This window comes from Solea solea, chromosome 1 (assembly GCF_958295425.1).
Source record: "Solea solea chromosome 1, fSolSol10.1, whole genome shotgun sequence".
Classification (NCBI taxonomy): domain Eukaryota; kingdom Metazoa; phylum Chordata; class Actinopteri; order Pleuronectiformes; family Soleidae; genus Solea; species Solea solea.
This window is the reverse complement of record NC_081134.1, coordinates 26,937,205-27,007,062: the sequence shown is the minus strand read 5'-3', so window position 1 is coordinate 27,007,062 and position 69,858 is coordinate 26,937,205. Positions and strand designations below refer to the sequence as shown.

General features: G+C 43.4%; 6 protein-coding genes across 10 annotated transcripts; 4 read left to right on the top strand and 2 right to left on the bottom strand.

The window, feature by feature from the left end:
- Positions 1-7,191: 7,191 nt before the first annotated feature.
- gcm2 (glial cells missing transcription factor 2) lies at positions 7,192-12,215 on the bottom strand. The gene is made up of 8 exons (XM_058634364.1): positions 12,056-12,215; positions 9,562-9,625; positions 9,239-9,427; positions 9,046-9,158; positions 8,829-8,954; positions 8,468-8,724; positions 8,072-8,315; positions 7,192-7,961 (listed from the first exon to the last, which is right to left on the bottom strand). Exons 1-8 carry the CDS (start codon positions 12,146-12,148, stop codon positions 7,647-7,649), a joined length of 1,401 nt encoding a protein of 466 aa, XP_058490347.1. The 5' UTR covers positions 12,149-12,215; the 3' UTR covers positions 7,192-7,646.
- Positions 12,216-13,279: 1,064 nt separating this feature from the next.
- Positions 13,280-18,913, top strand: sycp2l (synaptonemal complex protein 2-like). The gene is made up of 22 exons (XM_058612399.1): positions 13,280-13,285; positions 13,423-13,536; positions 13,605-13,709; positions 13,789-13,813; positions 14,079-14,158; positions 14,233-14,321; positions 14,424-14,458; positions 14,625-14,767; positions 14,852-14,904; positions 14,986-15,031; positions 15,160-15,252; positions 15,722-16,018; positions 16,085-16,193; positions 16,287-16,336; positions 17,020-17,089; positions 17,178-17,257; positions 17,636-17,678; positions 17,750-18,048; positions 18,176-18,270; positions 18,370-18,469; positions 18,687-18,733; positions 18,807-18,913. The coding sequence occupies exons 1-22, from the start codon at positions 13,280-13,282 to the stop codon at positions 18,856-18,858; spliced, it is 2,031 nt and encodes a 676-aa protein (XP_058468382.1). The 3' UTR covers positions 18,859-18,913.
- Positions 18,914-23,238: 4,325 nt separating this feature from the next.
- On the top strand, positions 23,239-35,247 carry LOC131458930 (guanine nucleotide-binding protein G(olf) subunit alpha-like). Of its 2 annotated transcripts, none has more exons than XM_058628300.1 (13): positions 23,239-23,349; positions 24,658-24,798; positions 24,902-24,974; positions 26,060-26,114; positions 26,202-26,321; positions 27,024-27,121; positions 27,399-27,453; positions 27,524-27,597; positions 27,674-27,732; positions 33,525-33,645; positions 33,745-33,875; positions 33,944-34,011; positions 34,600-35,247. In XM_058628300.1, exons 2-13 carry the CDS (start codon positions 24,663-24,665, stop codon positions 34,744-34,746), a joined length of 1,137 nt encoding a protein of 378 aa, XP_058484283.1. In that variant the 5' UTR covers positions 23,239-23,349; positions 24,658-24,662; the 3' UTR covers positions 34,747-35,247. The 2 variants fall into 2 exon arrangements, with proteins under 2 accessions (XP_058484283.1, XP_058484290.1); XM_058628307.1 differs by lacking the exon at positions 23,239-23,349 and adding an exon at positions 23,387-23,447.
- A 919-nt stretch (positions 35,248-36,166) lies between these two features.
- On the top strand, positions 36,167-43,394 carry zbtb14 (zinc finger and BTB domain containing 14). Of its 3 annotated transcripts, none has more exons than XM_058628275.1 (10): positions 36,169-36,345; positions 37,614-37,802; positions 38,080-38,250; positions 38,356-38,451; positions 38,520-38,657; positions 41,646-41,890; positions 41,977-42,062; positions 42,186-42,325; positions 42,405-42,500; positions 42,999-43,394. In XM_058628275.1, exons 2-10 carry the CDS (start codon positions 37,614-37,616, stop codon positions 43,137-43,139), a joined length of 1,302 nt encoding a protein of 433 aa, XP_058484258.1. In that variant the 5' UTR covers positions 36,169-36,345; the 3' UTR covers positions 43,140-43,394. The 3 variants fall into 3 exon arrangements, with proteins under 3 accessions (XP_058484273.1, XP_058484258.1, XP_058484269.1); XM_058628286.1 differs by lacking the exon at positions 36,169-36,345 and adding an exon at positions 36,425-37,149; XM_058628290.1 differs by lacking the exon at positions 38,356-38,451 and having other exon boundaries at positions 36,167-36,345.
- arhgap28 (Rho GTPase activating protein 28) lies at positions 43,323-58,440 on the bottom strand. Of its 2 annotated transcripts, XM_058628255.1 has the most exons (15): positions 58,410-58,440; positions 55,985-56,157; positions 55,696-55,910; positions 50,692-50,800; positions 50,062-50,261; positions 49,803-49,965; positions 49,373-49,464; positions 48,624-48,701; positions 48,125-48,278; positions 47,924-48,006; positions 47,625-47,840; positions 47,422-47,547; positions 43,810-43,937; positions 43,694-43,731; positions 43,323-43,597 (listed from the first exon to the last, which is right to left on the bottom strand). In XM_058628255.1, exons 2-15 carry the CDS (start codon positions 56,154-56,156, stop codon positions 43,515-43,517), a joined length of 1,857 nt encoding a protein of 618 aa, XP_058484238.1. In that variant the 5' UTR covers position 56,157; positions 58,410-58,440; the 3' UTR covers positions 43,323-43,514. The 2 variants fall into 2 exon arrangements, with proteins under 2 accessions (XP_058484238.1, XP_058484247.1); XM_058628264.1 differs by lacking the exons at positions 55,696-55,910; positions 55,985-56,157; positions 58,410-58,440 and adding an exon at positions 50,868-53,966.
- Positions 58,441-59,608: 1,168 nt separating this feature from the next.
- On the top strand, positions 59,609-63,108 carry LOC131460387 (transmembrane protein 200C-like). Its single transcript, XM_058630877.1, has 5 exons — positions 59,609-59,856; positions 60,129-60,283; positions 60,473-60,692; positions 60,762-60,895; positions 61,588-63,108. The coding sequence occupies exons 2-5, from the start codon at positions 60,183-60,185 to the stop codon at positions 62,615-62,617; spliced, it is 1,485 nt and encodes a 494-aa protein (XP_058486860.1). The 5' UTR covers positions 59,609-59,856; positions 60,129-60,182; the 3' UTR covers positions 62,618-63,108.
- The last annotated feature ends 6,750 nt before the right edge of the window (positions 63,109-69,858 follow it).

The window sequence follows — 69,858 nt, the reverse complement described above, 5'->3', positions numbered from 1 at the left end:
GTTAGTATTGGTTATAAAGAGAGTTTAAAGAGCAGCGATCTTTGGTTATTAATATTAGTGATGGTTTACAGTTAACACTGATGAATGTTTGTCCTTCACACTGAAGGAGAGAGAGAGTGTTTACAGTTAACACACACAGACATACCCAGACACACACACACACGAACAAACACACACACAGACTGTCTGAGACACTCTGTGTGTGTGTGTGTGAGAGAGAGAGAGGGTGTTGTGTATGTGAGAGAGCGAGAGAGAGAGTGTGTGTGTGTGTGTGTGTGTGTGTGTGTGTGTGTGAGAGAGAGAGAGAGGGTTTGAGTGTGTGTGTGTGACAGAGAGAGAGAGAGAGAGAGAGAGCGTGTGTGTGTGTGAGAGAGAGAGTAATTGTGTGTGTGTGAGAGAGAGAGAGAACATGTGTGTGTGTGTGTGTGAGAGAGCGAGAGAGAGCGTGTGTGTGTGTGTGTGTGTATGGATTAAACACTCTCTGTTTGTTGTGTGTTGTCATCGCCTCATTACCTCCAACAACACTCACACACACCTTCCTCTCCCTCTCCTCTTGCTCTCTCTCTCTCTTTCTCACACACACACACACTCACACACAAATATAACCCTATAGAAATAATATTTAATGGTGACGCCATCAGGTGATGTCATTGGTGTCCCTCACACTGTGATAATCAGCTGTTTCATCAGCTGACTGTTTGTAAACAACATGGTGGACAGAAGGGGGCGAAACACACACATGAGGGCATTGCACGACCATAGAAGAAGAAACAACAGTCAGCCCCGCCCCCTGTGTGTGTGTGTGTGAGTCTGCTAGTGTGAGTCTGTGTGTGAGTCTGTGAGTGTGCGTGTGTGAGTCTGCGTGTGTGTGTGTGTGTGTCATTACTGACATTCCTGCTGTGGTTCAGTGATGAGGACAAAGAAACAGCATCGATCATGTGACAGGAAACACACCTGACGTTCACACACCTGGATCATAGAAGACGACAGAGAGACAGTGAGACAGAGAGACAGAGAGACAGAGAGACAGTGAGACAAAGAGACAAGGAGACAGGGAGACAGTGAGACAGAGACAGAGACACAGTGAGACAGAGACAGACGTGATCTTGTCAGATGATTAGAATATGAACGTTTTTATTTATATATTTTCTGCTGAAAATACTCATTTCCTCTGTGAGTGTGTGTGTGTGTGCGCTGACACAAAGTCAGCATTGACTGTCAGTGAGCGCCCCCTGCTGCTGAGAACTAGTCTGAGACTCAGGTTCACTTTCAGTGAAAAACAGATTATAATCCACTTTACAAAAGATTTGTGTAATAAAATCTACGTCAGTTTAAGTTTCGACGATCTCTATGTCACATGATCAAGTCTTTATCTCACTCACTCTCCCACACCAAACCTCATAGAGAAAATTAGTGATTTTAGCTGGGACACAGGAGCTGCTGGTTCTCTGCTGCCTCGTGTGGTCACTTTGTGTCACTGAGGTCAATCAGAATGTTGGATTTCAAACACTGAAGTGACAAAATAAGACATTTGAACTTAGTGATGGAGGCAGCAGTGGATCAAAACAAATGCTGAAAATCACTGATTTTCTCTGTGAGCTTTGGTCCCTGATCTAGGTTTGATAATGTGTTCACCTTGTGATCACATGAGTCATGGTTGTGGTTCATTTATGATCTCTCTCTCTCTCTCTCTCTCTCTCTCTCTCTCTGTCTCTGTGAGCAGTGAGTGTCTCTCGTCCTCAGGCCCAGACTTGTTCTGTCAGTCTGCTTCTTCTCTCTTCAAAGATAAACTTCAACGTAAACGACCTCATTCTTCTTCACTCGACCAGAAACACTTCCTGTTCTGTCACAACACAAGATACAGCTGCAGCCCTGAGCACGCCACTCATCCTGGTCCTGGTCCTGCACCAGGTCCTGGACCTGGTTCTGAACATGGACCTGGTTGTAGACCTGGTGCTGGTCCTTGACATGGACCTGGTACTTGTCTTGGACATAATCCTGTGGGTGTTGCTGCTGTGGTTGCTCCTGTGGTTGCTCCTGTAGTCGTTGCTCCTGTAGTCGTTGCTCCTGTGGTTGCTCCTGTGGTCGTTGCTCCTGTTGTTGCTCCTGTTGTTGTTGCGCCTGTGGTCGTTGCTCCTGTGGTCGTTGCGCCTGTGGTCGTTGCTCCTGTGGTCGTTGCTCCTGTGGTCGTTGTTCCTGTGGTCGTTGCTCCTGTTGTCGTTGCGCCTGTGGTTGCTCCTCTCATTGCCTGTGCTGTAGTTTACATTAGCCTGGCCAGTGTCAGTTCCGCAGCAGCACTTTGTTTTGAAGTGACATCAAAGCTACCAGCATGTTGCTGTTGCCATGTTGCTGCAGGCAGCGGCGGCAGCCATGACGGTCTGGTTTGGTGAGTACGTGATGTTTCTGCTGATGAAGATGAAGATGAAGAGAAGATGAAGACAAAGATAGAAGACGAGTAAAGATTAAAAGTCAACAGGTTCCTCTGGTTCACAAATAAACAACCACAGGTCACATGATGTTTCCCAGCATGCACTGCAGCAGCTGCTGCACCTGACGTGACGTGTGATTGGTTGAGTTTGACCGATGAAATGATGACATCATCAGAAGATCTGTGGAACTGTACCACAACTGTACTACAACTGTATTACAACTATACCACAACTGTATTACAACTGTATTACTACTATACCACAACTGTATTACAACTGCATTACAACTGTACCACAACTGCATCACTGCATTACAACTGTATTACAACTATACCACAACTGTATTACAACTATACCACAACTGTATTACAACTGTATTACAACTGTACTACAACTGTACCACAACTGTACCAAAACTGTATTACAACTGTACTGCAACTGTACCACAACTGTACCACAACTGTATTACAACTATACCACGAATGTATTACAACTGTATTACTACTATACCACAACTGCATTACAACTGCATTACAACTGTATTACAAATATACCACAACTGTATTACAACTATACCACAACCCTATTACAACTATACCACAACTGTACCACAACTGCACTACAACTGTACCACAACTGTATTACAACTGTACTGCAACTGTATTACAACTGTACTGCAACTGTACCACAACTGTACTACAATTGTACCACAACTGCATTACAACTATAACACAACTGTATTACAACTATACCACAACTGTATTACCACTATACTACAACTGTATTACAACTATACCACTACTGTATTACAACTGTAACAAAACTGTATTACAACTGTACCACAACTGTACCAAAACTGTACTGTACTGTGATTGTACTGCAACTGTACTGTGATTATACTATGACTTTACTGTGATTGTACTGCAACTGTACTGCAATTGTACTGTGTTGTACTGTGGTTGTACTGCAACTGTATTACAACTGTACCACAACTGTGCTACAACTGTACCACAACTGTGCTACAACTGTACAACAACTATATTACAACTGTACTACAACTGTACCACAACTGTAATACAACTGTACCACAACTGTATTACAACTATACCTAAACTGTATAACAACTGTACCACAACTATATTAGAACTGTACTGAAACTGCACCACAACTGTAATACAACTGTACTACAACTGCAATACAACTGTACCACAACTATATTACAGCTGTACTACAACTGTACCACAACTATATTACAACTGTACCACACCAGTACTACAACTGTACTACAACTGTACCACAACTATATTACAACTGTACCACAACTGTACCACAACTATATTACACCTGTACTTAAACTTTACCACAACTATATTACAACTGTACCACAACTGTACCACAACTGTATTACAACTGTACTACAATGGTACCATAAATGTATTACAACTGTACTGTACTGTGATTGTACTGCAACTGTACTGTGATTGTACTGTGACTGTACTGCAATTGCACTGTGATTGTACTGCGATTGTACTGCAATTGTACTGCAGCTGTACTGTGATTGTACAGCGACTGTACTGCAATTGTACTGTGACTGTACTGTGATTGTACTGCGGCTGTACTGCGATTCTACCGTGACTGTACTGTGCAGTTATAGTGCGTAACAACATTCTGTTTGAATGAGTCAACTTTAAAGAAACTCCATAATGATTGATGAAGATTGTTTAGGTCTCTTATCAACATGTGAGTCAGAGAAACATCTTCATCATCATCATCATCATCATCATCATCATCCAGCTCAGAGACACTGTCAGCTGATAGAGATCAGACCGGCACTGTCATGCTTCTTTAAGAAGACACTACATTTTTATGATTTGTCTGCTCTGATAAGACTTCTCACGAAAGCAACACACCCACACACACAAACACACACACGCACACACACACACACACACACACGTATTAGTGAACTTTGACAGTTTTATCTTTTCTTTCATCTTTGTTTCCCAAGTTTTGCTTTTTTGGCTTTGAAACTGATGATTTTCATTTCTTTCTGCAGCAGCTGATTGTTTATAGGGGCCCTCACACACACACACACACACAAAATGAGTGATTTTAGCTGCGGGGACACAGGAGCTGCTGGTCCTCTGCTGCCTCGTGTGGTCAATTTGTGTAACTGACATAAATCTCAACGTTGGATTTCAAACACTGAAGTGACAAAATAAGACATTTGAACTTAGTGATGGAGGCAGCAGTGTGTGTGTGTGTGCGTGTGTGTGTGTGTGTGTGTGTGATGTTAAAATCACTGATTTTCTTTATGGACTTTGGTGTGGGAGAGTGAGTGGTTTACAAAGTATGTATAACAGTGAGATAAGGACGTGATCATGTGACATAGATTTTATTAAATGAGTCTTTTGTAAAGTGGATCAAATTTGTTTTTCCTTGTGTCTCCACTGGCAGACACGAGGCTCACTGAAAAAAAACCTGATCTAACCCTTTATAAACAGCATCTCTCTGGCTCTGTCTGTGTCTCTCTGTCTCTCTCTCGCTCTCTCTCTCTGTCTGTCCCTCTCTCTGTCTGACTGTCTCTCTCTCTCTGTGTCTCTCTCTCTTTCTGTCTGTCCGTCTGTCTCTGTCTCTGAATCACAACCATGTAGCATCAAACTGAAAACATCCATTAGTGCAGAGCCACATCAGAGCGGGGGGCGGGGGTGGGGGGCGGTGGTATGTGGGGGCAGATGTCTCATTGTTTGTTAAGATGTCTGTTGTCACTGAGGAGATGATTTATTCAGGATGAAATGATTTGCGTGTGAAAAGCAGTGATGAAGATCAGCAGAGAAGAAGAAGAAGAAGAGGAGGAGGAGATGAGATGATAAAAATATGAAGGATAGAATTACAGTGCTCAGGATTATCTGCTCCACAGGTGAGAGACAGGTGAGGGACAGGTGAGGTGTTGGCTGATGAGCCGAGAAAACATCTTCTATGTGTGAGTTCAATGTACCAACAGCAGCCAATCACAGGACAGGACCTCACCTGAGCTCTAATACTCACCTGGACACCCACGTGTAAACTCACGTGTAAACTCACCAGGACACTCACCTGTAAACGCACCTGGACACTCACCTGTAAACTCAACTGTTAACCCACCTGGACACTCACCTGTAAACTCAACTGTAAACCCACCTGGACACTCACCTGTAAACTCACCTGTAAACCCACCTGGACACTCACCTCTAAACCTACCTGGACACTCACCTGCAAACTCACCTGGACACTCACCTGTAAACTCACCTGTAGACTCACCCTGTCTGTCTCATTTATGTCCACTCACAATGTTTGAGCGCTAATATATTATTAGCTTCAGTTTTAGCTTAAGCAACATCCTTATCATTCTTGACCAAACTTTTTATTTGTCCTCCTCGTTAGCAACATCGTTGGCATGCATTTTAGCATGTTTGTTAGCATGTCTGCTAGCACGTTCGCTAGCTTGTTTGCTAGCACGTTTGTTTGCTAGCATGTTTGTTAGCATGTTTTCTAGCATGTTCACAGTTCAAACCCATGTAACTTTTAAATCACTACTTTGTTTCTTAGCGCTGTAACAAGCAGAATAACACGTGATATAAACCCACCTTTGTTTTCATTCATTCTTCTTTGTTGGTTCAGAAAGCAGTTGGTGTGTTCAATGGGAGAAATGGGTATACTGCCTCCTGCACTTCCTGTAGAGCACTGCAGTTATTAAACTTGGTTTAAATGAGTGTGAGTACCAATGTACCAACGAAGAACTACTCTTGTATTGTAGCTGCTGAGATGCAGAGCATCCACCTTGCTAGAGGGGGAGCTGTGTATCTGAGAGCTGGCCTACCAATTACGTTACTTCCAGCTACCTGGTCAATCACGGGACAGTGGGAAAGCTCTTGTTGGCTGGCCAATCACAACACAGTCCATGTTCTGGGGGTGTGATTTTGGTCTGAAACAGCACGGCTGACGAGAGCATCAGTGAGGAGATATTTCAATCGGCTCATTTGCAGCGACTAGGAGGATTTTAACTATGAAAACAAGTTAATATATGTAAGTAGACCTCCATAACTAACATATATGTGCGAAACAAGCATTCGATGTCACCTTTAATGGAAGGTAATGAAAGAGGGGAGGGGGAGGAGTCAGGGAAGGCGGTGTGAGGGAGTGTTTCCAGGTTCACAGCGAGCACAGTGGTGTTTCCTGTCTTGACGCGTTCTTGTCAAAACAACATTTATTTCTCACAGACCAGAACAGCTGCGTCTCAGTCCGAGGTTCTGGACCTGAGAGGAACTCCCTCCACCAGGGGGGCGGGGCTGAGCCTCACACTCACACGCATCGTCTAACCAGTTTATATTCTAGTTCTAATCCAGATTCAGATTTTGTTTCAGATCCAGGTTAAGATTAAGATTTCAGCTCCAATTCATAGTTCATGTTCATGTTCATGTTCATGTTCATGTTCATGTTCATGTTCAGGCTCATGTTCAGGTTCAGGTTCATCTTCAGGTTCACCTACTCAGCATGCTTTTGGAACCTCGCCGGACCAGGTACTAAAAATACTTGTGGAAATGCTACTTAAACCGTGCTGTGGCGAGGCGATGGAAACACGGCGTTAGAGTTGAAATAAAAAGGTTTTAGTTTCAGTCCCTAACTTCATATGACTATGTAAAACTGCTAAGAACCTGGACCCAAAACCATATTCCACCACCCACAGCAACACTGAGGACAGGAGCAGCAGCAAATGCACATATTCACTCATTCATGTTTATTTGATAAAGACAAGTGAATATCGCAACATGTCATTAATCCTCAGTCCAGTCCAGTCAAGACTGGTTCTGTCTAATTCAGTCCCATTCATTCATGACCAGAATAGATCAGTCCAAATCAGTCCGGTTCACTTAGCACACAATGGTCCAATAAATTAGCCAAACAACAGGAACAATCAGGAGAGAACATTATTGATCAGATCAATGAAACCCAATCCTGTAGATCTTTGAAACCACACAACACTGACATTAACCTGCTTTGTTTCTGGGGTCACATGACAATGTGGAGGGTCACATGACAAACTTTGTTAGGTCTTATCCTGCAGGGGGTGCTAGAGAGGAGCCGGAGAGTCTGAAATGAGATCAAGGAAAGAAACAAGACTTTCCAGATGTTTGTCATGGTCCTGATGGTTACAGTCACAGAGTGGGCGGAGCTGCATCAGTAGTCGTCATAGCGATATGTGTTGGGGTAGGCGTAGCGGTAGTCGTAGCCGTCAGCTCGCTCTGTCTTGGTCTGCAGAGGTTCTGGTGGAAACGACAGAGACTTGATGACTCCTCCTGACTCCTCGGTCACCTTCACCTCGGTGGAGTATGTGGAGGACGCGGAGTCGTCCAGCAGCGAGGAGCAGCCAGGAAGACCGGGCGGTTTAGACGGAGTACATGGCTGGTACGACGGCAGACCGGCTGGAGGTTTGGGACACGACTGGTAGGCAGGAAGCACCGCCGAAGGCTTGGGGCAGGGCTGGTAGGACACCTGAGGAGGATCAGGACTATTGTTAATAAGGTTTCAGGAGGTCAGGAGTTGTCCAGCTCTCCTAGGCTGGAACCCAGCTCATAGACCGGCTCTGAACAAACCCAGCTCACCTTGGTTGTCGTGGTGATGATTGTCTGCAGCGCTGCAGGTGACCCCGGGGTGTTACCTGTGTAACGGCAGGGATAGTCAGCGCTGTAGTAGTGGTGGTTGTCTCCATAGGGGGCGGAGCCCTTCAACAGCTCCTTCCAGCCTGGAGGAGGTTTTGTCTGAGTGTCGAAGGAGGAGGAGGAGGAGGAGGATGAGAGAGGAACTGATGATGAAGACGAGGAGGAGGGACCCATGACCGGAGTCATCCTGCACATGAAGGAGCAGCAGATTCAAATCTACACTTCAGGTTTACACTGTCACAGTCTAAGATCTAAACTGGTGTAGATGCAGTACATTAAATCTGTTAATGATCTGGTTTAAACCAGGGCTAAGATCTAAACCACATTCACCATGCTGACCTGGAGTCACAGAGGTCAGAAGTCACAGGATATGAAGGTGAGGTCAGGTATCCCTGGAACTCGTAGCCAGGACGGCCCATGTAGAGCCTGGGATTGGCTGGTTTCTGCAGGGTGGGTGGAGCCTCCCCCAGAGCATTGTGGGGGTTGTAGTAGGGCTCTGGACTCTGGAATGCCGTGTAATGCTGCGGGAAGTTTGGTTCAATGAAGGAGATTCTGTCAGGTGGTTCCATGCAGGACAGGAGGGCAGGGCCCAGAGCCTGAGTGTGTAAACAAATAAACAGTTAACAAACAACAACATGATAAACAAACAGCTGTTGTTGTTGTTGTTGTTGTTGTTGTTGTTGTTGTTGTTGTTGATGACCTGGGTTTCGATGAGTCGTCTCTTCGGTGTGAATGGAGGTGAACTGACTCGTCTCTTCACTGAACTTCTTCTGGCTTCAGTCTCGGACTTTGACTCTGGTCTGGGGTGATCGTGGATCCCTTTAGCCTGGAAGACAACAACAACAAATACAATAATAATAAACAACATTGTCCCTGAGAACCTGATTAACCCCACCGTGACCCTCTCGACCTCTGACCTGGAAAAAAATGGCCTTTCCGTCCACCCTCCAGAAGTTGGTGACGGGGTAACCACTGTGCCCGCGACACGGCAGCAGCTCCAGAGAGGCGTTACAGCTCGGACACAGCTTCTCTGAAACACACAGAGTCTGATCAGGACTCACCACCAGGGGGAGCTCACCTGCTTCTGTTCTGGTTTGACTTGTGTCTTACTCTGCTGCTTCTGCCTGGCCTTGTCACAGATGGCAGGGCGGAGCTGAAGTCTGGAGCCGTCGGGCAGCGTGCAGCCGCGAGAACACACCACCACGCCCAGACACGACTTCTTCAGGATCTGACAGTTGTGGTTGTTGGTGTTTCTCATCGCCCAGCCAGACAGGTGGCGCTGTGCATTTTTATCTTCAGCTGCAAAAGACACCTGTTAGCTACAACTGTTAGCTACAACTTAGCTATCACAGTTAGCTACAACTGTTAGCCACAACTCTTAGCTACAATATTTTTGTGACAGTTTTATTCTTTTGATGATAAAAGTTTCTCACAGCTGTAAATGTAACGAACGTAACCGTCTGTCCACTCCTGAAATGAGTCAAACTGCTTCAGGTCCTGAGAGACAGACAGACAGACAGACAGACAGAGACACAGACACAGACACAGACATTTATGTTTGATGTAAGTCTCACACCTACAGATTGACAGATTGATTAATGACATTAATATGATTAATTAATGTGAGATGTTCCTGCTCTCAGGTGGGATGTTCCCGCTCAGGTGAGATGTTCCTGCTCTGGTGAGATGTTCCTGCTCTCAGGTGAAATGTTCCTGCTCTGGTGAGATGTTCCTGCTCATGTGGAATGTTCCTGCTCAGGTGAGATGTTCCTGCTCTCACTTGAGATGTTCCTGCTCAGGTGAGATGTTCCTGCTCTCAGGTGAGATGTTCCTGCTCTGGTGAGATGTTCCTGCTCTCAGGTGAGATGTCCTGCTCTCAGGTGAGATGTCCCTGCTCTGGTGAGATGTTCCTGCTCTCAGGTGAGATATCCCTGCTCTGGTGAGATGTTTTTTCATGTCCATGTTGCAGAGTTCATTTCATGGTTCTTGAGGTTGTCATGTTTTGTGTTTGAACTGTGGTCATGAGTAACTGTTTGCTGATGTTTGTCTCCCTTGAAAAAGAGGTTCTTAATCTCAGTGAGGTTTTCCTTGTTAAATAAACACAGGTCAGAGGTCAGAGGTTACTTGTTACTGTCGCAAAAACCCATTTGAAGACATGAGGTCATCATGGCTCCTGTGAAGCAGAAGCATTGAGACTGTGGAATAATAATTAATTTATCTTTTATTGTTTGTATTCTTTTATCGTAATAATATAATATAATATTATAACACAATCAGATTCTGTTAATTTCTTAGACCATTTAAGAAAAATGTAATGGTTTAACTTGATGTTATTTGTCATAAACATTTGAGCGCTCACTCTGTGTTTTGGTTTAACTGGAAACAAAATATAAAAACCAGTTTTTACTGTTTGAGCAACAAGAGAAGAGCCGCGTCAGCTGACACACACACACGCACACTTCACTGCTCACACAAACACACAAATAATTTAAATTTATTTCAATATTGTCATATCTTAATAGTTTCTATAATTAAAATAATTGACACACCGTTAAATTAAATTAAATTAAATTAAATTAAATTATTTAGTAAACATTTTATTTCTGTTTTTACTGAAATATAAAAGTGATGAAATTATAAAGAAACACTTTATTACTATTATTTTTATTATTATTATTGTTATTGTTGTTGTTGACAACAATAATAAGGATAATTAATAATAAATGTGATAAACAGACGTTTAATAATTAATTATAGATTTATATTTAAAAAAGTTATTGAGTTAAATATAATGTAATATAATATTTTATTGACATTGATTTAAATTTCGTTTAACTTAAATAATAATCACTGTAGTAAAGATTTTATGAAACTTTTAAATGATTGATAATAGTAATTATTATTATAATTATGTACCTTTTTAATGATTTTTTAATGGATTTCAATATGTTTTATATTCATTTCAATTCTTTGTTTTTTATTGTATTATTTTTGTCTCCTCAATTTTTTTACTGATATACTTTTATTGTACTACTGTAGTTTTATTGCAATTTTATTGCAGTTTTACTGTGGTTTTCCTGTAGTTTTCCAGTAGTTTTACTGCAGTTTTCCTGTGGTTTTACTGCGGTTTTATTGTAATTTTATTGTGGTTTTCCTGTAGTTTTATTGTAGTTTTACTGCGATTTACTGCAGTTCTACTGCGGTTTTACTGTTTCTTTATTGTAGTTTTACTGCAGTTTAATGAATTTTTATTGCAGTTTTACTGCAGTTGAATTGTATTTTTATTGTAGTTTTACTGGAGTTTTATTGCATTTCACTATAGTTTTACTGCGGTTTTATTGTAGTTTTACTGCGGTTTTATTGTAGTTTTACTGCAGTTTTATTGTACTTTCATTGTAGTTTATTATAGTTTTACTGAGGTTTTATTGTACTGTTATTATAGTTTTATTGCAGTTTTATTGCGGATTAATTGTAGTTTTATTGTATTTTTACTGCGGTTTTATTGCATTTTACTGTAGTTTTACTGCGGTTTTATAGTAGTTTTACTGTGGTTATACTGCGGTTTATTGTATTTTTATTATAGTTTTACTGCAATTTTATTGTAGTTTTATTGTATAATTATTATAGCTTTACTGCGGTTTTACTGTACTTTTATTGCAGTTTTACTGAAGTTTTAATTGTACTTTTATTGCAGTTTTACTGAAGTTTTAATTGTACTTTTATTGCAGTTTTACTGCAGTTTTATTATAGTTTTACTGTGGTTTTACTGCGGTTTTATTGTAGTTTTATTGTATTTTTATTATAGTTTTACTGCGGTTTACTGTACTTTTATTGCGGTTTTACTGCTGTTTAATAGTCTTCCTGTTATTGACTGTCCTCTTCTGTCGTCCTGTCTCCGCGGTGTCTCTCTGGGACAGGATAACTTACCTGCGGTAGTTTGGGGTCGTTGATGTCCCACGTTAGTTTCATCCCGACTGAACAAACACAGTCCGCCTCGTCCCGCTCCTCCGCCCGGGACATCCTCTGATCCCGATCCTGATCCCGGGCTTAGTCCCGGTTCTACTCCTAATCGTGACCCTCGTCTTGGTGTTGTTAATTCCTCTTCTGATCCGAATCCTTCAGGTCTTCAGTTTTAAATTTGAGATCGAAAACCAGAGCTAAGCCTAAGCCAGACCAGAATCCGGATCAGACCTGAACTTGGACTAAAACAGTAATAGTTATTTAAATTTAACTTCTTTTTTTTAAATTAAAGTTTAACACGCGACACAGAGACACAGACAGACTGACAGACAGACAGACAGACACTCCGAGACAGAGAGTGAATGAGTGAGTGCAGCTGAACTGGGTCTCAGGTGTGTGTGTGTGTGTGAGAGAGAGAGAGAGAGAGAGAGAGAGGGGAGAGAATGTGTGTGTGTGTGTGTGTGTGTGAGAACGAGAGAGAAAGTGTGTGTGTGTGAGAGAGAGAGAGAGAGTTGTGTGTGTGAGAGAGAGCGAGAGAGAGGAAGTGTGTGTGTGTGTGAGAGAGAGAAAGTGTGTGTGTGTGTGTGTAAACAGTTTAATGTTTCTCCCAAAACAAACAAACTCATTAGTCATCAATTAAAGGACACAACGACCTGTCTGTCTTCATGTGTGTGTCCACCTGTTTGTCTTCATGAGTGTGTCCTCTCACATTATTATAGAATATTAGAATTAGGATTATTAGATTATTGTTGTTGACTGAAATCCCTGCACAGTGTCGGCGCTACTTTGTGTCTCTCGCAGCTGCGCGGCCACGATTCACTGATGAGTTAATTGTCGGCAGCTGTGCGCGCTCACACATACACACACACACAGGCAGGCGCGTGGACGGCAGCAGAGCAGAAGAAAACGATGGTAAATAAAGATTTGAATAAAAATGTACATGTTTGTTTTTTATTGACACACATGGCAGCGGCAGTGAACTTTGATGCTGTTATTTTGTATCCACCTCCTCTTTAGTCACAGCGCGGGCTGCAGCGCCCTCTGCTGACGTCACAGCGGGATTTCACTGTGTTACTTTAGAAGGGTGTATGTGTGTGTGTGTGTGTGTGTGTGTGTGGGTGTAGTTCCAGGTCCAGGTCCAGGACTGTCTAGTCCTCAGAGACTCAAAGTGTCTTGTTTCTGTTCTTCGTGATGAAGGTTTGACCAGAGTCAGCATCACCACACTAGACCAGTGTGTTACCAAGGTAACAGCATGGTGGGCGTGGCTTCAGCAGTGTTTGTGTGTTTACAGGCTCTGGGTGGGCGTGGCTTCAGCAGTGTTTGTGTGTTTACAGGCTCTGAGTGGGCGTGGCTTCAGCAGCGTCCTGGTTGTATTAAAGTCTTTACAGATTTTGTCTGAAAACAGAGACGAGCTGCAGACTCTCGTCAACCATGGACTGACCACAAAGGTAATCTGATTATAATCTGATTATAATTTGAATATAATGTATATTCTGTTTACGTGTAATCTGTTTAGGTGTTGCTGTGGTTTAAAACCATCCATGACCTTCTGACCTCTGACCCTCATAGAAGCTCCGCCTCCCTGCACAGCCTGACTGAGGAATTTTATGACTACTTCCGGGTGAGGAGCATGCTGGGAAAACCCAGTGTGATGTCATGGGTTAAATTTAAATGTAATTCCGTCTCTGTCTGTCTTTCAGATTCTGTCTCACTCTTCTCTCTCAGGTTTGTTGTGTTCAGTCTTCAGTCAAAATTCTGTCTGAAATTATCTCCTCAGGTTTGTCTCTCTCTCTCTCATATCTCTCACCGTCTCTCTCTCTCATATCTCTCACCTCTCTCTCTCCTATCTCACCTGTCTCTCTTATCTCACTGGTCTCTCTCTCTACTCACCTGTCTCTTTCTCTCCTCTCTCACCCGTCTCTCTCTCCTCTCATGTCTCTCACCTGTCTCATCTCTCACCTGTCTCTCTCTCCTCTCACCTGTCTCTCAGTGTCTCAGGTGTCTGTGGTTCTTGTCCAGTTGGTCCAGTCCAGTCTAGAACCACAGATCCACTTCCCTGTCAGACTTGAGGTAACCATGGAAACCACAGCAGCATGTTATTATGGGATGTCCGAGTTGTGTCTCTGACATGTTGTTTATTTCAGGCCATTAGAACTTTGAACAGAATCCTGGAGTCAGTGAGTTCAGACCAGAGAAAACTGATCCAGAACCACCAGAACCAGAACCTCATCCAGTAATTCCTGTCTCTCTCTCTCTCTGACCTGTCTGTCTGACCTGTCTCTCTCTCTCTCCCTCTCTGACGTGTCTTTCTCTCTCTGACCTGTCTGTCTGTCAGGAATCAGCTGGCTGCAGCAGTTCTCTCAGCTGGAGGTGAGTGGACGCGTGCGCGTGTGTGCGTGTGGACGTGTGTTTGTGTGGACATCTTGTGTCCACATTAATAAAATCTTGTGTCAGTGAGGAAACAAAAGATTGATGAATGAATGAGTGAACAATAAAGTTTGACTTGTAATGATTGAATAACAATGAACATGTTTAGACTACGAGCTGCAGGTCAGCCTATCAGAGGCTCTGTGTCGTCTGACGCCCAGGAAACAGCGCCAGCTACAGGCCACTCACTGGTTCAGCAGCTGTGACATCAGAGACGCCTTCTGTGACATCAGAGACGGAGACTTTGAGGTGGTGAGGGACTGACCTGTCTGTCTGCTCACCTGTCTGTTCACCTGTCTGTCTGCTCACCAGTCTGTCTGTCTGCTCACCTGTCAGGACTGCAGACGTTTCCTGAATTTTGTGAACACTTTCCATGGTAACCAGAGGAGGTGAGTGTAAACAGTTTCCATAGTAACCAGAGAAGGTTAGTGTAAACGGAAGTCTCATCAGTTTTCTCTTCTGTTTGTCAGAGTGTTTTCTTTCCCGTGTGTCCGGGTTTTTCTGGACTCTACACAGGTAAAACCTTCACCTCACACGTCTCTTGTGTTTACGTCTCGTGTGTTTACGTCTCTTGTGTGTACGTCACGTGAGCGTACATCTCGTGTGCGTACGTCGCGTTCACATACTTACAATAACATTTGCAGCTGTTTCGACCTAAAGACGACAAACTGGACGAGTTCTGGATTGACTTTAACGTCGGCTCAGGATGTGTGAGCTTCTTTGTCAACGATCCTAACGTAACAAGCACTAACACACACTCTGTAACACACACTGACACACACACACTTTGTAACACACACTTTGACATACACTCTGTAACACTCACACACACTGTAACACACTTTGACACACACTCTGTAACATGCACACACACAAACACACTGTAACACAGACACTGTAACAAACACACACACACTGTAAAAAACACTCTGACACACTGTAACACACACACACACACACTGTAACACGCACACACTGTAAAAAACACTGACACACTGTAACACACACACACACACTGTAAAAAACACACTCTGTGACACACACGCACTGTAACACACACACTGTAAAGCACACACTGTAACACACACTGTGACACACACACACACTGTAACTGTAACTTTGACACACACTCTGTGACACAGACACAGTGACACACACACTGCACTGTGTCAGGTTGTTGTTTTCTGTTGTTGTGTTGGTTTCCAGGGTTACCTGTGGGACTCTGTTCACCTGCTCAGAGAGGATGTGAGTTGCTACAGTTTCCAGGTCAAACACGATGGTCAGTCTCTCTCTGTTACCATGGAAACGTGTCACTCAGTTACTGTGTGGTTCAGAATTGTGTGTGTGTGTGTGTTCCCAGAATGCACTGGGACTGAGACTGTCCTCAGTGTCCATCTGAACAATCCCATCATGCACCACAGCAGCAGAGGTCAGAGGGTGGAGCTGATTTTCAGCTGTGATTATCAGAGAGACCTGCAGGAGGCAGCAGAGAGGGTCTTTATGGTACCTGTCTGTCTGTATGTCTGTCTGTCTGTCTGTAAACAGACAGTAACACGTTTTTCTGGTCAGAGTGGGAGGAGCTCCCCTTCTAATAAAGCATCAGGAAGTACAGTCCAGGCTCCACCCCCTGTACGCTCCTACAGCAGAAAGAAACCACAGAAGAAGAGCCATCTGAAGAGTGAGTCACAACAGCTCCACCTGCTGGAGGCAGCGTTTTTAATTTCAGCTGTGTGAGTGAATTCATTTCAATTTCATTTCGTTTGTGGTCTAGTTCTTCCTCTGTCATCTCCCAGCAGCGAGGACGACTCCTCTGTGTCAAAGGTGGACAACACCACAACACCACCATACCACAACCACACAACACCACCACAACAACAACACAACACCACCACAACAACAACACAAAACCATCATAACACAACACAACACAACACCACCATAACACAACACCACAACAACACCACCATAACACAACAACAACACCATAACACAACAACACAACAACAACAACAACACCATAACACAACAATACAACACCATAACACAACAACACCACAACACCACCACAACACCACAACAACAACTACACCACCATAACACAACAACACCACAACAACACCACCACAACAACACCATAACACAACAACACAACACCACAACAACTATACCATAACGCAACACCATAACACAACATAACCACAACACAACCATAACACAACAACACCACCGTAACACAACAACACACCACCACCATAAAATAACACCACAACACCATAACACAACACACCACCATGAAACACACCACCACAACAACACCATAACACAACAACACAACACAATAACACCATTACACCACAACAACACAACAGCACACCAACACCACCACAACACAAGAACTACGCAACACCCCAACAGCACTACAACAACACCACAACACAACACAACACCACCACGACAACACAAGTCACACGAAACACAATAACAATATTTGTTCTGTTTTTCAGACTCCAAGTAAAAGCAGAGCAGAGATTCTGTTTGATCAGATCAGACACTCAACGCCCAACTACAGCACAGGTCAGACCCTGAACGCACCGTCCAACTACAGCACATGGATTCAAACGGCCATGTTTCTCTGATTGGTTGTTTTAAATGTGGGTGTCAGGTGTTCCTGTGGGGGCGGAGCCAGTGGTGTCACACGAATACACAGTGGAGGTTGGAGAAGGACCTTCAGCTGTACAGCAGGTGCCGTTTCTATATCCATACTTGGATAATTAATGATAATTATTAATAATTAATGATAATTAATTAATGATAACTAATGAGTCTTAAGCACTCGGCGCCACCCACCATTCAAACAGTACAACAAGGAAGTAGCTGCTGTTCCAATTGAAGAATCATACTTGTGTACTTGGCGAGTATGTACTCAAGTATGCAAGTACGTACTTGCATACTTGAGTATTGAGAAATGGCCCATTTCAGGGTCTGGATCCTGTGAAGTGTGCAGCCGAGAGAGGGCATGTGACGTGTCTCACACTTCACACTTTAGTGGATCCACACTTTACAGGATCCACACTGTCACACCCTGGTTCCTGTTTCTCAGCTGGTTCTCATCTTTTACAGGAAGTAGTCAGCAGTGACAGGAAGAGAGCCGCTGCTGACTCAGGTTTGACATCATTCTTCACTTTGGTCACAGGAGTAGGAGCTTTCTCAGTTAATCTGTCATGTTTTGTGAAGGTTACCTGTCGGATCACACTGAGGGCAGCCCAGCCCACAAGAAGAAGGTGGAGCCACAGGCAGAGAGGGAGGGGTCTGTGCACTTCCTGAACGTTGATACTGGATCTGTTGCTCATCTGGACTCAGTGTGGTCACCTGAGGGGGTGGGGCCACTAACAGATGTGGAGGAGCCATTTGGGGAAGGAGTTGGGGGGGAGGGGTCAGAGAACACACTGGGGGTGAGGCCAGAGTCGGACCTGACATCAGGTTTCACCAATGTGTTTAAAAACCTCAAAGCAGAACTGGAGCAGCACATGACGGTGAGTGATGATTGATTCTGATAATTGATTATTGATGATAATTATTAATGATTGATTCTGATGATTGATGACTGATCATTGATGATAATTATTGATGATTGATTCTGATGATTAAATCATGTTTTAGAGCTGCTGGAAGAAAGTGGAACAAAACATTCATCTGTCCCTTAACGAGTGTCAACAACAGGTGACGTCATTGCTCACAGCTGTCCATCAACACAGGTACCACCCACTTGCACCGCCCACATCCACACAGGTACCGCCCAGAAACCCATAGCTGTGTGTGTGTGTGTGTGTGTGTGTGTGTGTGTGTGTGTGTAGGTTGTCGCTGCTGCAGAACTTTGAAAACATCGTCACTGATGAACTGAAACATCTGGAGGAAAATTCAACACAACTGAACAACCTGAACACACAGATACAGGTACACACACACCTGACACACACCCACACACACACCCACACACAGACACACACACACACCTGACAGACACACACACACACACACCTGACAGACACACACACACACACACACACACCTGATGCACACACACACAGTGGTAAGTAAAACATTTTTAGACCTAGACCAGGTCCTGACTCAGACCTGATGTAGAAGTGGTCCTGACCCACGTTTCTTCCAGACTCAGATCCAGCGTCTCGGGTCCTTCTGTAATGATCAGCTGATCAGGTGAGTCTTCATGTCAACACCTGAATCCAGATTCTGTCAGAATCCAGTTCATACTGGTTTAAATCTGTTTCAGGCTGAAACGTCTGGAGAGCAGAGACTCTGAAGACCAGGACCTGAGAACATAGACCAGTCCACAAAGTGATTGAGTAATGATGTCCAACAATAAAGACATGAAAAGCACTTTTCAAGATTCAAGATTCTTTATTGTCATTCAACACACATTATGACATGAGGTGGGAACGAAATTGCAGTCTCTCCAGAGCCCAGTGTTACTTCCAGTGTGCGAATTATGCCGCGGGTTTCGTGGGGGCCCACGTATATGTGTGTGCACGTGCGGACTTGAGGCGTATCTCCACCGGCTCTACTCGCCTTGGCACGACACTACACGGTTTAGGTACAGTACATATTCAACTCAACACATCCATTATTACAAGCCTGTAGGTCTACTTGTCTTAAGTCAGCACATATGGAATTCAACCTCCACACACACATACACATCAAATCTTAATCAAATCAATCAAAAAACTATATTTTGCCAATATTTTAGAGACGCCCCCAAAACACAAATCACGTTTCCAGGGGAGGCTAATCACTGTAGACACTCTCTGGTACTGTAGTTGAAATGTTCCTGTCATAGATCACATCATGATAGAGATTATAGCTGATGCAGATGGAAACACTTTTAACTTCACTGTAGTTTAAGTAAGGGACTTTTAGAATCTCGCTGCAGACGAAATCTGAATGTTTGACAGCATTTCAGTGACTGTGTTTATATTTACACGTGGAAACATAGTCATGAAATAGCGTTGTGCAAAATGTTTTAATGTAAAATAGAGTCAAACAAGTGAGTCAGTTTGAACATGGACACTTTTATAATGATAGGTCCATAAGTAAACTATGTTTTCTCAGTTTGATCCATATTCTCATCTTCAGTTTGTGTGTCGTCAGGTTACAGCTTAATAAATATCAAATCAAATGTAACATAATGGTAGGACTGCAGCATTTATTATTTATTTATTTATTAAAGTCTGTTAAATGATTAATGAGTAGATTACGCTGTATAAAATGTAATCGTGTTCATTTATTGACTCCTTCACATAAATGTCATGGTCACTGACACGTGTTGATATTTCTGCTCAACTGGATTAAAATGGAGGCTGTGCTCTTTGTTTACCTGTTGCCATGGTGAATCATAGTATCAGAGCTCCATTGATGATGGCTTTTTTCATTCCCAACACACACGCTTAACTCAGAGTGAACATACTCATAGTGGATTGAGCTAATGCTGATCAGCTGTTCTGAAGCCCAAAACTCAGAGTTGGTCAATCTAGAGTTAAGGTTTTAACTCGGAGTTTGTTGAACTTGCTTTCTGAAACCGGCCCCAGGTCCAGAAGAATCTTTGTGATGCCATTAAAATGTCACATGACTCCAGTGTTGTGATGTCATTCTGTGAGTTGGGTCCTGATTGGTCGACAGGCTCCCTCAGCTGACCTCTGACCAGACTGTGACATCATCGCCAGCTTCCGTCTGTGTGATGTCATTTCCTCTGACCTCTGTGATGATGTCATCTCGGTCGACTCAAATGAACGGTCCTCTCTGTGACTCAGTTTACTGTAACCTGTGCCATTGGGTAGGCTCTGCTACACACACTCCTGCAGGGTGGGGTCAGCACGGCTATGGGGGCTACAGAGAGTTCATGAGTCTGATGTCTGGTGAAGATGTCTGTGGTGGTGGTCGTGGTGCCCACAGTTCTCTGTGTAGCTTTCACCACTCTCTGCAGAGCCTTCTTCTCTGCTGCAGAGCAGCTGCTGTGCCACACAGTGATGCAGGAGCACAGGACGCTCTCCACCACACGTCTGTAGAAGGTGATCAGGTCTGACCTTCCAAGTCCAGCACGTCTCAGCCTCCTGAGGAAGTACAGGCGCTGGTGTGCCTTCCGGACCAGACTGGAAGTGTTGCTGCTCCAGGTGAGGTCGTCCTTGAGATGCATGCCCAGGTACCTGAAGCTGGAGACCACTTCCACCACTGTTCCTCCGATGTGCAGGGGAGAATGGGGGATGTCTGCCCCTCCTGAAATCCACGATCATCTCCTTTGTTTTCTTTGTGTTGATGCAGAGGTTGTTTTCCCTGCACCAATTCTCCAGGTATTCCACTTCCACTAGCTGGACTCATCGTTGTTGCTGATGTGTCCAATCACTGCTGTGTCATCAGCAAACTTCACAATATGACAGCTTGGATGTTTAGGTGAGCAGTCATGAGTGAGCAGGGTGAAGAGAAGAGGGCTCAGCACGCAGCCCTGGGGGGAGCCAGTGCTGAGGATGATGGAGGTGGAGGAGATGTCGTGGATCCTCACTGACTGCGGCCTGTCTGTCAGGAAGTCCAGGACCCAGTTGCAGAGCTGGGGGCTCAGTCAAAGTGAAAAGAGTGCCGCCGGCACACTGAGGACAGAGAGGACACTGAGGACAGAGACATTGATGCTCACTGAGGACATTATATATATTCACAACAAAAACTGCATACATATTTTCTGGATGTGTTCCAGTAAAGTGAAATAGAAATAATTAACAACAAATCTAATGGTGGCTTAAGATTTCTGCATGGTACTATATATATATATATATATATACATACTGTATATATATGTATATATATATATAAATGTATATATGTACATATATATGTACATATATATTATGGCATGCAATTCATGCTGAGATTAGCCTGATAAACAGCTGCCTGGCCTGTTGTAGTAGGTCTGCCACAGTTAAAAAGGGAGCAAACTTCTTCGTCAGAAGAACGGCATTGGGCAGGGGTATCGGGAGGATTTTGGAACGTACACACATTCGCCAGTGTGTTTATCATGTCCTCATTGTTTAATATTGCTGCAACGAGATTGTGAGCGGCCTGACTCATTGTCACTCTGTCACTTTTTGCTGCAGCATCCACTCGTTACACACGATGGCCACAGGCACTGCCGTGAAGTCTGACGTCAGTCAAGTTTCATTCCATATATTCAGAGTTTCATTCCATATATTCAAGGTTTCATTCCATATATTCAGAGTTTCATTCCGTATATTCAAGTTTCATTCCATATATTCAGAGTTTCATTCCGTATATTCAAGTTTCATTCCATATATTCAGAGTTTCATTCCGTATATTCAAGTTTCATTCCATATATTCAGAGTTTCATTCAGTATATTCAAGTTTCATTCCATATATTCAGAGTTTCATTCAATATATTCAAAGTTTCATTCCATATATTCACGGTTTCACTCAATATATTCAGAGTTTCATTCAATATATTCAGTTTCATTCCATAAATATATATACATATATATATATATACATACATATTCAGACTTTCATTCTATGCATTCAAACTTTAATTATATTCAGACTTTCATTATATATACAAACTTTCATTATATACATTCAAACTTTCCTTATATATATTTAAACTTTCATTATATATATTTAGACTTTATATACACTTTATATACTGTATATTCAACCTTTCATTATATATATTCAAACTTTCATTATATATATTCAGACTTTATATACACTTTATATATATTCAACCTTTCATTATATATATTAAAACTTTCATTATATATATTCAGACATTTATAATATATATTCAGCCTTTATATACACTTTATATATATATATATATATATTCAGACATTTATTATATATATTCAGCCTTTATATACACTCTATATATATTCAAACTTTCATTATATATTCAAACATTCATTATATATATTCAAACTTTCATTATATATATTCAGCTTTTATATACACTTTATATATATTCAAACTTTCATTATATATATTAAGACTTTCATTATATATATTCAAACTTTCATTATATATATTAAGACTTTCATTATATATATTCAAACTTACATTATATATATTCAGACTTTATATACACTTTATATACTGTATATTCAACCTTTCATTATATATATTCAGCCTTTATATACACTTTATATTACATTACATTACATGTCATTTAGCAGACGCTTTTATTCAAAGCGACTTACAATGGAATTGAGTACAATCAGCCATATATATTCCGACTTTCATTATATATATGTTCAATACATATATTTACATATATATGACAATATATTCTTAAGTTAATTTCTTGAATGGCATGCCCATCATATAAATCTATATATGTGTGTGTATATATATATATATATATATACAAACATATATATATATATATATATACATATACATACATACATATATATATATATACATATATATATACATACATATATATGTATATATATGTACAGTATATACTGTATAACCAAAGGATCTCAGGTACACATTCAAACTGTTTTTTGTGTGTGTGTGCGTGCACGCGCGCCTGTGTGTGTGTTAGAGAGAGGGAGGACTAATGAGGAGCAGGTACAGACCACGTGGGAGGAGAAACATGAGGAGGAGGAGCAGTGGGCGGAGACAGCTCAGGTGTTTTCTCTCAGAACAAAGAGCAGAAAACATCTGGACTCAGACGCAGGTTTGTTTGATGAGGTTTTTGTCTTCATCTGGACGATGTGGACGTGCTGAGGGTCAGTGATCTCCACCAGCTGCAGGTCAGTCCACTCACTCACTCACTCACTCACAGTATGTCAGCATAGCCGGGGATCAAACCCTCCATCATCTGATTGGAGGACGACTCACACAGCTGAAGGTGTGATGAGTATTGATCTGATGACTTTGGTAAAAATAGTTACATGGTTACCATGGATGGTAACCATGTAACTATTGAGGCGATGGGCTGTTTGTTGACTTGTTTGTTTGTTTGTTGTTTCAGAGGCGATGGGCTGTTTGTTGACTTGTTTGTTGACGTGTTTGTTGTTTCAGAGGCGATGGACTGTTTGTTGATTTGTTTGTATATTGTTTCAGAGGCAATGGGCTGTTTGTTGACTTGTTTGTTTGTTTGTTGTTTCAGAGGCGATGGGCTGTTTGTTGACTTGTTTGTTTGTTTGTTGTTTCAGAGGCGATGGGCTGTTTGTTGACTTGTTTGTTTGTTTGTTGTTTCAGAGGCGATGGGCTGTTTGTTGACTTGTTTGTTTCTTTGTTGTTTCAAAGGCGATGGGCTGTTTGTTAACTTCTTTGTTTCTTTGTTGTTTCAAAGGCGATGGGCTGTTTGTTGTTTTGTTTGTTTGTTGTTTCAGAGGCGATGGGCTGTTTGTTTACTTGTTTGTTTCTTTGTTGTTTCAAAGGCGATGGGCTGTTTGTTGACTTGTTTGTTTCTTTGTTGTTTCCAAGGCGATGGGCTGTTTGTTAACTTGTTTGTTTCTTTGTTGTTTCAGAGGCGATGGGCTGTTTGTTTACTTGTTTGTTTCTTTGTTATTTCAAAGGCGATGGGCTGTTTGTTGACTTGTTTGTTTCTTTGTTGTTTCAAAGGCAATGGGCTGTTTGTTAACTTGTTTGTTTCTTTGTTTGTTTCTTTGTTTGTTTCTTTGTTTGTTCTTTCAGAGGCAATGGGCTGTTTGTTGAATTTTTTGTTTTTGGTGTTGTTTCAGAGGCGATGGGCTGTTTGTTGACTTGTTTGTTTCTTTGTTGTTTCAGAGGCGATTGGCTGTTTTTTGACTTGTTTGTTTCTTTGTTGTTTCAGAGGTGATGGGCTGTTTGTTGACTTGTTTGTTTCTTTGCTGTTTCAGAGGCGATTGGCTGTTTTTTGACTTGTTTGTTTCTTTGTTGTTTCAGAGGTGATGGGCTGTTTGTTGACTTGTTTGTTTGTTGATTCAGAGGCGATGGGCTGTTTGTTGACTTGTTTGTTTCTTTGTTGTTTCAGAGGCGATGGGCTGTTTGTTGACTTGTTTGTTTGTTGTTTCAGAGGCGATGGGCTGTTTGTTGACTTGTTTGTTTCTTTGTTTGTTTGTATGTTGTTTCAGAGGCGATGGGCTGTTTAGGAGGACAAACAGAGGAAGAACGTCTGGATGAAAAAGCAAAGAGAGAAGCAAACAAGAAGATAGAGAGACAGTTACAGAAAGAGAGACAGGCTTATAAAGCTACACACAGACTGTTACTCCTGGGTGAGACACACACACACACACACACACACAGACACACACACACACACACACACACTCACTTACCTGTGTGTGTGTGTGTGTGCGTGTGTGTGTGTGTTTACAGGAGCAGGTGAATCAGGTAAAAGTACGATCGTGAAGCAGATGAGGATTCTTCATGTGGACGGATTCAACGCTGAGTGAGTTTGTACTGAAGACAGACAAGCAGGCAGGCAGACAGACAGGCAGGCAGGCAGGCAGACGGACAGGCATGCAGGCAGTCGGGCAGACAGACAGGCAGACAGAGACACAGAAACAGATATTATTGATGAGTTAGTGATGACTTATTTCTGTGTTATTGATGAGTTATTGATGAGTTAATGACTTATTGATGAGTTAATGATGACTTACTGATGACTTATTGATGAGTTAATCATGACTTATTGATGACTTATTGATGAGTTAATGATGAGTTATTGATGAGTTATTGATGAGTTAATGATGACTTATTGATTTGTTAATGATGACTTATTGATGAGGTATTGAGTTATTGCTGTGTTAATGATGAGTTATTGATGTGTTAATGATGCGTTATTGATGAGTTAATGATGAGTTAATGATGACTTATTGATGTGTTAATGATGAGTTATTGATGAGTTAATGGTGACTTATTGATTTGTTAATGATGAGTTATCGATGTGGTATTGAGTTATTGTTGTGTTAATGATGAGTTGTTGATGTGTTAATGATGCATTATTGATGATGTAATGATGAGTTCTTGATGAGTTAATGGTGACTTATTGATGTGTTAATGATGACTTATTGATGAGGTATTGAGTTATTGCTGTGTTAATGATGAGTTATTGATGTGTTAATGATGCGTTATTGATGAGTTAATGATGAGTTAATGATGACTTATTGATGTGTTAATGATGAGTTATTGATGAGTTAATGGTGACTTATTGATTTGTTAATGATGAGTTATCGATGTGGTATTGAGTTATTGTTGTGTTAATGATGAGTTGTTGATGTGTTAATGATGCGTTATTGATGATGTAATGATGAGTTCTTGATGAGTTAATGGTGACTTATTGATGTGTTAATGATGAGTTATCGATGAGGTATTGTTGTGTTATTGATGAGTTATTGATGTGTTTATGATGACTTATTGATGAGTTATTGAGTTATTGATGAGTTAATAATGACTTATTGATGAGATATTGATGAGTTATTGATGAGTTATTGATGAGTTAATGATCAGTTATTAATGAGTTATTGATTCCAGAGAGAAGCAGGAGAAGACTCAGGACATCAGGAAAAATGTGAAGGATGCCATCGTGGTAGGTCAGAGGTCAGAGTGTGAGGTCACCATCACCATGTCCACAGACACTGCCCACTGACCCACCCTCTGTGTGTGTATGTTTTAGACCATCGTGACAGCCATGAGCACACTGACTCCGCCCATGCCTATTGGTAACCCTGGCAACCAGTTCAGAGTTGATTACATCAAGAGCATCGCACCACTGTCTGACTTTGAATACACAGAGGTAACACACACACACACACTCGGTCACACACATAGACACACACACACTCAGTCACACACACACACAGTCACACGCACACGCACACACACACACACACACACGCACACACACACACACACACAGTCACACGCACACGCACACTCACACACACACACACACACACACGCACACACACACGCACTCAGTCACACACACACACACACACACACTCAGTCACACACACACACACACTGTCTCACGTGTCTCACCTGTCTCACCTGTGGTGGGTTGTCAGGTTCAGTCCCAGATGATCATGTGACTCTAACTGTTCCTGAATCATCACCAGGAGAATATATTAAGACTTTGTTTGTTTTAATGATGTTAATGACATGATGTAACAGGTGTGTGTGTGTCTGTGTGTGTGTGTGCGTGCGTGTGTGCGTGTGTGTGACTGAGTGTGTGCGTGTGTTTGTGCATGTGTGCGTGTGTCTGCGTGTGTTTGCGTGTCACCCGAGGCCTCATTAACCAAACGTTTCCGTCCCTCAGGACAACAGAGAGACAAAACAAGCGTCCCCCTGTGTCTCTTCACCATCACCTGTCGTCTCTGCTGCTGATTTGTCGAGAGGAAACTGTCACAATAACACTGTTGTCCAATCAGGCGTCAGCATTAACCTGCAAACTCACCTGTTACTGATCACATCTGTCTGTCTGTGTGTCTGTCAGGAGTTCTTTGAACACACTCAGAAGCTCTGGGAGGACGACGGCATCAGAGCGTGTTTCGAACGCTCCAACGAATATCAGCTGATCGACTGTGCTCAGTAGTAAGAAGACGCTACACCAGGTTTTATCTACGTCATATGATCGCGTCTTTATTTGCGTCACATGATCGCACCTTTACTTTATCTACATCACATGATCGCCTCTTTAGCTGCGTCACATGATCGCCTCTTTATCTACCTCACATGATTGCGTCTTTATCTACATTACATAATAATTCAGGAGTTGTTGATTGACAGCTAAAAGCACTGATTTTCTCAAAAAGGTTTGGTGTGGAAGAGTTTTATAAGTGATAATTGTGTTTGTGTTGCTGTGTTTCAGTTTCCTGGACAAGTTGGACTCTGTCAGGAAGACGGACTACTCGCCCACTGACCAGGTAACAAAGTGACCAATCAGCAGGCAGCTGGACGATGACTCGTCTGTTTCATCTTCTTCTTCTTCTGCAGGATTTGCTGCGCTGCAGAGTTTTGACCTCAGGGATTTTTGAGACGCGGTTTCAGGTGGATAAAGTCAACTTCCAGTGAGTGTCAGAAGCCCCTCCCACTCATCTGATGCCTCTCCCACCTCCAGTGTTTTGATTCGTTGCTGTGTGTCAGTATGTTTGATGTAGGTGGACAGAGGGACGAACGCAGGAAGTGGATTCAGTGCTTTAATGGTAAGAAACCTAATAGCCAATCAGTGATGAGCGTGTCATGATGATTCAGTTCAGTTTCATTTGTAAATCACCAAATCATCACAAACATGACCTCAGGTCTGTACACAGACAAACACAACAATCACATAATCAACAAACACTAGGGGGCAGTCTCACAGATGTGCAGCATCTGCCTCGACCTGTTGGTGTGAGAGGAAAAATGGGGGAGAGAGGAGAAGAGGGGGAGAGAGAGACCAGGAGGAGATACACATCAACTGTATCAAGTTAAAAGATTATACAGGACAGTTAGAATCAGTGATGACATGTTTATACAACTATGATGTCATTATATATATGTATACATATATATAATGACATCATATATATATATATATATATATATATATCATATATATATATATATATATATCATATATATATATATATATATATATATATATATATACATATATGATGTCATTATATGTACATATATATATATATATATATATAATGACATCATATGTATATATATATATATATATACAGTATATATATGATGTCATTTATATACCCTGAGTGACAGGGTGAATGTGACAGAGTGAGTGTGGCAGAGTGCAGTCTAGGTCTATAGCAGCATAACTAAGAGCTTGTCCAGGTCTTGCTGAGCCAGCTTTAACTATAAACTTTATCAAAAAGGAAAGTTTTAAGTCTAACTTTAAATACAGAGTGAGGCTCCGCCTGCTGAACTGTCATTGGGAGCTGGTTCCACAGGAGAGGAGGAGCCTGGTAACTGAAGGCTCCACCTCCCATTCTGCTCCTACAGATTTAAGTAACCCACTAGTAGTACACCTGTATTTAGAGACCAAAGTCATCTGTTAGGGTGATCAGGTAAGACTAGGTCTTTCAGGTATGAAGGGGTCTGATCATTAAGTGCTTTGATTTTAAGAAGAATTCTAAACTGTACAGGGAGCCAGTGTAGAGAAGCTACCGCTGGAGTTATATGGTCTCTCTTTCTAGATCCTGTCAGAACTCGTGCTGCAGCATTTTGAATTAACTGAAGGGTTCTAACAGACGTGTTGGAACATCCTGATAATAAGGAGTTACAGTAATCTAATCTAGATGTAACAAAAGCATGAAGTCGTTTTTCAGCATCCTGTAAGGACACAATGTTCCGCAAGTTCTGGAAATGAGTTTTATGTTTGAATCAAATGACAAAAATAACTCCAAGGTTCCTCACAGTGGAACCAGAAGCCGTGGTGACGTCATCTAAAGTGAAAATTTGATCAGAGAGTTTTTCTCTGAGGTTTTTAGGGCCAAGTATAAAAGTTTAAAAGTAGAAAGTTACAGTTCATCCAGGACTTAAGGTCTCTGAGACATTCCTGGAGTTGAACAACCTAATTTATTTCATCCGGCCTCATTGATAAATATAGCTGTGTGTCATCTGCATAACGATGAAAGTGTATGTTGTGCTTTTTAATAATGTTCCCTAGAGGAAGCATATATAAGGTCAAAAGTGTAGGACCGAGCACTGAGCCTTGTGGAACTCCACAATTAACTGTAGTTTTTAATGAGGCTTTATCATTAAAGGTGACATCGAATGCTCGTATTGCACATATATGTTAGTTATGGAGGTCTACTTACATATATTAACTTGTTTTCATGGTCAAAAACCTCCTAGTCGTTGCAAACGAGCTGATCGAAAAAACAGGCCGTTATTGCACAATTATTTACATCATTGATTAACAACTGCCTTTTCTAAGATTTTAGAAACGAAGGGAAGATTAGATATAGGTCGGTAATTAGCTAAAACATCTGGGTCAAAGGTCACTTTTTTATTCACTGCTACTTTAAACATGTGGGACACATATCCAGTTAATAAGGATATATTCATTAGAGTTAATATAGAGTTGTTAATTAAAGGAAACACACCTTTAAACAGTTTAGTACAGGTAAATGAACTCAGGGGGAAACACCTGCTGCTTCTAAAGCTCTTGTGCTAAAAGATGAGTCATATTTTCTCTCAGTGATGTTATTTTATTCATAAAGAAGTTGATGACGTGGTCAGTGCTCAGATGGTTCAGTGGAGCTGTGGCTCTGTGCCAGTCTGGCTACAGTGCTGAAAACAAACCTGTGATTATTCTTCTTTTCTTCAATTAAAGAATAATAATAGGCAGCTCTAGCTTTGTGTAGAGGTTTTTTATTTGCTACAAAACCATCTTTCCAGGCTATCTTAAATTCCTCTAGGTTACTGGAACGCCACTTTCTCTTTCTTTTTAAGGGCAACACAATCTAATGTAGTACGCAGTGAACCAGGTCATCTATGACAATAGGTACCTTCACATGTACTGACATATGACACCGACTTAAATAAAGGTTGCACTGTCTCCTTGAATGTATTAATATTAGGATTTTTTTTACATTTTTTATGTTATTGTAATTCATTATTGTACAATTAAAAGTGAGTAAATAATGATCAGTAAGGAGACAATTTTGGGGAAAAATCAATATCAAAACCATACGTTAAAACAAGATGGAGGCTGAGTTTATTAACGAGTTGAATAAAACCAAATGATTCCGACAGTGAATTAAATGCACAGCTAAGACATATAATCACGGTTAACATCTACATGGATGTTGAAATCCCTTACCATTATGATCGTATCTGTCTTAAGTTCGAACTCAGGTGGATGGTAAACTGTGACTATCAGAACTGGTTTCTGTGTTTTCTAACTAGGATGAGATAGATTAAGAATGAGGCTTTCAGACCATGGTTTGGTCTTGATTAATAATCTAATATTAAAAATGGCTGCTACTCCTCCTCCTCGGCCTGAGCTTCTGGGAATATGGGTGTTAGCATGAGTAGGTGGAGTCATAATCTTCTTCATGTAACCAAGTTTCAGTTACACGGAATAAATCAATACAATTGTCAGTAATGAGATTTTGAGGAGAGTGACCTTATATTTAAAAGTGGTTTTAATTGACTCTATTTTATTGTTGGTATTAATCTTAATTAAATTAGAATGTCTCTCCTCTCGTGTTTGTTATTGAATTATTTACGTTAGTAGGCCGGGGACAGACACACACACAGCCTGTTTTAATGGTGACTGCTGGAAAGAAGCACAGAAAAGCGTGTATGTCATCGGGTAAATGATGAGGTCATAGAATATCGTTTTATTTAAAATAATACAGATTATGCAGTTCAGTTAATCTGTTATAAATAATGAATAATATAATTATAATATACATGATCAAACATCTCCATGGTAACATCACATAACACTGTTTCCTCCTGAGGAATCAGAAGAGTTTATTTATTTCTGCCACAGACTGAAAACATGATCATTTCAGCATTTACATGTGATCGAGGCCATAGCTTTAGTTTGAACATGGGAGCAAAAGTATGAATAAAAGTTCAGTTCATGTTCTCTGATGAAGCCTGTGACTCAGTGACATCATGATCTTCCATGCTTCTTCAGTCTCCTCAGGTTTAGCAGGTCAAAGTTGTGCTCTATATAGTTTAAGTGTCCAGTGTAAAACCTTGTGATGGACTCGTTCTCTTCATCTCTCAATCATCTTTAAAGGGGACATATTACGCAAAATCAAGTTTTTAACCATTTTAATACTTATATTTGGGACTCTGGGGGCCCTACCAGTCACCAAAGTGTGGAAAAAGAATACTCCGTCATGTTTTCGTGGTCCCCCTTAGTGTAAGTATAGGCGATAAAACACTCGATGTTGAATTCCCTGCGTTTATGACGTCAGCATGCGCATTTCACCGCGAATGTTACCGCCCCACCAGTAAGTTTACTTCGAGAGCTCCACCTTAGCTCCACCTTGTCCCTGCGAGAGTGCAGGCGAGGGAGGAAGAGCGGTATTATGTCAACGCGGAGGGACAAGTGTGCTGTTCGTGGCTGCACAGTGGAGCACAGTGTTTTACACAAACTTCCACAGAGGATTTGATATATGAAGCCAATGTGCCGGATAAAGTCAGCAAACGTGTGTTCGTGTGTTCGCACTAGACTGCGGCCAGCGGTCGCCGTATTTAGTCAGGGGACGTATTTCACCGACGTACAAACACACACACGTTGTTAAGAAAAGGTCACATAGAGCTCATAACTGACCATTCTGACACGTCCTAATTAAACATATTTGTTCAGTACGTCCTCCATGACAGGAGCACAGACTCAGTCTGATACAGTCACATATACAGCGGCCGCTCGCCACTGGCGATCAGCGGTGCTGCACTCTCTGTGCAGAGGTGCTGCACTCTCTGTGAAAATCAGCTGATTGCCACCGCTGATCGCCAGCGGCGAGCCGCCTAAACGGCTGCTGTATGCGACTGATCGCCAGCTCCGGTGCAGACCGGTGACTATGCTCCGGAGACCTCGCCACCGCGGCACCGCTGATCGCCACTGCGGCACCGCTGATCGCCAGCGGCGAGCCGCCTAAACGGCCGCTGTATGCGTTTAGGCAGCTCGCCGCTGGCGATCAGCGGTGCCGCGGTGACGAGGCCTCCGGAGCACAGTCACCGGTCTGATACAGTAACATACAGCGCCAGCTTATGCAGCTCGCCGCGCGCCGCTGGCGATCAGTGGTGCTGTTCCGAAGTGTTTTTAACTGATTAACAGTTCGGCACTGTTCGGCTCGATCCTTATGTAGAACGTCTCTTCCTGTGACGGCACTCTGGCTGTTTTCTGCGCACGCTGCCATGTTGATATTGTCAGAGAACTAGTGGAGGGAGGGGGAGACGAATAGAGCTGTAAAGCGCTGTAACGAGGACAAATCAGAAACCCCCTGGAAGAAGTGGGTGTGTGTTTGCCTGTGTCTCATTTGCATGTAAAGGGACCATGCACGAAAACCGAGCGTTCTGAAAGGGGCGGGCTTAGCAGGGTTATTGAACTGCTATGATGCTTCATCCTTATGGTATTTTGACCAAGGTATGTCACTGACATGTTCATTAGGACACCAGGGAACTATTTTAATGGGGGAAATAGGGTATAATATGTCCCCTTTAAATGTTTCTGTAGACTTGTGAGCTGCCATCATGTGTGACATCATCAGTGAAGACATGAGCTCCACCATGTTTCACACATGACCTTCTTTGTCACTTTGGTCAAAGTTTAGCTTTGTCTCACAGTCCATGAAACGTTGTTTCTGCACTTTCTGCTTCCTGTTCCTCTGCTATTGAGTGGTTAGCATCTTGTGCTGTAGCCTGCTCTTAAGTCTTCTGTGATATTAATTGATGTCACTCTGAGCGACACGACACGACACACCTGAGTGACACAACACACCTGAGTGACACGACACACCTGAGTGACACAACACACCTGAGTAACACACAACACACCTGAGTGACACAACACACCTGAGAAACACAACACACCTGAGTAACACACAACACACCTGAGAGACGCGACACGACACACCTGAGCGACACGACACACCTGAGAGACGCGACACACCTGAGCGACACGACACACCTGAGACACGACACACCTGAGTAACACAACATACCTGAGCTACACAACACACCTGAGTAACACAACATACCTGAGCTACACAACACACCTGAGTAACACAACACACCTGAGCTACACAACACACCTGAGTAACACAACACACCTGAGTGACACCTGAGGAGGAAACTGTGACTGATGACGACAAACTACACAACGTTACACAGTCACAATTATTGTCAAATGATAAATATTAAACATAATCAGTACAATAAAATATGCTCAGGTAAACTATGAGGTCATGGGGTAAACTATGAGGTCATGGGGTAAGTGATGACCTGTGTTTCTGCACAGATGTGACAGCCATCATCTTTGTGGCAGCGAGCAGCAGCTACAACATGGTGATCAGAGAAGATAACTCCACCAACCGCCTGAGAGAATCTCTGGACCTGTACAGATCTATCTGGACCAACAGGTTCCACTCTCACTGACTTTCTGCTCTGTGATTGGCTGTGACTGACTCTCTGCTCTGTGATTGGCTGTGACTGACTCTCTGCTCTGTGATTGGCTGCAGGTTTCTGAAGACCATCTCAGTGATTTTGTTCCTGAACAAACAGGATGTTCTGGCTGATAAGATTCTGGCGGGAAAATCTAAACTGGAGGATTATTTTCCTGAATACAACAACTACCAAGTTCCGGCTGATGGTTAGTGTTTGACAGGTTTTTACATCTTTAGCATAACATGTATAAAACGTGTGTGTGTGTGTGTCCAGCTGTTCCAGACGCTAATGAAGACGCCAAAGTGACTCGAGCCAAGTTCTTCATCAGAGACGAGTTTCTGGTAAAGTCTTTAAATGTTTCCAGTGTTGAATAAAGTGACACAGTGAAATGACGTGGTGAATGAAATAACGTGGTGAACTCAGTGCATGAGTAAATGACGTGGTGAACTCGGTGAATGAGTGAAATGACGAGCTGAATGAGTGAAATGAGGTTGTGAACTCAGTTTAATGACGTAGTGAATGAGTGAAATGACGCGGTGAACTGAGTGAAATGAGGTGGTGAATGAGTGAAATGACGTGGTGAACTGAGTGAAATGACGTAGTGAATGAGTGAAATGACGCGGTGAACTGAGTGAAATGAGGTGGTGAATGAGTGAAATGATGTGGTGAACTGAGTGAAATGACGTAGTGAATGAGTGAAATAATGTGGTGAACTGAGTGAAATGAGGTGGTGAATGAGTGAAATGATGTGGTGAACTGAGTGAAATGACGTAGTGAATGAGTGAAATAATGTGGTGAACTGAGTGAATTGAGGTGGTGAAATGAGGTGATGAATGAGTGAAATGATTTGGTGAATGAGTGAAATGAGGTGAACTCAGTGAAATGATGTGGTGAATGAATGAAATGATGCGGTGAACTGTGTCTCTCAGAGGATCAGCACGTCGAGTGGAGATGGGAAACATCACTGTTACCCTCACTTCACCTGTGCCGTGGACACAGAAAACATCCGCCGCGTCTTCAACGACTGTCGAGACATCATTCAGCGCATGCATCTGCGCCAGTACGAGCTTCTCTGATTGGCCGATGCAGTCACCTGACCTGAGACAAAACAGCTGAAACTAATCTAACTTATATAAATATATATTTATATATATGTATGCCTTCTTTATACAGTGGTTTTCAAACACTGGGTCGGGACCCACGGATGGGCTGCAGGACTTTTTCCAACCTTTTAGTTGAGATTTATGTTTGTATGTTTTAAATAACACGCATAGAATGAAGTTGAAAATTATTTTCCAAACATTAGTCTTTACAGATCACTGTTGTCACCAGGGATTTTGTGATTTTGCTCCCAATAGTTTGATGTTTTTAAAAAGTGAGCCTTTGTGTAGAAACATTTTGGAAACAACATTTCTGTACCTCTGCCTGACAAAGGGGATTGTGGGCAGTGTAGTTCTGAAGACATGATGTGGTCTACCTGCTGTTGCCATAGCAACATTGACTGTCACGTGGGAGGGGGTGGACTTTAGAAAAATAGCTCACAATTTTTCTTTTCCATGTTTTTGTACTTGTAGTACATCACTATTATCTTTATTATTGTTATTATTATTATGAGCTCTTTACTTATTAGCTGTTTGAAACGATGATGTAATTGTCTGGATTTGTACTTACTGCTTATGTTCAGTGTGTAGGTTTCATAAAGTAGTCTCTTTTAGCTGTTTTGTTAAAGTTTTTATAATAAATGATGAATCTGACATTTACAGTCAGTAAACACCTAATTTCTCCATAAAACACAAAGTGTCTGAAAGTTTCATACAATCAATATGACTATTGATTGTGAGTCCTCAATATATCATGGTTAGACTTTTCCTTGTGTAAAATGAACTATATATAAACCACTCACTCTCCCACACCAAAGCTCAGAGAGATAATCAGTAATTTTAGCTGCGGGGACACAGGAGCTGCTGGTCCTCTGCTGCCTCATGTGGTCACTTTGTGTCATTGAGGTCAATCTTAGCGTTAGATTTCAAACACTGAAGTGACAAAATAAGACATATGAACTTAGTGATGGAGGCAGCAGTGGATCAACAACTCCTGAAAATCACTGATTTCTCTATGAGCTTTGGTGTGAGAGAGTGAGTGTTTATAAACACACGTGATCATGTGATGTGGATAAAGACACGATCATTTAACGTAAAGATGTGATAATGTGACGTAGATAAGACGCAACCATGTAACGCATATAAAGACGTGATTATGTGATGCAGATAAAGACGCAAACATGTGACGTAGATATCAGATCGAGTGTAAATTAAAAAAAACAGAACATCTGTTTTTCCACCTTTTACTCAACATCAATACAATGCTACAGTTGTGAGAGAGTGAGGGGGCGGGGCCGAGTATAATCAGCTGAGTCATATTAACATCATGGGTTATTCACATACATTATGTTTAATGTGATCATAAGCCACAGGTGGCCGTGAGTCCTGGGGCCTTGTCAACGGGGCCGCGCATGCGCAGTCTCGCTAAGTCATGCCTCGCGCGCTGCCTGCGTGCTCTTACAGTGTGTGCGTGCCTTCCGCACAGTGCTCGTCCTCATCATCAACAATAACAACAGGTCAAAGTGTTTCCCGCTCTCGGCGCGCGGACAAACCCGGCGGGACACCTCACTGACGGTAAGAGCTCGTTCACCCGGGTCCCGCGCTCCGCTTCCGCCCCCCGCTCCGGCTCCGTTTCCGCGGGGATGCCTGCGCGTTCGCGAGCCGTTCATGGTGGCTCGAGCCCCGTCTCGTCCGTGTGAATCGTGTCGCCGCCCGCGTGCTTGTGTGTCGGTCCCGGGAACGGCGGAGCTCGCGACCCGCTCCCCGTCCGGGCGGCAGTGACGCGGGTCAGTAGCGTTAGCACTGACTATGTCACCGCACTAACGCCATTTTAAGAGCGAGAGGCTGGTGGCGCAGCGCGGGCCGAACTGTCCGCCATTTAACAACAACAACAGCAGCGAGTATGAGCGGAAAGTCTCACCGTACGCGTTCAACACGTGACACCAGGCACCAGCCGGTAAACACCGGTGACCCCGGTACTCGCCGGTAAACGGACCGGCGGACGTCGTTTTTTCCGCCGTTTGACTTAAAACTTAACACGTTAGCTCCCCATGCTAGCGTTAGCCTCAGCGGCTGTAGCTGCTACTGCTCCTGAATGCGGTCTGACCCGGGTCTCGTGGCCCGCTACAGACCAAATTTCATGGGCTGTGGTCTGGATCGGGTCCTGGTTTGGTCTGAGGGTCCGCAGAAAGCACGGGTTCAGTTCCGGTGAACGAAGTCATAATATAACTCGTTAGCTTTGGTGCTAACAGCTGGGAAAGGATTCCGACATTCAGTCAGTGGCCGTGTGGCGCGTGCATGCGCAAGGTGCGCGTGTCCGCTACGGAGCAGACATGAACTGTTGATGTTAGTTCACTGACAGAGGGAACACCTGCTCAGGTGGGCGGGGACTACTGATAATGTCATCATGAGTCATGATTTCTTTATTTTACCACTGTCATTAAAATCTCTTTACACATTTGACCGAGTCATCTTCACATGAATGATGAGTCATGGTTATGATGAAATTATGATGAGTCATGATTATGATGAAATAATGAGTCATGGTTATGAAGTAATGATGAGTCATGATTATGGTGAAATAATGATGAGTCATGGTTATGATGAAATAATGGGTCCTGGTTATTATGAAATAATGAGTCATGATTATGAAGTAATGATGAGTCATGATTATGGTGAAATAATGATGAGTCATGGTTATGAACTAATGAGTCATGATGAAATAAGGATGAGTCATGATTATAAAATAATGATGAATGATTATAAAGTAATGATGAATCATGATTATAAAGTAATGATTAGTCATGGTGAGTGCAGCTCTCTGAGGTTGTGTGTGTGTGCAGATGGCAGAGACAGTGAAGTACGTGGACGATGAACATAAAAGCATCTTCCTGAAGCTTCTGAACGAGCAGCGTCTCGAGGGCGAACACTGTGACATCGCTGTGGTCGTCGAGGATGTGAAGTTCCGCGCTCACCGCTGCGTCCTTGCCGCCTGCTCCAACTACTTCAAGAAGCTGTTTAAGAAACATGAGGTGAGACACGCACGCATGCACACACACACACACACACAGCGTTTACACAGTCACATGATGGGGACTTGTCTTTTGTCCCCATAATGTAAATGACTACATTTTAAGGTGAAGATATATTTTAGGGTTAGGTTGAGGTTAGGGTCAGGATTAGAATTAGGATTAGGTCAGTACTAATTATGGTTAAGGTTAGAGTAAGTCTCCAGGAAATGAATGTAAGTCAATACAATGTCCCCTCAAGTCATGAATGTCACACGTGTGTGTATGTATGTGTGATCAGGTGGATAACTCATCCGTCATTGAGATCGACTTCATACGCTCGGACATCTTTGAAGAAGTGTTGAACTACATGTACACAGCAAAGATCTCTGTGAAGAAGAGAGATGTTAACCTGATGATGTCATCAGGTCAAATCCTCGGAATACGATTCCTAGACAAACTCTGCTCCCAGGTAACACGCACACACACACACACACACACACACACATATATACATACATACATACATACATACACACACGCACAGACTGAAGCAGTGATGTGTGTGTGTCCTCAGAAACGAGACATGTCCTCAGAAGACAAAGACAAGTTTCCCTACGACATCGTAAAGATGGCGCTGCCGCCAGAAGCTCAGCTGGCCACAGAGTCTGAGGTAAACTGAGCTCAGTCCTCTTCCCTGACCACAACTCTGATCACCATCACCACTGTGTTTGTGTTCAGGTGCTCGGAGATGACACACCCACTACTGATGACCTTGTGGAAGCATCGGCCAATCAGGAACTAGATAAATCTCCCAGTGCAGCACTGAGAGTTCAGGAAGCAATTCTGAAAGAACTGGCCAATGAGGACGTCCACAAGGTACACACACACACACGCATACACACGCACGCACACATACACACACACACAAAGCAGACTAAAGAACAATAAGTGGATCAGTTGGAGCTGGTTTGGTTTTAAAAACCTGTTGCAGGGTCTAAAGTCTCACAGTGAGTGTCACAGTCACAGCTGTTTTGTCACACAGTGTCTCACAGTGAGTGTCACAGTCACAGCTGTTTTGTCACACAGAGATTTCTCACACTGAGAACAAATGATTATATACATTTGGAGGAAACAGTTTTCATACACAAGAGCTTTACTCCAGCAGTGCTCACTTTAGCACATTACATACTCCACCCTGTGGCCAAAAAAAGAAAGCACACCTTTCTGTATGTGCTACTTCTATGGAAGTAAATCTGTTTCATCTGAGTTTCAGTTCCAATTTATAACACTGAATGTTTTTGCATCGAAATTAGACTTTGAATTTTAAAAAACCATCAAATTTCAAGCACTGATTTTCTATTGCCTTAAAATAAATTCAGTGTAAAAAGTCAACATCCAGTGAATTATTACGACAAAACAAGTTTGACTTATTTATTCGTCGCTCATTAGCATTTATTTTTAAACTTATTATCGATGTATTAACAAGCTGCTGTGTGGATTCATGCTGATGAACACATGAATTACACTATCTGTTCATACATGTGATGAACACATGAATTAAAGCATCTGTTCATCAATTTACTGATAAATGTGATGAACACATGAATGAGAGGTGAAGATGAACAGTGATGAATCTGTTCCTAAAAATATGATCATGAGTCTGCAGGTTTATTTTAATATTTGATGACATCATGGTCGCAAGTTTCGACTCCACCCCTGGCTGATTGTACTCAATTCCATTGTAAGTCGCTTTGGATAAAAGTGTCTGCTAAATGACATGTAATGTAAGTTAGTTTATTTGTAAACCACCGACAAAAACAGAAATTTAAACCAAAATACAAAACATGTTCAATGGAATAGGTTTTTTAATCATCATAAAAGTACTTAATGTTGTCATTATTTTCTTGGCCAATCATAAAATCCCTGAGTGACAGGACAGACAGAGCACTGGAATCAACCAAAGTAATTCTTAGTCGACTGAAGCCCTGAAATTTTGATTCCACTTTTTTTACGCCATCAGTTTTTGTGAAAAGTTCCCACACTGTGATGTCTTTGATGTCTTTGACGTGGATGTTAGAGTACGACTGACTGTAGCACAACATTGGCACTTGGTACATTCCTCCAGATGAAATAAAATGAACCACAGACTGTATGAAATTAACACAGCAAACAATTGACCAATCAGAATTTGAGTCGAACCAGAACTTATCAACTCGTAAATAAACCAGTCAAGCGGAACTTTACAGCCCTACAGTTATCAATGAATGGAAGAAAACAACATCATTCCTGTAACAACACATAAACTAAGTCACGGTCGATAAAATAAACCATTAAATTGATAATTTTAACCTGTAATGACGTCATGATAGTTTTCACTTTACTGTATTCACTCTCATTTATTTACAAATCCATGGAAATAAAGCCTGAAGCTGACGTGATATCAGGATTCATGAAATATGCTAGCGCACGTCAGTGGTAGGGCTGTGCGATATGGACCAAAACTGATATTGCAATATTTTTTGTTTGAATGGTGATATGCGATATTATAAATATATTTTGAACAAAACAGGTTAGCTTGCTAGCTCACTGGTTGGGTCAGCTGAGCGCTGAAACAGCTGATAGCTGAAACCCGGCGTCCGGAGTGCACATCAGAAACCTGGAGACAGGAGACCAGAAACCCGGAGACCAGAGCCTCGGTGCCGGACACGGCAAACAACGAACCGCTGGTGTGTTTTAAGTCCACTTGAAGCTGAAATCTGCGGCTAACAGCTGCACGGCTAACAGCAGGTGCCGCTAAAATCTAGCAACAACAAACAGGCATTACGTCACCAGCTCAACTTTTATTTTTTCTATTAACGAGTAACGAAGATGGTTAAGAAAAATGTATCAGAGTAAAAGTACACATTTTATTTAGGAAAATAACAGCGCCATTATTCTTTTTCTTAGCCACAATCTGCTCACTCTCCACCTGCACCGTGTCCGCATTCTTTCACTTTAATTAATTCATGTGTTCATCCCATGTATGAACAGATAGTGTAATTCATGTGTTCATCACACGTATGAACAGATGGTGTAATTCATGTGTTCATCACATGTATGAACATATAGTGTAATTCATAATTCATGTGTTCATCAGTATGAATCCACACAGCAGCTTTTTAATACATCGATAATAAGTTTGAAAATTAATGCTAATGAACGACGAATAAATAACTCAAACTTGTTTTTTATTCACATTTGTCATAAAGTGTTCACATCGTACGTTCCCTGACAGTAGGCTTTCCTGAGTCACATGACCGCACTGTGCTCGTCCACAGCTGTGACGTCACTCTGTTTTTATGACCTTTAGGAAGGTTTTACAAATGTGAAAGTCCATGAATTAAAAATGTATATGTGGGTGTGTGCGTGTCACCAGGTTTTACACGCGTCTCTTTTACTTTTGTGCTCAGAGGGACAACTGCTTGGTGTTGGATGAATTGAGACGGGGATCGATTGCTTCTCCCTGGCGTCCCGGATGTTGACTTTTTGACACTGAATTTTTTGCGGCAAGGCAAAAAAAAGAAATCAGTCTAATTTTGATGCTAAAAGTGTTAGGAATTGCAATTCAGACTAGGATGGAACAGATTTACTTCCACAGACTTCTCATCACACATATTATTGTGTGAGCGACACTGTTACACACAACAATACATGAAAGACCTCTGAACATTTGAAATATATAGGGGTGTGGTTTATTCTGTTATCATTGATCACGGCTAGTGTCGTCATATAAACTCCAATTACATCACAGAAAACATCAATATCCACATATGACTGTTAGTCCACATCATCCAACACACAATAACATGCCCATGATGTCATCAGGTGAGCTGCTATGACCAGGATGTGGTGTCAGAGATGGAGGCGGAGCCTAAAGAGTTGGGGGCGGAGCAGCACAGCTCTCAGACGCTGGCGTTCACGGACAGTATGAGTGAAGTAAAGGACGAGCAGACTCCTGCCTGGTCCTCAGCAACAACTGACATGAAGTTTGAGTATCTGCTGTACGGACACAGAGAACAGCTGTCCTGTCACATCTGTGGGAAGAACTTCCTGGACGAGAGCAGACTGAGGTGTGCCTCATCTTCATCGTCTTCATCATCATCATCATCATCATCATCATCACACACCTGTTCACTGTTTCTCTCTCTCTCTGCAGGAAACACGAGAAGCTTCATTCAGCAGAGAGACCGTTCGCCTGTGAGATCTGTACTAAAGCTTTTACTACACACGCTCACCTGAAAGGTACACACACACACACACACACACACTCACCTGAAGGGTACACACACACACACGCTCACTTGAAAGGTACACACACAATGTCATGATGTTTGAGTTTAATCAAGTTTTTGTGTGTGTGTGCAGAGCACCTGAAGATACACACAGGCTTTAAACCGTACAGATGTGAAGTTTGTGGCAAATCTTTTATTCGAGCTCCAGATCTGAAAAAACATGAAAGAGTTCACAGCAACGAGAGACCGTTCGCCTGTCAGATGTGTGACAAGGTACCTGTCTGTACCTGTCTGTCTGTACCTGTCTGTCTGACTGTATCTGTCTGTCTGACTATACCTGTCTCTCTCTCAGGCTTTTAAACACAAGTCTCATCTGAAGGACCATGAGAGGAGACACAGAGGAGAGAAACCGTTCGTCTGTCCTTCCTGTTCCAAGGCTTTCGCCAAGGTACTAATACTGCAGTACTACTGCAGTAGTACTGCAGTACTACTGCAGTAGTACTGCTGTAAATACTTCAGTAGTGCTACTGCTGTAAATACTGCAGTACTGCTGCTGTAAATACTGCATTACTACTGCTGTAAATACTGCAGTACTACTGCTTTAAATACTGCATTACTACTGCTGTAAATACTGCAGTACTACTGTAAATACTGCATTACTACTGCTGTACATGCTGCAGTACTACTGTTGTAAATACTGTAGTACTTCTGCTGTAAATACTGCAGTACTTCTGCTGTAAATACTGCAGTACTACTGCTGTAAATACGGCAGTACTGCTGCTGTAAATACTGCAGTACTGCTGCTGTAAATACAACTCAAAACAGATGAAAGAGAAACTGCTGCTGACGTGTTGCCTGGCTACTTACTAATTTCCTGTGTATTTGCTTGTGTACTTGTACTGTAACGTGTGTACTTGTACTGTAACTTGTGTACTTGTACTTGCAGGCGTCAGACCTGAAGCGTCATGAGAACAACATGCACAGTGAGAGGAAACAGATGAATCCTCTGCAGAGCGACACAGAGACACTACAGGCTGCTGCCATGGCAGCAGAGGAGCAACAGCTCGATATGAGCCCCGCCCCCTGACACCTGGACAGCACTAGCCCCGCCCCCGACACCTGGATGACATCAGCAGCTCCTGTTGATTAATTTCTAATGAGCTTGCGATGACGTCGCGATGAAGTTGCGATGAACTGCTCAGTTTAATGAGTGCAGACGTTTCCATGGCAACATGAAATCAACATTTCCTGTAAGAAGGAGACGAAAGAAGACGAGAAGATGTTTGTTTTTAATATGAACTCGTTTTTTACATCAATAAACAAACAGGAAGTAGAAAGAAAACTCTTTGTGTTGTTTGCATCATCTGACAGGACATGATATCACAGTCATATGGTGAGACAGGAGGTAAGGCACGATGTGAGACAGGATCCAGGTTGAGATGTTGAGACAGGAAGCTGTCTGTCAGGGTTTGATCAGCCAATCACAGTGAGGATTGACTCTGTGGACGTCCAATAAGATGCAGTCTGGATGAAGACGACGCTCACCTGAAAGACAGACAGGTTTACACTGTGTGTGTGTGTGTGTGTGATGTCAGCAGTGTGTGTGTGATGTCAGCAGTGTGTGTGATGTCATAGACTCACAGATGTTCCCTCCAACTTCATACAGACACTGAACAGGACTGGTGTGGAGAGAGAGAAAAAAACATCGTTAATCTTTCAAATAAATGTGTGTGTGTGTGTGTGTGTGTCTGAGTCACCTGTTCTCACACTCAAAGCGTGAAGTGATGTCTTTCGCTCTTGTTTGGTCATCAAGTTGTATTGCCATGGAAACCTTGGTGTGTAAGGGGGCGTGAACCCTGATCACACCTTCACACAGCTCTGTGATCTACACACAAACACACACAGAGTAAATGGTCTCTAATTAAATCTCTTTCATCTTGATGACACTCACTCATCTTTGTGCTTATTATAATATAATTATATTTTTCATATAATCTTTAATAAATCTCTTATAAATTAAAATGAATATATTTAAATTAAATGTAATTATGAAATAATATGAGACAAAATAAACAGTTTATTTTTATTGTCATTAAAGTTGTTACAGTGATGAGATCACGCATTATTATTATCATTATCATTATCATTAATAAAGTCATTGTGTCACCAGGCGGAAGTGACGTAGGGCCAGTGCTTATGACACTGCGGTGTAATCAGTGTGATGAGAGACACGTGTTTGTTTGTCTCCAGGATGTAAAGAAGACATTTAAACAAGAAGAAGAAGACTTTAACTTTAAGAAAACTTTAATTAGGAAAACAATTTTCCAAACCAACAATTCATTAATAATAGCCAATAATCAACTCATTCACTCGCACACAGAAAACTAAAAATTAAGCTGCATTGACCCATCCTCCACTACCGAACATAGGGCAACTCCATTCAGTCCAATGTCCCACACTTCCTCAAAAGCTCACAGGTTACAGGTCAGTCCTCTATCGTGAGCCTGGCTGAGACCAGAGCCTTCTGACAGAGCACCGGCTCTGTCCAGCCACACCTGACACCTGGTTCATTTGCATTCTCTGAGGCCTGCCAGAGAACCAAAGTTCAGCACTTTCACACAGCTAAGGTACAGCTGGTGATGTAAACCAAACTCATGCAGACGACATGGTGATCAGTAAAAGCTGGTAGGGTGTAGCACGTGGCAGCTCTAGTAATAAAATCAGATCACAGGTAAACCCTATCCAACCTGGCTGCACCACACCTCCTGCAACTCTTACCCAGGTGTATTGTCTGACTGACAGCTGCTTCATCCTCCATAACAGCTGTTTTATAGCTGCAGCTGACTGAGGGTGCAGCTCTTGACTAGTCCTGTCTACAGGGGCTGTGCAGCATTTCCAGCCATGGAGCCCACCATCACGAGACAATGCACCGCAGCCGCGGAACCGGTGGGCCCCTCAGGCGCAACACATACCGCAGCCGCAGAGCTGGTGGGAACCGCAGGCGGAGCAGCTTCCACCGCTTGCTGCCTGTGCGGGCAGGCGATCCACTTAAGTCCAACATCTCCACCTTCAAAACACTTCATACTTCCAGAGCTGGCAAACACCATATAATAACCATTCTCATGTTTAACACGGAAAGAAACATCAAGTGATTGAGTCAATGAGTCTAAAAACATCACAACCTGTTTTCTAAAAGACTGAACATGTCTAAGTTTCAGGTCTTTACAACCCAAACCCACCGATCTGAACCCACTGGCAAACTTACTGAACCGGGTCAGCTCTTTCTCCAGCACCTCGTTGGAGACAAATGGAGGAACACCTTGATCCTTGTAGAAGGAACAGCCAACAGAGACACCTGTAGATATTCCTCGCTGAGCATGAGGCCGCTTTCATCTTTAAGAAATACGAGCACTGCTTTATTCATGCGGGAAGCTTATCTGAGCTGAGTCCAACCTGATTTCCCACCGCCAACAACACCTGTTTCACCGACACTAAACACTAAACTACAAACAACTAACACACAATAATAACAATGACCATTGTTATTATGGTCATTATACCATACTCTCTTCTCACAACTCTCTTCTCACAACCACACACCACGTGAAGAAGAAGAACCAGTTTGAGAGCAGGTAATCTGATTACGTGTGTGTGTGCGCGCATGATGCTGTTGTATTTGTAGCTCACGTGCACACAGTTACTGTCATGTTCCGTTGTCCATGTCATTTTATTGTGAAATAAAAGAGAACCCACGCACACACGGGGAGAACATGCAAACTCCATGCAGAAAGGCCCTTGTTCCAACCGGCCCCTGTTAACCACCATAGTTGCCAAAAGTCTCTCCCGTCCAGAGTTCAGGGCATTCATCTCTACTTCCCACGTTCAGCGAACTGTCCATGCCCTCAGGAGCCAACGCCAACTTCATCTCCGAGTCCCTAGCCCAGGATCTTAGGGCCCAACTGCAACCTCTGTTGTCCCCGCTGGAGGCACACGCCCTTGACGGCAGCACCATCAGGAGGGTCAGTCAACCAGGTCGGTCCTCCTGGAGTCAGGAGCAGATCCAGCTCCACGTCCTAACAAACTCCATCCATCATCTCATCCTGGGGCATCCCTTGCTCCTACACCATAACCCGGTCATTGACTGGACTTTTGCAAATCCAAAGCTACTGCTCTCCCTCCACATCGTCACCTATGACTGCACGGTAGAGCTTCACCCTGGTTCCGTTCCTCCCCGTGGTCGTCTCTTTTTCCTCTCTCAATTCGAAACTACTGCCATGTACAAATACATCCAGGAATCCATCAAGTCCGGTATCATATGTCCTTCTTCCTCAACGGCTGGTGCCAGCGTCTTTTTTGTGAAGGACGGCTCCTTGCGTCCCTGTATTGATTATCGTGCTCTCAATAACCTCACTATCAAGAACCGTTACCCCCTTCCATTAATGTCATCAGCATTTGGACTCCTCAAAGGAGCCACCATCTTCACCAAGCTTGATCTCTGTAACGCCTATCATTTAGTTCATATCAGGGCGGGGGAAGGGTGGAAGACAGCGTTTAACACTCGTTGTTAAACGCTGGGGCATTATGACTATCTGGTGATGCCATTCTCATTTTCTCCTGTCCGCCAAGTGCTGGAGAGATTGTTGCAGCACCACCTGTATGTAAAGGCAGAGAAATGTGAGTTCTTGGGATTCATCATTTCACCCGGAGAGATCTGGATGGATCCCGAGAAGGTCCAGGCGGATCCCAAGAAGGTCCGGGCAGTGCGTGAATGGTCGGTTCTGGACTCCAGGAAAGCCCTTCAGCATTTCCTGGGGTTTGCGAATTTCTACCTTCATTCGCAATTATAGTTCCATCTTTGCCCCGTTACATTCCCTCACCTCTGTGTTGCAGTCCTTCCAGTGGAACCCAGATGCTGACCGTGCCTTCAGGGAGCTTAAACACCAGTTCACCTCTGTACCCATTCTCCATCACGCCGACCCTCATTGTCAGTTTGTGGTGGACGCCTCGGACTCCGGGGTGGGGGCCATCCTGTCTCAGAAGGCGTGTTCAGACCAGAAGGAGAGGAATTACAGTGTGGGGGACAGAGAGCTGCCGGCCATTAAATCTGCGCTTGAGGAATGGACGCACTGGCTGGAGGGAGCGGAGCATCGGTTTCTTGTCTGGACGGATCACCACAAGTACCTCCGAGCGGCAAATCGCCTTAAACCCAGGCAGTCCAGGTGGTCACTTTTCTTTACCCGTTTTCACTTTGTTGTTTCTTATCGTCCGGGTTCATGTAATGTCAAGGCTGATGCCCTGTCCATCGAGTCTCCTGTCCCCATTCTTCCCCCTTACCTGGTGGTGAGCTCTGTCATCTGGTCTGGTCTCACCTGGTCTGTGTGGTTCTTGTCAGTCTTCTTCCTCAGAAGTCGCCTCTTGGCTCTCATCAGTCCAAAGGATTTCTGACTGGACACCTGGTTCACCTGTCTCACCTGAGACAGCAGGAACTTGGGGACCTAGCACAGAGGACAGGAAGTGATGTCACGGGCAGGTGAGACAGCGCCGTCACAGAGACCCGTGTCCTGAGACTCACGGTCCACAGCAGGTCCTGGTGAGTTATCATTAGCTGAACCAGGTGAGCCCCGCCCAGCGCCTCCTCCAGCTCCTCCTGTTGCTTAGCGACAGAGTGCTTGCTGTTGCTGTGACGACAGGTGAACAGGTTTGGGGCCATCACCATGGAGACGTTCCACAGAGACATGCGGTTCTGGTCCTGATAAGAGACCACCTTACGAAGGAAGACCAGCAGGGCCTGTAACCATGGAAACGGATCGGAGTTATTATGTTCCTGTGGAAACAGGTGCTGGTGTGTGTGTGTGTGCGCGCACTGTTTACTTGCAGTGTGTCTCTGTTTTCTTCAGGAAGTAACAAAGTGAGAAGATGAAGAGTCTGAACCTGATGAAGGACAGAGGACACTTCTGAGGAGACAGACAGACAGACAGACAGACAGACAGGCAGTCAGACAGTCAGACAGACAGACAGGCAGACTATCAGGCTAGCTGTGTGTGTGTGTGTGTGTGTGTGTGTGTGTCTCACTCAGCACTGCTCTGTAGTAGCTCAGGTGTGTGTGTGTCAGTAAAGGTGTATCCAATTCTCTGATGAAAAGCTTCAGCAGTCCTGCAGCTTCCACCTGTCTCACTGCTGACCAGTCCATCACTTCTCCACACCTGTCTATCTCTCTGCGCAGGTACTGCAAACAGACAGGTGAGACATACAGACAGGCAGGTGAGACAGAGACAGACAGACAGATGAGACAGATGGACGGACAGACAGACGGACAGACAGACAGACAGGTGAGACAGTGAGAAAGAGACAGACAGACAGGCAAGTGAGACAGTGAGACAGAGACAGACAAACATGTGAGACAGTGAGACAAACAGAAAGACAGGTGAGACAGACAGACAGACAAACAGGTGAGACAGAGAGACAGACAGACAAACATGTGAGACGGACAGACAGGTGAGACAGACAGACAGACAGGCAGGTGAGACAGACAGACAAACAGGTGAGACAGACAGACAGGTCAGTGTGTTACCTTTAATCTTGCTGCTGATCCTGAAACCCTCAGAATCCCCTCAGTCTGTAGACCAGTATGTTCTAAGATAGACAACAACTACACACATAATAGAAGAAACAGAGAAACACATGGAGACTGAATTTATGCTGAGTCATGTTACAGCGATACAGCGTTGTATTTTAACCTGGTCTCACCTGGTCTGGTCTCCCCTGACCTGACCTGGTCTCACCTGGTCTGGTCTCACCTAGTCTCACCTGATCTGACGTGGTCTCACCTGGTCTGGTCTCACTTGACCTGACCTAACCTGACCTGGTCTCACCTGGTCTCACCTGGGCTGGTCAGACCTGACCTGACCTGACCTGACCTGACCTGACCTGACCTGACCTGACCTGACCTGACCTGACCTGGTCTGGTCTGGTCTGACCTGGTCTGGTCTGGTCTGTTCAAAGTTCACCAGGAACAAACAAACATGTTACCATGGTGTTTGTTTGTGACGACAATTTCTAACTCTAGGAAGAGCCAGAGCCATCTACACAGGGACAGGCGAGGGACAGGCGAGGGATGGCGAGGGACAGACAAGGGAAAGGCGAGGGACAGACGAGGGACAGGCAAGAAACAGACGAGAAACAGACGAGGGACATGCAAGGGATGGCGAGAGACAGACAAGGGAAAGGTGAGGGACAGACGAGGGACAGACGAAGGACAGGCGAGGGACAGACGAGGGACATGTGAGGGACAGGTGAGGGACAGGTGAGGGACAGACTCACCCTCTGAAAGACGACTGGGACTTTGAGTCCAGGAAATGTTTTCCTGTCGTTGTGTAAAAGTAACTTCAGAGGACGTCCAAACACTCCAGCGTCTGAGACACACACACACACACACACACACACACACACACACACGCACACTGTCTCATTAAAGGGACAGAGCTGCTGCCTCCTGTGGTCAGTGTGTGTCACTGCGGCCTCGTGTGGTCAGTGTGTGTCACTGCGGCCTCCTGTGGTCAGTGTGTGTCACTGCGGCCTCCTGTGGTCAGTGTGTGTCACTGCTGCCTCCTGTGGGCAGTGTGTGTCACTGCGGCCTTGTGTGGTCAGTGTGTGTCACTGCTGCTGCCTCCTGTGGTCAGTGTGTGTCACTGCTGCGTTGATGAATGGATGGAGGGACGTGTGTGGGTGTCTGTGTGTGTGTGTGTCTCACCCCTCCTCCTGTGGCGAGGTGGGCGTGTCTGTTTGGTTTCAACGCCAAGGGCGAGCAGGAAGGTGGAGAGCTCAATGTGAGCGAAGAAGCCAAGCTGAGTGAGGTCACATGACGACAGGTCATCAGTGCAGGTGAGACCCTGGGAGGGTGAGACAGGTACAAACTACAAACACACACACGCACACCCACACACACACACTGAAAGCGTGACTGCTCAGAGAAACCTGACCAGCAGAAGGCGACAGAGCATCAAACTTACCGTGATGACATCACTATTGTCATCACCTTGGAAATGCAGACAGTCCCAACAAGCCCCACCCTTTTTGTGCTCAGCCACACCCTCTGAGTATGGAGAGTCTCGCAGGAGCCAATCAGCTGACAGAGTGACAGGAGGGGAGGGTCTTAGTGTGTGTTCAGAGAGTTGATCGTCATGTCGTAAAGATGGGAGGGAGGGGCGAGCTGTAAACAACAACAACAACAACAACAAACAAATAGAAGGGAGGGGTGAGCTGTAAACAACAACAACAACAACAACAATAAACACACGACTTATGCGACTGAAAGCTGGTCTTATATATTAGCGAGCTGTCAAGAGTTTAACTCATCCAACATGTGTATGTAATGCTCAAGCATGTCTTGTATTAATAATATTACCTGCAGTAATAGATGTTTTTTACAGCAGATATTTCTTTAAATGAAATAGTAGGACAAACACAGGGTTTACCAGTAACATGAATTACGGTTCCACTCCAGTATTAACAGAGCTGTGTTATTGTTCAAGTGTAAGGGTAGATCATGCTAAATACTTGACACCTGTAGAGGATGTTTTTTTTTTTAAATAAATAAATAATAAACAGACAGACAGACAGGTGAGCAGACAGACAGGTACCTCTGTGAGTGTTGCGGTGAATTGTCTTTGTGGATGTGTGATATCGTCTTGGTGACTCGGAGCAGTGAGAAGAAGGGGAGGAGCCTCTGTCTGCTGAGTCATCCTCTGACTGAGAGAAAATGCTGAGTTACGACTCACTCTGTCTCTATTTCTCTCTCAGTGTCTGTGTGTCTCACCTGAGTGAAGATGTCTCGGACGTCTCTGATTGGCTGCCTGTTCTTCTTCCTCAGCATCTGTCTATCTCTCTCTCATGTCTCTTTCTCTCTCATGTCTCTTTCTCTCTCTCTCTCTCTCTCTCTCATGTGTGTGTCTCTCTCTCTCTCTGTGAGATGGTGAAGTGTGTGTGGAGCTGAGAGCATGTTTGAGGTTTTTTGTGAAAAATTCCTTGAGTTCACTTTTTAGTTTTATGTGGTTTTTGTTTGTCTTGTGTTGTTGAAAAAGTGTGGTTGTGTGTGTGTATGAGAGAGAGTTTGTGTGTGTGTTTGTGCTAACTCAGCCTCAGTGGTGAATTTACAGCGTTTAACTCGCCGTCATGCCGTTAAGCTGGTGCCCTCAATGCCGTGCAGTGTGGAGGAGGCTGGCCTGGCTGTGGGTGAGGTGGTGGGATATGCGTCTGTGAAATCGGCCTCTAAAATGAACGGAGTGATCGTTTTGTTTTTAGATGCTACGACTAAGGTTAGCGAGGTGGTGGAGAGTGGTGTGGTCATTCAGGACACTTTCACTGTTGTTCTCCCTAGTGTCACAGATACAGATGGTGTTACTGGGCTCTAAATCAGCCAAACTAAAGCATGTCATCAGTCACCGTAGACAGGTCTACATGATCCTGAAAGACCCCCCCCCGTGATCTGAACCTGTCTTTTTCTTTTCAAAGTCGATAATTATTCGTATGTGGTATTTGCAACATCGGAAACCATGAAATATTTTGGCTGCGGAGGGGAGGGTCATCTGATCTGATCCTGTCCTGGGAGAGGCGAGGCGAAGCCAGGTTTCTCACCAGGAAGTCTGGGATGGCAGAAGATGTCCTGTCTGATCAGGAGATTTTTAGATTAAAGAAACACATCAGTAAAGTGGTAAAATCTGCTCCTCTTTTATTATGATTTGGTGTATGTTTTTCTACTTTTTATCTATATGTGATTTTAAATTGAGTATTTTAAATCTGGGCGGAGCCTGAGCTGATTTTAAGAGAGCTGCTCTTTTTAAACTCATGGAGATTAAAAGAGTAGACATCATGTTTGTGCAGGAGACCCACAGCACTGCAGACAATGAGTGTGAATGGAGGCAGGCTTTTAATGGGGAGGTGATTTTAAGCCATACATCCAGCCGTAGTGTGGGGGTTGGGGGGGTTATTTTCAAAGAATTTTTTTCCCGTTTCTCTTGTTTCTGAAGAAATTATTCCAGGTGTGTTATTGAAAGTCAAAGCAACTTTTGAAAATACTCCTCTTTTAGACAGGAATCATTCAGAAGCCCACCCTGCTTCATCCAGCAGGATCACACAGCTCATACAAACACAGTAATCACAGGCAATACACCTGGACTCATTCAAGAGAGAACTTTTTATCATTAGCTCGGCTGGACAACCTTTATTAATTTTACACATCATTTAAATATTTTTTAAAAGATGTCACATTCAGCCTGTGGGTGTTAGCGACCACTCTTTAGTCTCCTGCTCTGTTTTTATTAAAAACATTGGTTTAAAGAGTGCCTATTGGCATTTTAACACTGCTCTTTATACAACCAGGCTTTTAGAACTGCTTTTAAGTATTTCTGGGAGAGCCATAGAGAGAGCAGGCCTGCCTTTCCCAGCACTCAGCAGTGGTGGGATTGTGGCAAAGTTCAGATCTGGCAACTCTGCCAACAGTTCACTCGCAATGTCACGAGAGACTTAACCCGATCTTTAAAAAATCTGGAGTTTGAGGCGAAAGAACTGCAGTCCTTAGCAGAGTCCTCTTGAAAGGGCAGCCAAAGCCAACCTGCTGGGTGTGTCAGCACAGGGGGCTCTGGTCAGGTCCAGGTTTCTAAATGTGGCTCAGATGAATGCCCCATCTCGATTCTTCTTTGGGATAGAGCAGAAAAATGGACAGAGGAAGATCATTCAGAAAGTTTGCTGTCAGTTTCTATAGAAACCTCTTTAAGAGTGAATGGTCAGATAATCCAGATGTGCACAGCAGCTTCCTTGCAGGTCTCCCTCAGGTAAACTCTAAAGCAAATTTGGAGCTGGGGGCAGTTTTAACGCTGCAGGGGCTGCACAAAGCGATGATGTCTTTGCAGAGTGGCAAAGCACCAAGGATTGACAGTCTTTCTGGCCCATCATAGGTGTCGACCTGCTTGAGGTGGTGTCAGACAGTCTTCAGAGAGGACAGCTCCCTCTGAGCTGCAGGAGGGAAGTCAGTCAGTCAGTCATCATCTACTGCTTTATCCTCTGCCAGAGGGTCGCGGGGGGTGCTGTGCCAATCTCAGCTACATCGGGCGATAGGCGGGGTACACCCTGGACAGTTCGCCAGTCCATCGCAGGGCCACACACAGATAGAGACAAACAACCATTCACTCTCACACTCACTCCTATGGTCAATTTGGAGTGTCCAATTTACCTATCCCCACATTGCATGTTTTTGGACTGTGCCTAAGCCATATCTCCTGTTCCAGTGTGTGTGGAGCTGATCAGGGCCAGGATCTTGGCTGGATTTTAGTTTTTTTAAATTGTCAGGAGACCTCACTCTCTTTTAAAAACATGTGGTGCTACCAGGATCAGGTTGAAGATGATGACCTGTTGTTTGGTAAAGTGCTGAAGAAGTGATTTGTTTGTCTACATTTGTCTCTGCTGCTAATTCCTGCATATGCTCCCCTCAGGAAAAGTAGACCCACTATCACAAAAACTATAACAACCTGGCCTGAGCCCCTCACCAGCTGCAGGACTGCTGTGACAGGACCAATTGGGATGTGTTTTCACATCAAGACCTGGAGATGTTTACAGACAGTGTACTGTGTTACATACGATACTGCATAGACACTGTTACCGTAAAAAAACCAGATTTGGGTCTACCCCAACCAGAAGCCCTGGATGACCCGGGAGGACCAGCGGCTGCTGAGGGAGAGGAACACCGCCTTTAGGTCTGGTGACCAGGCCCTTTACTCTGCGGCCCGGGCTGACCTGAAGAGAGGCATCAAAGGGGCCAAGTTGGATTATCGGCGGAGGGTGAGACTGGGCCATCACACATATACGGCACTCAGCCTCAGCACCGGCTCCCCGCAGGGCTGCGTGTTGAGCCCCTTGCTGTACACTCTCTACACGCACGACTGCACCTCCACCCATCACAACAACAACATCATAGTGAAGTTTGCGGACGACACTACGGTGGTGGGGCTCATCGCTGGAACAGATGATTCTGCCTACAGAGATGAGGTTGAACATCAAGAAGTGTGGTGTAGGAGAATAATCTTCTCCTCAATACAGCAAAGACCAAGGAGCTGGTGATTGATTACAGGAGGAAAAAGACTGACATCGCACCACTCACCATCAATGGGGATCGCATGGAGCAGTTGTCGGACTTCCGCTTACTGGGTGTTCACATCGAGGAAGGCCTGACCTGGCGTGTAAACGAAGGTGCTTAAAAAGGCCCAACAGAGACTGCACTTCCTGAGGGTCCTCAGGAGGAATGACATCACACAGAGACTGCTGGTATCCTTCTACAGGTGCTCCATAGAATCCATCTTAACATAATGTCTATGTGTGTGGTTTAGCAGCTGCACAGTAGCCCAGAAAAGGCCTTGCAACGGGTCATCAACACAGCACAGAGGATAGTCGGTTGCCCCCTCCCCTCACTGGATGAACTTCACAGTGCTCGCTGTGCTAAAAGAGCACAGACCATTGTAAAAGACACTTTCCATCCGGGTCACGCCTTGTTTGAACTGTTACCATCAGGCAGGCGATAAAGGACAATCAAATCAAGAACAAACAGACCTAAAAACAGTTTCTATTCGACAACAATAACCGCCCTCAATGCCATAAAAAACAATCAAACAAAATGAATGGTGGTATGTGTGTTTTCCTGTAGTATGGGAAGGATGTGTTGTATGTTGGTTATTCATTTATTTTACTTTTTAATTTGATTTAATATTTTTATTTATGCACTAATTGTCTGGCACTTTTGTAATTTCGTTGTACAGGTTACAATGACAATAAAGGACTATACTATACTACTATATGTGTTTGTGTTTGTATATACTGTATGTGTATGTGTTTGCATACATGTGAATATGTTTGTATGTGTTTGTATGTGTGTATGTGTTTGTATATAAGTGTATATGTTTGTATGTGTGTATGTGTTTGTATATATGTGTATATGTTTGTATGTTTATATATGTGTATATTTTTGTATATATGTGTATGTATGTGTGTATGTGTTTGTATATATGTGTATATGTTTGTATGTGTGTATGTGTTTGTATATATGTGTATATGTTTGTATATGTGTATATGTTTGTATGTTTGTATGTGTTTGTATATATGTTTGTATGTGTGTATGTGTTTGTGTGTTTGTATATGTTTGTATGTGTGTATGTGTTTGTATATATGTGTATGTGTTTGTATATACAGTATGTGTATATGTTTGTATGTGTTTGTGTGTTTGTATATGTGTATATGTTTGTGTGTGTGTATGTGTTTGTATATATGTGGATTATTTAATTGAAAAAGCACACAAAGTGAGGCTGTTTTATAACGGCAAATAAAGTTGTGTTTTAAAAATCAAATCTCTCTCATGTCTCTCACTTATGTCTGTCTCTCTCTCTCTCTCTTTCTCTCTCTCTCTATCTGTCTCTCATGTTTCTCTAACATGTGTCTCTCGCTCATGTCGCTCTCTCTCTCTCTCTCATGTGTCTCTCTCATGTCTCTCTCTCATGTGTCTCTCTCTCATGTGTGTCTCTCTCTCTCATGTCTCTCTCTCTGTCTCTCTCTCTCCCTCTCATGTATCGCTCTCTCTCTCTCTCACTGTCTGGGTGTCTCACCTGAGTGAAGATGTCTCGGACATCTCTGATTGGCTGCCTGTTCTTCTTCCTCAGCGTCTCGTTGTAGTTGTCCAGCCTCCTCCTCACTGTCGCCACCTGCTGGTGAGTCAGTGTGGACATCAGTGCCTCTGCTGGCAGCTCCTCCTCCTCAGAGGAACCCGTCACCAGGGACGATAGCCCCGCCCCTGTCAGCCACGCCTCCTCCATCTCCACCTCTGCAGGTGAACAGAGACATGGAGATTTGAGTCACACAGACAGGAGGTGTCACTCTGCTGCAGCTTTCACTCACCATCCACACTCTTCCTCTCATCTTCCTCCTCCTCGTCCTCCTCCTCCTCCTCCCTCTCCTCCTTAATGCTATCTACCTCCCTCCAGTAGGTTTCCAATGCAAGATGGCGGGGAGGAGCAGGAACGGAGGAGCGGGAGGCGGCGACAGAGGTGGTGGATGGAGACGACAACATCCTGTAAAAAAGGAGATGAAACTGGTCAGCCAGTCAGAAGGTCAGACAGAGGTCACTGAGCCTGTCAGTCAACCATAAGATCAGACAGAGGTCACTGAGCCTGTCAGTCAATCAGAAGGTCAGACAGAGGTCACTGAGCCTGTCAGCCAATCAGAAGGAAGCTTAGTGAACCAGTATCTATTCATTTAAACTGGAGTTGCTTTATATTTAAGACCAAAGCTCAGAGAGATTATCAGTGATTTTAGCTGCTGGTCCTCTGCTGCCTTGTGTGGTCACTTTGTGTCACTGAGGTCAATCTGAACGATGGATTTCAAACACTGAAGTGACAAAATTGATGGAGGCAGCAGTGGATCAACAACTTCTGAAAATCACTAATTTTCTCTGTGAGCTTTGGTGTGAGAGAGTGAGTGTTTATAAACACAGGTGATCATGTGACGTAGATAAAGACGCGGTCATGTGACGTAGATAAAGACACGATCATGTGAGGCAGATAAAGACGCGGTCATGCGACGTAGATAAAGATGCTGTAATGTGACGTAGATGAAGACGCAGTCATGTGATCATGTAACGTAGATAAAGACGTGATCATGTGACGTAGCTAAAGACACGATAATGTGACGCAGATAAAGACGCGATCATGTGACGTAGATAAAGACGTTATCATGTGACGTAGATAAAGATGTGATCATGTGACGTAGATAAAGACGCAACCATGTAACGTAGATGAAGATGCAATCATGTGACGCAGATAAAGACGCGATCATGCGATCATGTGACACAGATAAAGATGCGATCATGTGACGCAGATAAAGATGTGATCATGTGACGTAGATAAAGACGTGATCATGTGACGTAGATAAAGATGTGATCATGTGACACAGATAAAGACGTGATCATGTGACGCAGATAAAGACGCAATCATGTGACGTAGATAAAGACGTTATTATGTGACGTAGATAAAGATGTGATCATGTGACGTAGATAAAGACGCAACCATGTGACGTAGATGAAGATGCAATCATGTGACGCAGATAAAGACGCGATCATGCGATCATGTGACAGAGATAAAGACGCAATCATGTGACGTAGATAAAGACGCGATCATGTGACGCAGATAAAGATGTGATCATGTGACGTAGATAAAGACGCAATCATGTGACGTAGATGAAGACGCGGTCATGTGACGCAGACAAAGACGCGATCATGTGACGTAGATAAAGACGTGATCATGTGATGTAGATAAAGACGCGATCATGTGACGCCGATAAAGACGCAATCGTGTGACGTAGATAAAGACGCAATCACGTGACGTAGACAAAGACGCGATCATGTGACGCAGATAAATATGCGATCATGTGACGCAGATAAAGACGTGATCATGTGATGTAGATAAAGACGCGATCACGTGACGCAGATAAAGACGCAATCATGTGACGTAGATGAAGACGCGGTCATGTGACGCAGATAAAGACGCGATCATGTGATGTAGATAAAGATGTGATCATGTGATGTAGATAAAGACGCGATCAAGTGACGCAGATAAAGACGCAATCATGTGACGTAGATGAAGACGAGGTCATGTGACGCAGATAAAGATGTGATCATGTGACGATCAGAGACTTAGCAACAGTTAAAATGTTGTGCTATCTACACTGAGTGAACCTCAGAGCAGAGACAGGGAGACTGAGAGGACAAGATGAAGTTGATCTGCTGTAGCGCCCCCTACAGAGGGAGGGAGAGAGAGTGAGAGAGAGAGAGAGAGGGGGGGGGGGCTGGGGGGGTTGTTGGAGGGGGGACTCAGTCTAATGGGTTTTTGTTCCCAGGGGAACACAGAGTGGAGGTCCCAGGCTAATGCTAGCTGCTGCTGTGTGTGCATTAGGAGGAAATGGATGCTCTCGTCACATCTAAGTGTTTTCACTCAGGTCCTCGGACAGAAATCTGACCTGGTTATTTCTGCTGCTCATGTTTGAAACACAGGCTGAGAATGAAAGCAGCACAGAATCAGCATCAGCATCAGAATCAGCATGATTATTATTATTATTGTTATTATTATTATTATTGTTATTATTATTATCATGATAATAATAATAATAATAATACAGCATCAAACTAACTTTAAACTGATCTCAACTAGTCTCTCGCTCATGTATCGCAATACTATGTATTATATATGATACATGTAATGTATACATTTATAAATGTATAATATCAATGAATAAATTAATCTATGAGAACATGAAGAATCAAACTCACCCTCAGTCCTGCTGCTGATCTCTGACTGACACACAATGGAGGGAGGGGGAGGAGCACAGGGGAAGGGGAGGGGCCTCAGGGACCATTGATGAGAGCTGTGCTGAGAGTAGCATCACTTAACTTTGTGCTAACTACACTAAACACAAAGATAAAGTCTTTCGTTTGTCATGATCTGAATTCTAAGATAAAAACAATTTCACCATTTCTCTCAAATATTATATAAATCTGTGTTAATCTGTGTTAATCTGTGTCAGTGAGCAGATACAATCCACCTCACAGGTGTGGTTGATTTCACAGCAGGAATATTACATGAATATGGTGTGTGTGTGTGTGTGCGTTTGTTGTGTGTGTGTGCATGAGCTGATGGTCGTGGATGAAAAAAAATGTTCCTCAGGATCTCGCCACTGTATCTCTGTGCATTCAAATCAATAAAATGCAACTGTGTTTGTTGTCCATACCATAGATTTACACAGATTTACACCAATTAACATAGATTTACACAGATTTACACCAATTAACATAGATTTACACAGATTTACACATATTAACATAGATTTACACAAGTTTACACAGATTTACACCGATTAGCATAGATTTACACAGATTCATAAAGATGTACACAGATTAACATAGATTTACACAGATTAACATAGATTAACATAGATTTACACAGATTAATACAGATTAATAAAGATTTACACAGATTAACACAGATTAACATAGATTAACACACATTTACACAGATTCACAAAGATTAACACAGATTAACACATATATGTGAACAATATTTGAGAGAAATGGTGAATTTTTTTTTATCTTTGAGTTTATCTCATGGAAAACAAAAGTGTTTATATTTTTGTTCAGTGGCAAATTTGAAATAATGGATTGACTTCATGTGTTTCCATGGTGACCACATGGTGGCGCTGCAGGCTGTTTTTAAATCAAACAATAATAATAATCAAATATCCACAAGAGGGCAGTAATCGGTGCGTGTGTTGGTGAAATGCATCCTGGGAGTTGTAGTTTACCTTTCATTTGTCCATAATTCACAGCAGTAAGAGAGGAGACAACAGGCTGATGGAGTCTGCAGCGTTTCCATGACGACAGGACACCAACTTATTCAGAGGCTGCAGAGCCTCTCTGTTGCCTAGCAACAACCGCCCCCCCCCCCACCCCCCACACACACACCCACACAGAACACTACGCTACTGATGGTCCGGGATCAGAGAGACAGACAGGTTTTTGTGTCTTCATCTTTGTCTCTCTCACTCTGTCTGTCTGTCTGTCTGTCTGTCTCTCTCTGTCTGTCTGTCTCTCTGTCACTGCAGTGAATAAAAAGTCTCCTCCTCCACACACACACGCACACAGGACGAGTTGAGACGAGGAAACATTTCAACGCTGGATCAGCGAAGAAGACGAAGAGGACGATGATGATGATGATGTCACTGTGAGAACTAACAATATATTGTGCATGTGTTTGTGTGTGCATGCATGCATGTGTGCATGTGTGTGCATGTGCGTATGTGTTTTGTGTGTGTGTGCAGGTGTGTGTGTGTGCATGCATGCATGTGTGTGTGTTCATGTGGGTGTGTGTTTTGTGTGTGTGTGTGTGTGTGCGCATGTGCGTGTGTGTTTTGTGTGTGTTGTGGTAACAGAATCACAGATGCTCACATGTGACCATGAACCAGCTGATTATTGATCATTGATTGGTCTTTTTAGGTGAAGTGGTGGGCGGGGCTAATCCCGCTTGAGCTGTTGTCTGATTGGTGGGTCATGATGATCGCAACCGGAGGACTCCTGAGGATCAACGCTCGACGACAGGATTCAGTGAAGACACACAAAACACACACACAAAAGAGAAAGAGGAAGAGAAGGTAACACACACACACACACACACACACACACACAAAACACACACACAAGAGGAAGAGAAGGTAACACATACACACACACACACACACACAAATCACACACACACACAAGAGGAAGAGAGAGTAACACACACACACACACACACAGTACTGTTGTGTGTGTGTTATGATGTCACTTCCTGTGTTCCTCAGGAGGAACGAGGTGGTCGTGGTGAAGGCGAAGGTGAAGCTCTGCTCTCTCCCGGGTCTTGTGGCAGTGCTCGGGGTCCTGGTCTTGCTGGTGGGCGTGGTCATGGCAGCCCTTGGCTACTGGCCTCGAAGTGGACTGTTGTTCAGAGCATCACCACAGGAGGGTGCTGCAATGGCGTCCACATCATCCATCACCCCAACACCAGCTCTCACTGATGTTCAGGTGAGCACGAGCACGAGGAAGTGCAATCCTGCCACGTTACACCTGTGTTACATTGTAGTGCCTCTACAGGAAGGAGACAAAGGGGCGGGTCTACACACAGAGGAAGTGGAGAAGGGGGCGGAGCTACGCAAGGATGAAGGAGACGGTACCTTTAATGGGACGACCAGACAGTGGCGAGGATTTCTAGGGGAGTTCCTGTACAGGTATGTCCTATCTACAAGGTCCATCAGCAGGTTCTGGTGGAGGTTCTGAGGGTCATCAACTCTGTGGTCTGCTGTGGTCTGCTTCATGAAGTGGATGAAACCAAATCAAGGGCGGGTGGGAGTTCACCCCAGGGAGGTGGTCCGCCTGGGACATCATATAAGCCACCACTGCTGAGCTTAATTCTCCCTCTAGGTTCTAAACTTGCTTTGCAGTGACACACAATTATTTATTATATTAACAAACTCTTCATTTTTCATCCATTCATCATTCTTTGAAACCTTGTTGTTGTGTGTCTGAATATTAAGAATCATGTAACTGGATGAATCTGGGAACTTTTCACTGAACCTAGTGTAAGATCTGCTGGTCTTTACATGGCAATTGTGATCAGTCAGGTGGTCTTCAATACTTACTGTATACATGACCTTGTTCTGGTTCTGGAGTTGACTCTTTGTGTATCTGTGGTCATGAAGGTGAAGGAAGTCAACTCTATACTTGTTCCTGCAGGTCTTTGTCCTCTGTTGTCCCTGCAGCTCTTTGTCCTCTGATGGTCCCTGCAGATCTTTGTCCTCTGATGATCCCTGCAGGTCTTTGTCCTCTGATGGTCCCTGCAGGTCTTTGTCCTCTGATGGTCCCTCTGTTGTGTCCCTGCTGGTCTTTGTCCTCTGATGGTCCCTTTGTTGTGTCCCTGCAGGTATCTGTACTCTAATAGGCTGAAGGTCTTGGGTCCTCTCATCATGGGTGTCGGTATCTTCCTCTTCATCTGTGCTAACGCCGTCCTTCATGAGAAGCGGGACCAGAAGACGAAGGTCATCAACCTTCGGGACATTTACTCAACTGTCATCGACCTTCACAGCCACCGCAGACCACGCCCCTCTTCCTCCACAGGTTCTGCCCACCATCCATTGGCCAATCCCATCAATGGTCTCGTTAACTACGTCCAATCAAAGAGCCTGGAATGTAAACCGAGCTCTTACTCCGCCTCCCTGTTGAGCAGGAGAGAAGGAGGGGAAGGAGAGGGGGGAGGCGGGACTTCATCTAGGTCACAAGCAGGAGATGCAGTGTTCAGTATCTACCAGCCAGATGAGGCTCCTCCCACTGGCTCCTCCTCCGGTAGCTTTACCCTGCCTTCCCTCTCCCCCTGCTGCCCCTCGCCACAGAGAGTGGAGCCTAGCTTCTACACCTTACCTCTCCGCCGCCCACCTCCTCCCACCCCCCGCAGGACATGCTCAGCTCGTGCCAGGATGGGACAGGGCTTGAGGGGGGGAAGAGAAGGGGCGGGGGGAGGTGTCAGACAGGTGGACACCTGTCTGTCACCTCTTCTGTGCTCCTCCCCCTCCTTCCAGGATGCACAAGCAGCTGTGTCCTGTAGTTCCTTCAGCTTTCATCGGGTGGTGCCAGGAAGCTCTCGGGCCCGCCTCCTTCTGTCCTGCTCCTCCCTCAGCCCCTCACACCTGTCTCTCTCCTCCTCACTGACACTGACCCCGCCCTGCAGGAGGCTGAGCCTACCCACTGGCACGGGTTACAGTAAACTGAGTCACAGAGAGGACCATTCATTTGAGTCGATCGAGATGACATCATCACAGAGGTCAGAGGAAATGACATCATCACAGAGGTCAGAGGAAATTACATCACACAGAGGGAAGCTGGTGATGATGTCACAGTCTGGTCAGAGGTCAGCTGAGGGAGCCTGTCGACCAATCAGGACCCAACTTACAGAATGACATCACAACACTGGAGTCATGTGACATTTTAATGGCATCACAAAGATTCTTCTGGACCTGGGGCCTGTTTCAGAAAGCAGGTTCAACAAACTCCGAGTTAAAACCTTAACTCTAGATTGACCAACTCTGAGTTTTGGGTTTCAGAACAGCTGATCAGCATTAGCTCAACAACTATGAGTATGTTCAATCTGAGTTCAGCGTGTGTGTTGGGAATGAAAAAAGCCATCATCAATGAAGCTCTGATACTATGATTCACCATGGCAACAGGTAAACAAATGGCGCATTTCCACCGGCTCTACTCGCCTCGCCTCGCCACGGCACAGTTTAAGTAGCGTTTCCACTAGCCTAGTACCTGGTACCAGGTACTATTTTTAGTACCTGCTCAAGCAAAGTTCCAAGCGTGCTTAAAAGCAGGTACTATGCGATGATTGGTCAGACTGCCGGCCGCTGAGTCCCGTCAGAGGAAGAGACCTCCCACACACAAATCAAGCCAAACAAGACTTAACAAGTCTTTTACAGTGGAGTGGTGTATTAAGGGAAGGCGCCGCTGATTGCGAGCCACTGACCACTGCCGCTGTAGTCTGTGGAGTAGGAGGCTGTACTCCGGAGACGTGTGGACAGAAATCAAGCCGAACAGTGCCGAAATGTAGATAAATTAACTATTTAACAATCCTAAAAACGTGGGTTAATCTCCAACAACTACAGAAGTGTGGTGTAAAGTCATTAGTCACTTGTGTGTGTGTGTGTGGGTGTGTGTCGTGTATAAAACGTCACCGCAGTTTCACTCAGCCATGCAGTGAGGACTCCACCCACGTTATTTCCACGTGTAAATATAAACACAGTCACTGAAATGCTGTCAAACATTAAGAGTTCGTCTGCAGCGAGATTATATAAGTCACTTACTTAAACTACAGTGAAGTTAAAGTGTTTCCATCTGTATCAGCTATAATCTGAAGGAACATTTCAACTACAGTACCAGAGAGAGTGTCTACAGTGATTAGCCTACAGTAACACAGAGTCTTAATGTGCGCACAGTCACAGTGTTGGTGTCGGGGGGGTCTCACCCCCCCTTAATGAGACATGAGCTCCCCTGGAAACATGATTTGTGAGATTTTGGGGGTGTCTCTAAAATACTGACAAAATATTGTTTTTTGATTGATTTGTATGGAGCCCCAGACATAACATGGTCCGGGGCTCCGGACTATACTTATTACTATAAGGAGTATACTAAAATTTTGTCAAATTATGTCATGTCCGGGGCTCCGTAAGATTTGATTTAGATATGTGTGTGTGTGTGTGTGTGGAGGTTAGATTCCATATGTGCTGACTTAAGACAAGTAGACATACAGGCTTGTAATAATGGATGTGTTGAGCTGAGTATGTACTTTTTTTGTAGTGGAGATGCAAACTAAACTGTGTTGTGCCGAGGCGAGTAGAGCTGGTGGACATAAGCCTCAAGTCCACGCAAGCGTCTGTCCCCCAACCCCCCCCCCCCCCCCCCGTAAGATCTGATTTTGATTTCGATGTTTTGAAAGACGTACATTTCATCAATTTGACAGGTGAATGCACTCTGATACGTGTTTTGATATTGACTGTATGAATGAGGACATGAGACGGAGAGAAACTCAGAGTTTGTTGAAGAAAACCTGCCAGGGAGCAGGTTAGGTTCATGGAGTATGTTGCCAGGGTAACTGACTCAGTATTAAGCTGAACTGGCTTTGTGAAACCGAAAAACCAGAGTTTCCCTCATCTAAGGGTTAACTAACTCAGAGTTTTCACTAAACCTGCTTTCTGAAATGGGCCCCAGGTCTCCTCAGTGATGATGTCACCATCAGCTGAATGTCATGTAGCAAATATGTGTCTTCGCCATGAACGCATGAAAGTGAGAATGTTTTTATACCGAGGTGATGGCGCCACCTGCATGTTTACCTGCAGCGGGGGCCCAGAGTTAATCTTATCACGTCTTTGGACTGTGGGAGGAACCTGGAGAACCAGGGGACACACAGGAAGACCCTCAGCTCAAACACAGATGGAACAGGTGACCAATCTCACCTGGATCTGATCTGATGACCTTCTTGCTGTGAGGCAGCTGTGTTAGCCATCACACCACCGTGTAGCTCAAATTGCAGTATTTCACAGATTATTTTTAATTTTCAAAATGATGCAAATACATAAAATTATGACTAAACAGATTAAAACCACAGCTTCACTAGTGATGTGATTCATACTCTGACTCCGCCTCCTCTATAATAACAGCACAACATGACAGGAAGTGACTGTGGTCAAACACTCCATGTCTTCCTCTGGTCAGTTTATGACCTCACAATCATTTTGATCAACAAATCATAATAAAGTTCAGCTTTTACTGTCAGACCTTTGTTCTGTTTCCAGTCTGGGTTCTGACTCTGGGCTGGGTCAGGGATCTGGACTGGGTCAGGGATCTGGTGTGTTTCTTTCTTATTGGGTTAACAGTTTTGACTTTACCAACACATATTATAACTGCACTGCACTTATAACCGTTGCTCTACCAATCTAAGTACAGGTTAAACGTGAAGAAAACTAGAGTAAAGCTGTATCCCAGTCATTGAAAAGGTCCTGGAGCAGGTCCTGGAAAATGACTGCAACACCAATCACATACTTTCAGACGGTCATTATTTTCCACAGCATTTGGACCAATGTGATTTTCCAGGAGTTTAAAAGTCACATGTTTTTCAGGATGTGATATTTCCCTGCAATAATCAATAATCAATAATCAATAATACTGTAATACTATATATCCTGAGATCCTTTTAGGTTTCTTAAGTCTCAGCTTCACATCAACCAGGTAACGTTCCACTGATGTTCCAGATGATTCCAAGAATCTTTCTGTAACCTTTCCTGAAATCTTTGAAGAACTGATAGCTTCTTTGTTCTTTACAGTGATGTTTAAAGAACAAATGGAGAACATGTGCAGAACATGAACGAAAGTCTGGAGAACATCTGAAGAACATGGGGAGAATAATCTCTAAAGATTAAAAATTGAGGATCGTTGAAGGAACCACGTCAGCGTCGAGTCCATTTGATCAGAATCTCTGGAGATCGATACAGGAAGATGAGTTCCTCCAACTCCAGCTCACCCGTCTCTCTCACCTGAAACAGGTCACATGTCAGACACTCAGATTACAGCACTACAAGTAGCCAGATTATTACAGCCTGAATGTGATGAACAAAAGTAGTAGCTTTGCAAATCTACAAGATGACAGTGAGGCTGGAGTACGATTAGGATCAGAATAGGAAGATACCAGTAATCAGATTACAGAGTCGGTCTTTGACAGTGATGCTGTAATCAAATTACAGAGACGGTCTTTGAATGTGATGCTGTAATCAGATTACAGAGATAGTCTTTGACGGTGATGCTGTAATCAGATTACAGAGACAGTCTTTGACAGTGACGCTGTAATTAGATTATAGAGATAGTCTTTGACAGTGATGCTGAAATCAGATTACAGAGATAGTCTTCTGAAGAATTCTCAGACAAACTTCCCGATCACCAGAACCACGGACGCATACAGACCCATGAAGCTGAGACGGGTAATCAGATTAAAATCAGTAAAAAGTCCTCTGTAAAAATGATAAAGTCATGATGTCACTGCTCACCCACATCCAGCCAGGAATCCCAGACTGGGAGGACTGACTTTGTCACTGAACCATGGATGTATTATAAGAACTGTATAGAGCTCCACCCCTTTGGCTCTGTTCATTCCTATGGAGTTGCTCACTCAGCACATATGCCAAAAAAGTTTCTGACTTCCGCGTTTATTTCCGGGTTGTGCGGCCCATAGAGCATGCGCAGTAGTGTTACTCCCATAATGCCTTTCATCTATGTGAAGGAGCCGTCCATGTTCTCGACTTGCTCGGCACGTCCATAAACAGTGAAAGGCATGATGGGAGTACGCTACTGACGTGCGCAAGTGAATTTCATGAATACCGATGTCACGTTAGCTTTGGTCTTTAAACCATGGATTTCTAAATGAATGTCAAAACCAACGATAGTGAATACAGTTAACTGAAAAGTATAATGACATCATTACAGGTTAAAATGATCAATTTAATGGTTCATTTAATTGACCGTGGCTATTTATATATATAGTTTATATATGTTGTTTTCTTCCATTCACTGATATACTGTATGCTAATCATCAAAAATGTTGTAAAATTTTCAACAGGAAATCAATTTATGAATTCAATTTATTTGCCAAATAAATAACAATAACATTTGAAGTTTTAAACAAGTTTTTGAATGATTTCTAACCCTAACTGTTTTCTTGTTTTTATGACTGTAAATGCACACCTGCCATCATCAAATCTATTCTTTTTTTAAAAATTATTCTTTTATATTTCAGATTTCAGAACACGAACCATAATCATTCCAAAATAATATAAATGTGCAGGTTTGAGAGCATAAACAATGTACTAAAAGTAAGTGACTAAAGAATAAGATAAGAAGTAAGCAAGAGGAATAATCTGTACATAATTTACAGTATTCTGTGCTGACACCTCAGCTGATGCTGGAACTCAGCACCTCCAGTGTCATAGGGGAAGTTCTCCTTCAAGTCTTATACAGTACTTCCTGGTAACTGCCCTAACTACCCTCTTATCATTGCCATAGTTTGTTTGACTATGGCAAACAAACCTCTGCATGTGTTTCAACTGTGGGAGGAAACTGGAGAACGCACACACACACGCACGCACGCACGCACACACGCACACCGGGGAGAACACAGAAAGATGCTCAGTCCAACCAGGACACTCAAATCAGTGACCTTCTTGCTGTGTGGCATCAGCACACACAGCAGCAGCAATCTCTCAGGTGACGCCAGTGACCCTCACCCAGTGACCCTCACCCAGTGACCCTCACCCAGTGACCCTCACTCAGTGACCCTCACCCAGTGACACTCACTCAGTGACACCCCCCAGTGACCCTCACTCTCATCTTGACTCAGGTGAAACTAACAGCTCGGGTCTGGGGGTGAAACTGGATCAGAGAAGAATAATAATAATAATTTAAACACATTTTAAAATCTGTCCGTCCGTCCGTCCCAGGTTTTTGAAGTGTGACTGTATGAGGTACTGACACAGTAAGCTAATTTTGATTATGGGGCCCTTTATCAATGCCAGTAATAAAGCAATGAATAACATGATGATTCTGGGGGAATTCTGCACAGCTGTAGCTGTGTTGCTGCCTGGCATATTCTTACCCTTATATTAGCTTTAATTCTAAATGGTAAATAAAACAAAATACAACTTAGAAGAATGGTCTTGTGTTGATTTTGTACTTTGTATTCAAAATGGCACAATACTAAGAGGTTTATACGGTGTCAGCCTACTAAAAAGTAACAAAATAAAACAAAAGACAATGCATTTATTGTCACCATGACAATAAATTCACTAGTTTAGATTTGTTTTAAAGCAAAAAACAAATAAAAAAAATAAAAAATTTTTTACAATTAAATATAAAAAAAGCACTACAATGAAAGTCAAATAAGTTAGCAAAACAGCACCTCAGTCATTTACAAATAAGTGCAAATGAACTGAAGTGCAGAATTAGATAAAATAAACAAATAGTTAAATAATAAAGAGATAGAACTGTAACAAGATCAAATGCTTTGAGAACAAACATACGTTTTTCTGAATTTGCAAATGAATATAATCGTCACACACAAACAATCCAATTCACGTAGAAGGTGGAATTAATTGAAGTCTGAAAGTTGTGCAATATTGCATTAAAGTATCTACACTGGAGGTTGAAATATTTGCATTTTGATTAAAGGTAATAAAAGAGAAAACTGTGAATAAAGAATGATGTTTAAACTGAAATAAATGAATCATTTTACTTGGACTCAGCAAATCATTAAAAGCCAATATATTTTATATATAGTCTGATCATTCAACTGTGCTGATATTGAAAGATTTATCTTCTGTATTATTCCATGCTCAGCCGTGCATCATTTGTTTATATCTGGCCTCACCAGTTTAAGAAGGCACTTTGCTTTTTACTGTTTCAGCTCTTAAAATAAAACGACTGTAAAACGGTGCTGTTCTGCTGCCTGTAATTAGACATGAGCATAAAAAAGCCTGGCAAGGTAAACACAGTTCAGTTCTATCAGTGAATTCACACAATAATATACTGCAGTAATTACAGGGAGAAGGACAGAGGACCACTCCTCTGCTACCATCTGCTGGACACAGGAGAAACAGTCATGGTTGTGTGTTTAAAGCGTTTTCATCAGAGCCAGTGTTTGAGATGATTAGCATCAGCGGTGCATATGAAATCACTGTTATGCTGCCTCTGCTTCAGTGTAGGAGGCAGAGGGAGAAGCAGCAGAGAGTGAGAGACACAAAATGTCAATGAATGTAAATGAGTAACCAATATTTAAATCTTCCTGGTTTGGCTGTGCTTGCAGTCCCATGATATCTGCCCGTCTCCCTGTCGTGCCGCCCCCTCACACTATCCCCTATTCCCTTTCATTCCTCTCCCCTTCCACTCACTCTCTGTCTTTTACCATTGTTCTCTTCCCACAGGCTTACTCTGTCACCTCCTCCTCATCCTTCGACTTCTTCTTCCAGCACCCGGTTTAATTTTCCCACTCCCTCTGTCAGCTCCTCTCCATTACGGCTGATTCACTGAAGTACACGGAGCAACAGCTGCGTAGGCTTCTCTTCACTGACTGACACATGGGAGGAGGAAGGCTTAAAAAATTTATTTATTTTTGGATGTGTCCAGTAATCACACACAATACACCTATACAACTCACAGAAGTGGTCTCTCTCTCTCTGTCTGTCTGTCTGTAAGTTTAAGTGATGTAGGGAGTGTCCACATGAAAACAAGTCTTGCTGAAGTGAAGTGTGGTTACGTTGTTTTTATCCACATGGAAACAGTGTTTCCCTAACCCTGGTCCCAGAGTGGGAAAATCTCAAAATGCCACCCTTGCAGTTTCAACCTAAAGACAACCAAAAGAGAAAAGTACAATGTCATCACTATCAATGCCTTCTTCTGTATTTGGTGTAGCAGTGTTACAGTGCCATGTACAGGCCTGGCATACGTACTAGAGCTTTAACAACCAGTTCCTTTTTAAGAGAAGAAAGAGTGACACATAATATACCACAGCCAAACAGCCATTTCAGCACCACAGACATGTGGACAGCTGCCACAGAGAGCTCTCTCTCACACACACACACACACACACACACACACACACACA

What these genes read in the sequence shown, in the direction of transcription:
- gcm2 (XM_058634364.1), bottom strand. Translation starts at nt 12,148, where the DNA reads ATGTCCCGGGCGGAGGAGCGGGACGAGGCGGACTGTGTTTGTTCAGTC. An exon ending in CGTTCGTTACATTTACAGCT is followed by an intron (nt 9,428 to 9,561) that starts GTGAGAAACTTT and finishes TGTCTTTTGCAG; the next exon opens with CTGAAGATAAAAATGCACAG. An exon ending in GACGACTCATCGAAACCCAG is followed by an intron (nt 8,725 to 8,828) that starts GTCATCAACAAC and finishes TTACACACTCAG; the next exon opens with GCTCTGGGCCCTGCCCTCCT.
- sycp2l (XM_058612399.1), top strand. An exon ending in ACTTCCCTGTCAGACTTGAG is followed by an intron (nt 14,159 to 14,232) that starts GTAACCATGGAA and finishes TGTTTATTTCAG; the next exon opens with GCCATTAGAACTTTGAACAG. An exon ending in ACAGCTGTCCATCAACACAG is followed by an intron (nt 18,271 to 18,369) that starts GTACCACCCACT and finishes GTGTGTGTGTAG; the next exon opens with GTTGTCGCTGCTGCAGAACT.
- LOC131458930 (XM_058628300.1), top strand. Translation starts at nt 24,663, where the DNA reads ATGGGCTGTTTAGGAGGACAAACAGAGGAAGAACGTCTGGATGAAAAA. An exon ending in CTGATCGACTGTGCTCAGTA is followed by an intron (nt 27,122 to 27,398) that starts GTAAGAAGACGC and finishes GCTGTGTTTCAG; the next exon opens with TTTCCTGGACAAGTTGGACT. An exon ending in TCATCAGAGACGAGTTTCTG is followed by an intron (nt 34,012 to 34,599) that starts GTAAAGTCTTTA and finishes TGTGTCTCTCAG; the next exon opens with AGGATCAGCACGTCGAGTGG.
- zbtb14 (XM_058628275.1), top strand. Translation starts at nt 37,614, where the DNA reads ATGGCAGAGACAGTGAAGTACGTGGACGATGAACATAAAAGCATCTTC. An exon ending in CTGGACGAGAGCAGACTGAG is followed by an intron (nt 41,891 to 41,976) that starts GTGTGCCTCATC and finishes CTCTCTCTGCAG; the next exon opens with GAAACACGAGAAGCTTCATT. An exon ending in TACACACGCTCACCTGAAAG is followed by an intron (nt 42,063 to 42,185) that starts GTACACACACAC and finishes GTGTGTGTGCAG; the next exon opens with AGCACCTGAAGATACACACA.
- arhgap28 (XM_058628255.1), bottom strand. Translation starts at nt 56,156, where the DNA reads ATGTTGTCGTCTCCATCCACCACCTCTGTCGCCGCCTCCCGCTCCTCC. An exon ending in TCACCGCAACACTCACAGAG is followed by an intron (nt 50,262 to 50,691) that starts GTACCTGTCTGT and finishes TGTTGTTTACAG; the next exon opens with CTCGCCCCTCCCTCCCATCT. An exon ending in TGAAGTTGGAGGGAACATCT is followed by an intron (nt 43,598 to 43,693) that starts GTGAGTCTATGA and finishes TCTGTCTTTCAG; the next exon opens with GTGAGCGTCGTCTTCATCCA.
- LOC131460387 (XM_058630877.1), top strand. Translation starts at nt 60,183, where the DNA reads ATGATGATCGCAACCGGAGGACTCCTGAGGATCAACGCTCGACGACAG. An exon ending in AAGAGAAAGAGGAAGAGAAG is followed by an intron (nt 60,284 to 60,472) that starts GTAACACACACA and finishes TGTGTTCCTCAG; the next exon opens with GAGGAACGAGGTGGTCGTGG. An exon ending in CTAGGGGAGTTCCTGTACAG is followed by an intron (nt 60,896 to 61,587) that starts GTATGTCCTATC and finishes GTGTCCCTGCAG; the next exon opens with GTATCTGTACTCTAATAGGC.